Below are 71905 nucleotides of genomic sequence, written 5' to 3'. Positions count from 1 at the left end.
TTACAGAAAATATCATGCAGTCAATATGTTCTTATTCTGCATTAAATAACAGAGATATAGAAAGAAAATGTTCTTGAGAAGATTTTTACAAGGATGTTGCCATGAAGCAACTAGTACTCCTGCACCTGTTCCAGCACTATCTAAATGGCGTCAAGTTGGCAAAAGGGGTAGTACAACAGGATCTGGGGTTCCTTGTACATCAGTCTATGAAAGTAAGCATGCTGAGAATGGAGCAGCTAGGCTTGTACATATAATAACATATAACCATATAACAATTACAGCACGGAAACAGGCCATCTCGACCCCTCTAGTCCGTGCCGAACACATAATCTCCCCTAGTCCCATATACCTGCGCTCAGACCATAACCCTCCATTCCTTTCCCATCCATATAACTATCCAATTTATTTTTAAATGATAAAAACGAACCTGCCTCCACCACCTTCACTGGAAGCTCATTCCACACAGCTACCACTCTCTGAGTAAAGAAGTTCCCCCTCATGTTACCCCTAAACTTCAGTCCCTTAATTCTCAAGTCATGTCCCCTTGTTTGAATCTTCCCTACTCTCAGTGGGAAAAGCTTTTCCACGTCAACTCTGTCTATCCCTCTCATCATTTTAAAAACCTCTATCAAGTCCCCCCTTAACCTTCTGCGCTCCAAAGAATAAAGCCCTAACTTGTTCAACCTTTCTCTGTAACTTAGTTGCTGAAACCCAGGCAACATTCTAGTAAATCTCCTCTGTACTCTCTCTATTTTGTTGACATCCTTCCTATAATTAGGCGACCAAAATTGTACACCATACTCCAGAATTGGCCTCACCAATGCCTTGTACAATTTTAACATTACATCCCAACTTGTACACTCTGGAGATTAGAAGGATGAGAGGGATTCTTATTGAAACATATAAGATTGTTAAGGGATTGGACACGCTAGGGGCAGGAAACATGTTCCCGAAGTCGGGGGAGTCCAGAACCAGGGTCCACAGTTTAAGAATAAGGAGTAAGCCATTTAGAACGGAGACGAGGAAACACTTTTTCTCACAGAGAGTGGTGAGTCTGTGGAATTCTCTGCCTCAGAGGGCGGTGGAGGCAGGTTCTCTGGATGCTTTCAAGAGAGAGCTAGATAGGGCTCTTAAAAATAGCGGAGTCAGGAGATATGGGGGGAAGGCAGGAACGGAGTACTGATTGTGGATGATCAGCCATGATCACATTGATTGGCGGTGCTGGCTCGAAGGGCTGAACGGCTACTCCTGCACCTATTGTCTATTGAGGCCTCGACTGTACCTGAGACAAAGGGGAGACAAAGGGGAGCACCCAGCTCTAAGATCTGAACTATAGTGAAAGTTTGGGCAGACTTTATAACATTCTCAGTCACTATGTTCTTATTCTGCATTAAATAACACGGAGGTAGAAAGAAAATGCTTGAGGAGAAGATATTTACAAGGATGTTGCCATGAGGACTCGATCTAACTACAGTGAGAGATTGAACAGGCTAAATAAAATTTTCAATAATCCACAGAAGTAATAAATGTTTTCTTACCTTTCCTCCGTAACGGGGAACCTGAAGAAAGACAAGTCGGGTCGCTTACATTGGCGATTGGAGCAGTTTACTGCAGAGCAGAATGCAGGACTAGTAGATGTGGACGCCATGGACAAAGCGAAGATTCTTTGGATTCCAGAGCGGAGGCGGAAGCAAAGGTTCGATCTTTGGGCGGAAGCAAGATGGTGGAAGCTGGTTACTGAAATGGGTCCTATAATTGCCCATGAATCTGCCCATGATCGTACTACGTGTTTTTCGTAGGAGTAGGCCATCTTGCTCCAATATAGGATCTTTGATATCCACTGACTTGGCCTCCACGGCCTTCTGTGGCAAAGAATTTCACAAATTCACCACCGTCTGACTAAAGACATTTCTCCTCATCTCCTTCCTAAAAGAACGTCCTTTAATTCTGAGGCTGTGACCTCTGGTCCTAGACTCTCCGGTAGTTTCCGGTAGTGGGACAGTCTAGGACCAGAGGGCACAGCCTCAGAATAAAAGGATGTACCCTTTAGAATGGAGATGAGGAGGAATTTTGTTAGCCAGAGGATGGCGAATTTGCGCAATTCATTGTCACAGGCTCGAAGGGCCAAATGGCCTACTCCTGCACCTATTGTCAATTGTTTATCCCAGGCAGCTTTAATAACACATATAACAATGTTATTTCACTTATTTATGAACAACTAATGATGAACAGATACCGGTATACCAGAACCAAACACAGTCAGTCAATGAGAAAAAATATGTACAAATCCAGAATCAACAAATTTACCCCCTGGGTTGGCGAAATGTACCTCAGCTTGGGAATCCTTGGGATAGATGGTCAGAATCTTGCTCGCAGGGTGGAAATGTCAAAGACCAGAGGGCATAGCTTTAAGATGAGAGGGGCAAAGTATAATGGGAATGTGCGGGGGTAGGTTTTTGTACACAGAGGCTGGTGGGTGCCTGGAACGCGCTGCCAGGGGTGGTGGTGGAGGCAGATACGATAGTGGCGTCTAAGAGGCTTTTAGACAGGCACATGGATATGCAGGGAATGGAGGGGCCTGTGGACTTTAACACCGTGAAGCCCGCGGTCTCCGGTGAGAAGAGGCCGAGTCGGGAGCTCCACGCCGCGGAGTGTTCCGATCCGTCCCGACGCCGGAGTTTCCATCATCCCGACGCAAGGGCTTCGGGCATCGGACAGTCGGCAGCGGCGACTGCCGAGGGTTCAACAGCCCAGACCACGGGTGAACAAACGAGGCAGATGATTGAACTTTAATGCTTTCCATCACAGTGAGGAGTGTGGATTCCGCTGTGGTGGATGTTTATGTTAAATTTTATTTTATGCGGCCGTGTGTGTTGTGGCTTTTCATTTAGTATGGCTGTATGGTAACTCGAATATCACTGTACCTTGTTTAAGAAGGAACTGCAGATGCTGGAAAATCGAAGGTAGACCAAAATGCTGGAGAAACTCAGCGGGTGAGGCAGCATCTATGGAGCAAAGGAAATAAGCAACGTTTCGGGTCTGAAGGTTTCGGGTCGACCCGAGACGTTGCCTATTTCCTTCGCTCCATGCATGCTGCATCACCCGCTGAGTTTCTCCAGCACTTTTGTCTATCACTGTACCTTAGTTGGTGCATGTGACAATAAATTTAAACTTTGAACTTGAGATGGATCACATGCAGGCAGAGGAGATTAGTTTATCTTGGCATCATGTCCAGTACAGACATTGTGGGCCGAAGGGCTCCATTCCTATGTTCTATGTTCGTTGTTCTTTAATCTTTGCCCATCTCACCTCGAAGCTAGGCTGAGTTGCTCCAGCGTTCTGTGTCTATCTTCAGTGCCACCCAGCAACTGCAGTTCCTTCCTGCATTTTAAAGCTATGCCCTCTGGTTTCGGGAGAAGGTCTATGCTACTTGGGTGGTGACCTGCCCCCTAGCGTTGACGGTTCATTCCCTCCACCGACGCTGCCTGACCCGCCGAGGTGAACAGTCACGAGAGTTTTATTGTCATGTGTCCCAGATAGGACAATGAAATTCTTGCTTGCTGCAGCACAACAGAATATGTAAACATAATACATAACAGGGGAAGGAAATGTACACACATGCACACATACTCAATAAATAAGAAATATAGTGCAATAATAATATAGTCTGTTGCAGTTCAGAGCTTATTTGTTGTCGTGTTCAATAGCCCGATGGTTGTGGGGAAGAAGCTGTTCCTGAACCTGGACGTTACAGTTTTCAGGCTCCTGTACCTTCTTCCATATGGCAATGGTGAGATGAGTGTGTGGCCAGGATGGTGTGGGTCCTTGATGATTTTGGCTGCCTTTTTGAGGCAGCGACTACGGTAGATCCCTTCGACGGTGGGGAGGTCAGAGCCGGTGATGGACTGGGCAGTGGTCACAACTTTTTGTAGTCTTTTTCGCTCCTGGACGTTCAAGTTGTCGAACCAGGCCACGATGCAACCAGTCACCAGTAGAAGTTTAGGAGAATCCTCTTCGACATGCCGAATCTCTGTTAATCTTCTCAGGAAGTAGAGTCGCTGAAGTGCTTTTGTGTTTTGTGTATAATCTATGAACTCACTTGCTTGAATGGTTCTCAATAAGGTTTTTGGTTATGAAACCGTTAGTTCATGAATCATGGAATGAGTAAATGCTTCCAAATTTAGCTCCAGTCTTCAACAGTCACACATTGCGGTTCTTTGTATAATTATACTAGGTCTGTTTATTTCTTTTGTTTTGTCCTTTCATCGTGGCCAGAGTGGACAATTTCCTTTGTCCATCTGGGATGACATTGGTAAAGACAGACAAAGGCGAAAGCAATGCTAACATTTATTTCGGGGGAAGTAGAATATAAGATCAGGGATGCAATGCTCGACCCGAAACATCATCCATCCCTTCTCTCCAGAGATGCTGCCTGTCCCGCTGAGTTACTCCAGCTTTTTATGGACAATAGACAATAGGTGCAGGAGTAGGCCATTCAGCCCTTCGAGCCAGCACCGCCATTCACTGTGATCATGGCTGATCATCCACAATCAGTACCCCGTTCCTGCCTTCTCCCCATATCCCCTGACTCCGCTATCTCTAAGAGCCCTATCTAGCTCTCTCTTGAAAGCATCCAGAGAATTGGCGTCCACTGCCTTCTGAGGCAGAGAATTCCACAGCCATGATCACATTGAATGGCTCGAAGGGCCGAATGGCCTACTCCTGCACCTAATGTCTATTCTCCTCCGCTGCTGCTACACTGCTGTAGGCCATGTGCGGTCCACGTGCTTGGCCTCTTGGAGCGGCGCCTGGTCCAACCCAGCCAGGCTGCTGCAGGGCCTCCAGCGGCCAACTCCCCCCCGTCGAGGCAGCATGCTCCCTCCCGCAGCCGGTCTGCTCACCGGACCTCCGGCCCACTCCTTCCACATTGGGCGGGCGAGTCTGACCTGCTGGTGGGTCTTCTTTTGTTAGATTTTGTTGCACGCTTTCTAGTCAAAGAAAAGGCAGTACTCAAATACAATCTAGTCGTCCACAGTCCACATGCAATAGCAACATTTAAAGACATTTGGACAGGTGCATGGAGGGGAAAGATTTAGAAGGAACTAGACTAAGTGGGACCCATTGGGTCCCAGTCACATGGGAGGCCTGGTTCCCCAATGCAACCCATTCCCCAACGCAATCTTCCACCACTCACCCGTTCCCCCAACGCAACCCATTCCCCCAACACAATATTCCACCACTCACCCATAGTCCTAACTGCGCAGGCGCGGCTCATTTCTCCGAGCTGGCGGAAAATCGTAGCGCTATTGCAAACTGTTTTTGCGCAAATACAAAGACAAACCGGAAAATAACAAGATCAGAGTTTTAGTTATGGATATAGATATAGATATAGATAGTTAGCTATGGTCCAAACACAATAAAATGGCGCTAGTTTAGATGGAGCATCCAAGATGGCGCCCAGGCCAAGCGGCTATCTGCGCGCCGGCCACAGAAGCAGATGCACAGTCACATATTACAATCGCTCCTCACTCTTACATCTCTACTCCTACAGCAACATTTCTCACTTTATTCCCTTATCAGGTATCTATACACCGTAAATGTGAAAGGCCTGGATAGAGTGGATGTGGAGAGGATGTTTCCACTAGTGGGAGACTTTAGGACCAGGGGCCACAGTCTCGGAATAAAAGGACGTATCTTTAGAGGAGGAATTTCTTTAGTCAGAGGGTGGTGAATCTGTGGAATTCTTTGCCGCAGAAGGTTGTGGAGGCCAAGCCAGTGGATATTTTTAAGGTGGAGATTGACATATAATTTTGATTAGTGCGGGTGTCAGGGGTTATGGGGAGAAGGCAGGAGAATGGGGTTAGGAGGGAGAGACAGATCAGCCATGATTGAATGGTGGAATAGACCCGATGGGCTGAATGGCCTAATTCTCGCTCCTAGTTCTTGCGGCTTATGAAACGGCTCGATTGTAATCATGTCTTGTCATTCCGGTGACTGGATAGCACGTAACAAAAGCTTCGGTACACGTGACAATAAACTAAACTGTAACTTGGGCCGCCACGGTGGCGCAGCGGTAGAGTTGCTGCCTTACAGCGCTTGCAGCGCCGGGGACCCGGGTTCGATCCCGACTACGGGCGCAGTCTGTGCGGAGTTTGTACGTTCTCCCCGTGACCTGCGTGGATCTTCGGTTTCCTCCAACACTCCAAAGACGTGCAAGTATGTGGGTGAATTGGCTTGGAGTATGTGCAAAATTGTCCCGAGCGTGTGTGGGATAGTGTTAATGTGCGAGGATCGCTGGTCAGCGCGGACCTGGTGGGCCTCGTTGTATATCAAGTGTCAAGAGTGTTTTATTGTCATGTGTCCCAGATAGGACAATGAAATTCTTGCTTGCTGCAGCACAACAGAATATGTAAACATAATACAGAACAGGAGATAAAAGTTCAGTGTGCGTATATACACACATGCACACATACTCAATAAATAAACAAATATAGTGCAATAATAATAATATTCTGTTGTAGTTCAGAGCTTATTTGTTGTCGTGTTCAAGAGCCTGATGGCTGTAGGGAAGAAGCTGTTCCTGAACCTAGATGTTACCGTTTTCAGGCTCCTGTACCTTCTTCCCGATGGCAAGGGTGAGATGAGTGTGTGGCCAGGATGGTGTGGGTCTTTGATGAAGCTGGCTGCCTTTCTGAACTCAAACTAAGCTGTAATCTTGGTCAGCATGGAGACGATTGGTCTGAAGGACCTGTTTCCGTGCTGTTTGACTCAAGATGCTGCCTGAGTTCCACAAGATCTTCATGTCGTGCTAAAGTGTCAAGGATGTCGGCAGGTGAGACAACAGTGGAGACCAAAAATACATACAAGAATACATAAATAGACACGTGAAGCCACAAAGTTGGAGTGCTATTTCCGTTAAAAAAAACGGGGTTTAGTTTAGTTTAGTTTAGAGATACAGCGCGGAAACAGGCCCTTCGGCCCACCGGGTCAGCGCCGACCAGCGATCCCTGCACACTAACACTATCCTACACACACTAGGGACAATTTTTTACATTTACCCAGCAAACCTGTACGTGTTTGGAGAGTGGGAGGAAACCGAAGATCTCGGAGAAAACCCACGCAGGTCACGGGGAGAACGGTGCACGCTCTGTACAGACAGCATCTGTAGTCGGGATCGAACCCGAGTCTCCGGCGCTGCATTCGCGGAGGAGGAGCCATCTTGGTGAACGGCTGCTAGCCAGCAGCCGTCCGTTTTAAATCCGTTTTTTTAATAGTTTTTAGTGAGTCCTGTTTTTTGTTTGTAGGGGATATGGTCTTTTTAATGTGGGGGGTAGGTGTAAACTTAATTTCTAGGTCCCTACCTGGTCGGTGTGGCAGCCTTTTCTCCGGGCTGCCCGTTGACCCGTCCTCGTGGCCTACCTGCGGGCTTGGAGCGCCGTTTCCTGGCGGGAACCGCCCAGCACCTCGGCCTCGGCGGCGGCACAACATTGGAGCGCTGGAGCGGAGCGGGCGATGCCTTGCCTGGGTCGCCGCGCTGGAGCGACGCGCTGGAGCTCTGGCGAGCTGGACCGCCGAGAGCAACAACTCCGGGCTGCGGGTCTGCGGAGCGGAGAGGCGGCGTGCGGCAAGGTGGCAGTGCGGAGAGGCGGCAGTGCGGAGAGGCGGCGCCGACTTTGTCATTGGGAGCCTGGGTGCTCCAAACCGGCGCGGCCTTGTCGGCTTCGGCAGCCGCGGGCTCCAACCAGGAAGCGGCCGTTCCAGTTGGCCCAGCCGCCGAGAGGACTCTCCCGACGCCGGGGCAAGACCACCCGGTGAGAACGGCCAGGGACATCGGGCCTCCGTAGAGGCAATTGCGGTGGCCTCAATAGGCCTGACTTTGGGGTGAACATGGGGTGGGGACTGGACATTGTGCCTTCCTCCACAGTGCTATCCACTGTGGGGGGATGATTTTTTTTGTCTAATTGTAGTCTTGTAGGTCTGTGTCCAAGATGGCTGCCGTGAAGAGAGAGTGGACGCTGGCGCCCTTTGGCTGCCGCTGCTCTCTCTTCACACTGTGTTTTTGATTTTCCGTTTTTGGATTGAATCCTGTTTTTAATTTGTGTCTCTGTGATGTCTTTATTACTTGTTATATTCCGATTATATGTTATTCCGATTACTATGTAAGGTGTCCTTGAGATGTTTGAAAGGCGCCCATTAAATAAAATTTATTATTATTATTATTATTATTCGCTGTAAGGCCGCAACTCTACTGCTGTGCCACCGTGACAGTGTCTATGTCTATGCCGAGGTAAATTCATGGGTAACAATGTTGAAGAATTTACCGGTGTCGCTGCCTCAATAAGGAAGCCATCATCATCAGAGACCCACACCACCCTGGCCACACTCTCATTTCACCCCTGCCAAACAAAAAAAAACGGGCCCTTTGGTCCAATGCCCCAGCCACACCAGTCCCACCTGCCTGCGCTTGGTCCATATCCCTCTAAACCTGTCCTATCCATGTACCTGTCTAATTGTTTCTTAAACGATGGGATAGTCCCAGCCTCAACTACCTCCTCTGGCAGCTCGTTCCATACACCCACCACCCATTGTGTGAAAAAGTTACCCCTCAGATTCCTATTAAATCTTTCCCCTTCACCTTGAACCTATCTCCTCTGGTCCTGGATTCACCTACTCTGGGCAAGGGACTCTACCCGATCTATGATTTTATACACCTCTATAAGATCACCCCTCATCCTCCTGTGCTCCTTGGATTAGAGTCTCACTCTGTATATAGACACACACTGAACTTTTTTTTTCCTCATTGGGGTTAGGAGGGAGAGACAGATCAGCCACGAATGAATGTCGGAGTAGACTTGACGGGCCGAATGTCCTAATTCTGCTCCGATGACTTGTGAAATGATGAACCCATCTGCAGTAGACAAAAATGCTGGAGAAACTCAGCGGGTGAGGCAGCATCAATGGAGCGAAGGAATAGGTGACGTTTCGGGTCACCCGAAACGTCACCTATTCCTTCGCTCCATAGATGCTGCCTCACCCTCTGAGTTTCTCCAGCATTTTCGTCTGCCTTTGATTTTTCCAGCATCTGCAGTTCTTAGTTTCTGCACACAGGGCTTACAACAGCCTGCCTGCTATCCCTGAGCAAGGAATGTGCAATCACACTCTGTACTTGATGTGAAAATATTCGGTGGCAGCATTCAAAATGGAACATACTCTGTGAAGAGCTCTCCAGGGACCTGTAGCTGCAACAGGTCTGTTGAACCATCTTTCCATTTTTATTAAAAAAAAGACTTGTTTCTTCTGCACGGTGAAGCCTGGCCTCGTTACCCTGACAGAATGAGGCAACAGGGAGATTCAGCAGTGCCAGCAGTCTAATTTTAATGGTCTCCCTGTCACCTAGGGACTGGCTAACCCAGAAAAAAAAATCTACTCATCCCTCCGCACTCATCCTTCACGAAGACAATAGGTGCAGGAGTAGGCCATTTGACCCTTCAAGCCAGCACCGCCATTCAATGTGATCATGGCTGATCATCCACAATCACTACCCCGTTCCTGCCTTTTCCCCATATCCCCTGACTCCGATATCTTTAAGAGCCCTATCTAACTCTCTCTTGAAAGTATCCAGAGAACCGGCCTCCACCGAGGCAGAGAATTCCACAGACTCACAACTCTCTGTGTGAAAAAGTGTTTCCTCATCTCCTTTCTAAATCCCTTACCCCTTATTCTTAAACTGTGGCCCCTGATTCTGGACTCCCCCAACATCGGGAACATGTTTCCTGCCTCTTGCATTTCCTGCCTCTAGCGTGTCCAAACCCTTAATAATCTTATATGTTTCAATAAGATGCCCTCTCATCCTTCTAAACTCCAGAGTATACAAGCCCAGTCGCTCCATTCTCTCAGCATATGACAGTGTAGAACTCTGTAACGCAATGGAAAGGAAGGACATTAGTTTGCAGGATGTGGAATCGGTATGGGTAGAGCTGCGAAACACTAAGGGGCAGAAAACGCTGGTAGGTGTTGTGTACAGGCCACCTAACAGTAGTAGTGAAGTTGGAGATGGTATCAAACAGGAAATTAGAAATGCGTGCGACAAAGGCAAAACCGTTATAATGGGTGACTTCAATCTACATATAGATTGGGTGAATCAAATTGGCAGGGGTGCTGAGGAAGAGGATTTTTTGGAATGTATGCGGGATAGTTATCTAAATCAACATGTAGAGGAACCAACGAGAGAGCAGGCTATTTTAGACTGGGTATTGAGTAATGAGGAAGGGTTAGTTAGCAGTCTTGTTGTACGTGCCCCCTTGGGCAAGAGTGACCATAATATGGTTGAGTTCTTCATTAGGATGGAGAGTGACATTGTTAATTCAGAAACAATGGTTCTGAACTTAAAGAAAGGTAACTTTGAGGGTATGAGACGTGAATTGGCCAAGATTGACTGGCAATTAATTCTAAAAGGGTTGACGGTGGATATGCAATGGAAGACATTTAAAGACTGCATGGATGAACTACAAAAATTGTTCATCCCAGTTTGGCAAAAGAATAAATCAGGGAAGGTAGTGCATCCGTGGATAACAAGGGAAATCAGGGATAGTATCAAAGCGAAGGATGATGCGTACAAATTAGCCAGAAAAAGCAGCATACCGGAGGACTGGGAGAAATTCAGAGACCAGCAGAGGAGGACAAAGGGCTTAATTAGGAAAGGAAAAATAGATTATGAAAGAAAACTGGCAGGGAACATAAAAACTGACTGCAAAAGTTTTTATAGATATGTGAAAAGAAAGAGATTAGTTAAAACAAATGTAGGTCCCTTGCAGTCAGAAACGGGTGAGTTGATCATGGGGAACAAGGATATGGCGGACCAATTGAATAACTACTTTGGTTCCGTCTTCACTACGGAAGACATAAATAATCTGCCGGAAATAGCAGGGGACCGCGGGTCAAAGGAGTTGGAGGAATTGAGTGAAATCCAGGTTAGCCGGGAAGTGGTGTTGGGTAAATTAAATGGATTAAAGGCCGATAAATCCCCAGGGCCAGATAGGCTGCATCCCAGAGTACTTAAGGAAGTAGCTCCAGAAATAGTGGATGCATTAGTAATAATCTTTCAAAACTCTTTAGATTCTGGAGTAGTTCCTGAGGATTGGCGGGTAGCAAACTTAACCCCACTTTTTAAGAAGGGAGGGAGAGAGAAAACGGGGAATTACAGACCAATTAGTCTAACATCGGTAGTGGGGAAACTGCTAGAGTCAGTTATTAAAGATGGGATAGCAGCACATTTGGAAAGTGGTGAAATCATTGGGCAAAGTCAGCATGGATTTACAAAAGGTAAATCATGTCTGACGAATCTTATAGAATTTTTCGAGGATGTAACTAGTAGCGTGGATAGGGGAGAACCAGTGGATGTGGTGTATCTGGACTTCCAGAAGGCTTTCGACAAGGTCCCACATAAGAGATTAGTTTACAAACTTAAAGCACACGGCATTGGGGGTTCAGTATTGATGTGGATAGAGAACTGGCTGGCAAACAGGAAGCAAAGAGTAGGAGTAAACGGGTCCTTTTCACAATGGCAGGCAGCGACTAGTGGGGTACCGCAAGGCTCAGTGCTGGGACCCCAGCTATTTACAATATATATTAATGATCTGGATGAGGGAATTGAAGGCAATATCTCCAAGTTTGCGGATGACACTAAGCTGGGGGGCAGTGTTAGCTGTGAGGAGGATGCTAGGAGACTGCAAGGTGACTTGGATAGGCTGGGTGAGTGGGCAAATGTTTGGCAGATGCAGTATAATGTGGATAAATGTGAGGTTATCCATTTTGGTGGCAAAAACGGGAAAGCAGACTATTATCTAAATGGTGGCCGACTAGGAAAAGGGGAGATGCAGCGAGACCTGGGTGCCATGGTACACCAGTCATTGAAAGTGGGCATGCAGGTGCAGCAGGCAGTGAAGAAAGCGAATGGTATGTTAGCTTTCATAGCAAAAGGATTTGAGTATAGGAGCAGGGAGGTTCTACTGCAGTTGTACAGGGTCTTGGTGAGACCACACCTGGAGTATTGCGTACAGTTTTGGTCTCCAAATCTGAGGAAGGACATTATTGCCATAGAGGGAGTGCAGAGAAGGTTCACCAGACTGATTCCTGGGATGTCAGGACTGTCTTATGAAGAAAGACTGGATAGACTTGGTTTATACTCTCTAGAATTTAGGAGATTGAGAGGGGATCTTATAGAAACTTACAAAATTCTTAAGGGGTTGGACAGGCTAGATGCAGGAAGATTGCTCCCGATGTTGGGGAAGTCCAGGACAAGGGGTCACAGCTTAAGGATAAGGGGGAAATCCTTTAAAACCGAGATGAGAAGAACTTTTTTCACACAGAGAGTGGTGAATCTCTGGAACTCCCTGCCACAGAGGGTAGTCGAGGCCAGTTCATTGGCTATATTTAAGAGGGAGTTAGATGTGGCCCTTGTGGCTAAGGGGATCAGAGGGTATGGAGAGAAGGCAGGTACGGGATACTGAGTTGGATGATCAGCCATGATCATATTGAATGGCGGTGCAGGCTCGAAGGGCCGAATGGCCTACTCCTGCACCTAATTTCTATGTTTCTATGTTTCTATGTAGGAAGGAAGGTACAAAATGCTGGAGTAACTCAGTGGGACAGGCAGCATCTCTGGAGAGAAGGAATGGGCAACGTTTCAAAGATAGTCCGAGGTAGACAAAATATGCTGGAGAAACTCAGCGGGTGAGGCAGCATCTATGGAGTCTGGCTCGAAGGGCCGAATGGCCTATTCCTGCACCTATTGTCTATTGTCTATTGTCTACATTACCGTCTATATTGCTCATTCCCCTCTCACCTGACCCATCACATATTCCTTCTCTCCAGTAATGCTGCCTGTCTGTATATTTAAGACAGACACAAAAAGCAGGATTACGCAGCAGGACAGGCAGCATCTCTGGAGAGAAGGAATGGTCGACTGTAAGATATAACGGCTTCAGCATGTATAACCATATAACCATATAACAATTACAGCACGGAAACAGGCCATCTCGGCCCTACAAGTCCGTGCCGAACAACTTTTTACCCTTAGTCCCACCTGCCTGCACTCATACCATAACCCTCCATTCCCTTCTCATCTATATGCCTATCCAATTTATTTTTAAATGATACCAACGAACCTGCCTCCACCACTTCCACTGGAAGCTCATTCCACACAGCTACCACTCTCTGAGTAAAGAAGTTCCCCCTCATGTTACCCCTAAACTTCTGTCCCTTAATTCTGAAGTCATGTCCTCTTGTTTGAATCTTCCCTATTCTCAAAGGGAAAAGCTGGTCCACATCAACTCTGTCTATCCCTCTCATCATTTTAAAGACCTCTATCAATTCCCCCCTTAACCTTCTGCGCTCCAGAGAATAAAGACCTAACTTATTCAACCTTTCTCTGTAACTTAGTTGTTGAAACCCAGGCAACATTCTAGTAAATCTCCTCTGTACTCTCTCTATTTTGTTGACATCCTTCCTATAATTGGGCGACCAAAATTGTACACCAAAATTGTAGATAGCACCAAGCACAGGTTCAGTACGTGCTGTTGCCAGTGTGGGTCTTCTTCATTTCACAAACGTATACTCACACATATTCACCAAATTGATAAGATATTGAATATATAACCTGACACAAATCAAATCTAGTACTAAGTACTTAAAGTTACAGGTAACATTATATGCACTACAGCGGCGTATCCGATCGAGATCCTCTTTAGACTGAGAGTCGGGAAGGGGGAAATGAGAGACATAGACGGTGACATAGACGGTGATGTAGACAGGGATGTAGATGGTTGGAACAATAGACAATAGGTGCAGGAGTAGGCCATTCGGCCCTTCAAGCCAGCACCGCCATTCAATGTGATCATGGCTGATCATCCCCAATCAGTACCCCGTTCCTGCCTTCTCCCCATATCCCCTGACCTATCTTGCTCTCTCTTGAAAGTATCCAGAGAACCGGCCTCCACCACCCTCTGAGGCAGAGAATTCCACAGACTCACCACTCTCTGTGAGAAAAAGTGTTTCCTCGTCTCCGTTCTAAATGGCTTACTCCTTATTCTTAAACTGTGGCACCTGGTTCTGGGCTCCCCCAACATCGGGAACATGTTTCCTGCCTCTAGTGTGTCCAAGCCCTTAACAATCTTATGTTTCAATGAGATACCCTCTCATCCTTCTAAACTCCAGAGTGAACAAGCCCAGCCGCTCCATTCTCTCAGTATATGACAGTCCCGCCATCCCGAGAATTAACCTTGTATACAAAAAAGGTCTTTCTGCAGTTGTACAGGGCAATTGCTCATAGGACCTACGGCCCGGGTCCCTTCCCGAGAGCCGGCCACAGGCAACATGAGTCGCCTTTCTGAGATGCCCAGCGTGCTGTTCCGTGATGCGGAGAGGAGCGTACTGTACAGGCTGCCCCTGCACACTCTGCACTTCCCCACCCTTGTCCTGGCGGTCCGTGTCACCACCTGACGGCGGGAGTGGTCCTCAGTGGAGGTCTCTCTACAAGGGAGTCCTCCCTCTTTACATCGGGGACCTGGGGTAGAGAGTGTTGCACATGGCTGTGCCCTGTAACAGGCACTTGAGCCGGTGCACGGATTCGCCAGCCCTGTCACATCTGCGGTGAGGAAGAGACACTGCATTTGTACATGCAGTGTGATAGATTGCAGCCCCTTTTCGACTATCTGAAGGGACTGCTCCTCAAGTTTTGACTACATTTTAGACAATAGACAATAGACAATAGGTGCAGGAGTAGGCCATTTGGCCCTACGAGCCAGCACCGTCATTCATTGTGATCATGGCTGATCGTCCCCAATCAGTACCCTGTTCCTGCCTTCTCCTCATATCCCCTGACTCCGCTATTTTTAAGAGCCCTAGCTAGCTCTCTCTTGAAAGCATACAGAAAACCTGCCTCCACCGCCCTCTGAGGCAGAGAATTCCACAGACTCACCACTCCCTGTGAGAAAAAGTGTTTCCTCGTCTCTGTTCTAAATGACTTGCTCCTTATTCTTAAACTGTGCCCCCTGGTTCTGGACTCCCCCAACATCGGGAACATGTTTCATTCTCTCAGCATATGGCAGTCCCGCCATCCCGGGAATTAACCTTGTAAACCTACGCTGCACTCCCTCAATAGCAAGAATGTCCTTCCTCAAATTAGGGGACCAAAACTGCACACAATACTCCAGGTGTGGTCTCACTAGGACTCTGTACAACTGCAGAAGGACCTCTTTGCTCCTATATTCGATTCTTCTTGTTATAATGGCCAACATGCCATTCTCTTTCTTCACTGCCTGCTGTACCTGCATGCATACTTTCATAGACTGATGTACAAGGACCCCCAGATCCCGTTTTACTTCCCCTTTTCTCAACTTGACGCCATTTAGATAGTAATCTGCCTTCCTGTTTTTGCTACCAAAGTGGATAAATGTGGTTATCCATTAAACTTCATCTGTGGAATTCTCTGCCTCAGAGGGCGGTGGAGGCCGGTTCTCTGGATGCTTTAAAGAGATAGTTAGATAGGGCTCTTAAAGATAGCGGAGTCAGGGGGATATGGGGAGAAGGCAGGAACGGGGTACTGATTGGGGATAATCAGCCATGATCACAATGCTTTGCTTGTTTACTGCACAACCGACATCAGCTGGGCTATCCCGTGCAGGTCACGCTCGCATGGGCACTGGTTGCAATAAGGGTTATTTAGATTTTTATGTGGGCAAGTTTGATGAGATGATCCATGTCCAAGTTGTCGTGCTGTGACCTGAAGAGTGACAAGGTTGGTGCACACCTGGTGTTGTCAGGAAGGAGGTTCCACTCTGATGGACGGTGGAACATTGTGGAACGGGGTACTGATTGTGGATGATCAGCCATGATCACATTGAATGGCGGTGCTGGCTCGAAGGGCCGAATGGCCTACTCCTGCACCTGTTGTCTATTGACATTCAGAGGGGCGGGGTCTATGGGTGAGTGACAGCCCGGGGAGGGGCTGCAGGCTGATGAACAGCTCGTGGGCGGGGACCAGGGCAAGGGCGGGGTCTGTGGTTCCGTGACGGACAGCCAGGGGGGGAGGGGGTGGGGGGACTGTGACGTCTGGGGGTGAGTGACGTACAGCCAGGGGGAGGGGGGCGGGGTGTTACGGTCCATGACGGACAGCCCGGGGGGGCGGGGTCTGTGACGTAAACTCCTGGGTCTGGGCAAAGATCCTATAGCGGATATAAGATCTTTGGGTCTGGGGGTGAGTGACGTACAGCCGGGGGGGAGGGGTGGCGAGGTCTGTGACGTACTGGCCCGTGGTCGGGGCGGGGTCTGGAGGTGAGTGACGTACATCCAGGGGGGGCGGGGTCCGTGACGGACAACCCGGGGGCGGGGTCTGGAGGTGAGTGACGTGTCGGTGTGGGGACCGTTGGGCTGCGACCTCCTGCAGTCAGCGGAGCGCCATCCCCCCCCCCCTCCCCCACCCACAGCAGCGGAGAGGAGCGCCATCACCCTTCACTGTCACAGCCAGGGGGGGAGACCACAGGCCTCGGGCCCGGAGCGCGCCCCCCCCCCCCCCCCCCCCCCCCCCCCCCCCCCACTGGCCGTGAGCGGGTCCCAGGGCCCGGGCAGCGGCTCGAGCGGCTCCAGCAGCAGCAGCGATGCCCGCACACGGCGGCCTGCAGCAACAACAGCAGCAGCAACAACAGCAGCAACAACAGCAGCAACAACAGCAGCAACAACAGCAGCAACAACAGCAGCAACAACAGCAGCAACAACAGCAGCAACAACAGCAGCAACAGCAGCAACAGCGGCAGCGTGAAGGTACGGGGGTTCTCGCCGGGCTCTGTCCTCTTATACCATGTGTTGGCAGAGTCTACCTACCTCATAGCATATCATATTATATCATATTATATTGTCTCCTGGGCATGTGCAATTTACAATGCAATCGACACTTTTATATAGGGTTTGTGCAATTTACAATGTTCTTACTTTCCCCTTTATATAGGGTTTTAGGCACTTTATTTTTTATTTTTAGAGAAGTATATGTTTTTATAGATTATGTGTCTTTCTGTGTGTCTTTTTAATTTGACTTGACTTGACTGAACAACCGCACAAGAGTTCCTATGTGTGTAAGCACAAATGGCAAATAAAGTTTTTGACCTTGCCTTTTGAGTCTGCAGGAAGGTTGCAGCTTCATCAAAAATCTGCTAACCCTCCATTCCAACTCCAGGTCCCTCAGGTCGGCCGACTTGGGGCGACTGACTATCCCGCGGTCCAGGTATAAGACCAGGGGCGCCACACATTTACGGTTGCAGCACCTAGACTGTGGAGCAGCATCTGGACTTAAAACCTATTTCTTCTCACAAGCGTTTCTTGAGGTCTTCTGAGGGAGCGCTGTATGTATGTATTTATGTATGTATTGTTAGATCTATGTACCATTGTATGTAGCACGTTAGTACCTGCAATGATGTAAAGCACTTTGGTCAACAAGAGTTGTTTTTAAATGTGCTATAGAAATAAAATTGACTTGACTTGACCACTAATTTAAAAGCAGATGCAGCGTAGAATGGGATCAAGCATCGAGTATCTGGAATCTAGTAGTATCGAGCACCGTGTACCATGCATCCTGTACTATGCATCCTGCACCTAGAACCCTGCACCTGCAACTTGTACCCTGCACCAAGAAGGAATGGGTGACGTTTTGGGTCGAGACCCCTCTTCAGACTGTTTCCATGCTGTAACTCGAAACTAAAATTCTTGAACGTGGTAGTTCTTCTCCTTCTTCTTCTTGTAGGATTCCGGCAGTGTAGACGCTGCTAAGCGTATTACTGCCCTCCACAGGTCAAAGTTTGAACTAAATTCTTGCATACAGTCCTGTAACTTGCAGGAATTGAAGAACAGCCCTGGATATCAGTTGATGTTTCTCACTGTGTCCAAACAAAGATGAAACAGAAAAAGCCTCAACTCCAAGTCCTGTCAGTCTAACAAACAATACTTTTCTTTCTACCCTATACTTTTTACATTCTAGGAAAACATGCTTAACTGTCTCATTACTCCCACATTCACACAAGCCAGAAACATGTTTCCCTACAATGCACAAATAGTAATTTAACCCACAGTGTCCCAACCTCAATCTACACAGTTTAACTGAGTCCCTACGGGACAGAGATGTACAGAAACATATTTTCCTAACTTCAGATTGTATAGAAAAGTAGTGTCTACCCCTGACTTCCATTTCCCATCCTCTCTGCCATTCTTTTGTTAAGCCCTCTTTAATTATTTCTCTCAGTTCCACTCTCTCAGTTCCACATGCCCGGGAACCCAGCAAAAAGTGATGTTACACGCAAACCCAATTCTAGAAAACACACTCAAGATTTCACTTAGAATGTCAGGACGAGCTTTAGATTTCCCTACTCTTAAAGTTTCAAGAGCAGCTGCAGAATCAGAACAGATAATGACTTCTCTAAAACTGGCTTCCTCAATCCACCATTGAATTGCCATTAATTCAGTCGTGAGAACAGAGCTTCCATCAGAAATGCGCTGACCAATCTTCAACCCAAGCTGCTCCACATACACTCCAAACCCAGCTCTCCCACTAACTGGATCTTTAGATCCATCTGTAAAAACAATCAAAGTGCTCTCACTGATTGAATTAAGATATTCCACTACAATACAATACAATACAATTCAATTTATTGTCATTTGGACCCCTTGAGGTCCAAACGAAATGTCGTTTCTGCAGCCATACATTACAAACAAATAGACCCAAGACACAACATAATTTACATAAACATCCATCACATTGCTGTGATGGAAGGCCAAAAAAACTTCTCTCTTCACTGCACTCTCCCCCCCCGATGTCAGAGTCAAAGTCAAAGTCCCCGGCGGGCGATGGCGATTGTCCCGTGGCCATTAAAGCCACGCCGGGTGATGCAAGGTCGCACACCGGGTCTTGGTGTTAGAGCCCCCGGCGCGCGCTCGCAGAGACCCGCCGCCATTCCAAGCCGCGCAGGGCGGTGCTGTAGGCCCCGCTCCAGGTGCTCTTCAACCCCGCAACTCGGGCGGGAGAAGTCGCCGCTGCGGAAGCCCCGCAAAGCGGACTCCCTCCAGGGACCCGCGGGCTCCCGGTGTCACTGTCCGCCAAACCCGCAGTTGCAGCCTCCGAATCTCCGGGGGTCGGGTCGCAGCAGCGTCCACCACAGCTCCACCCGCTCTGGACTCGGCCAGCTCCGCGACGGTGAGGTGAGTAGTCGGCACCACAGCCCCCGGTCTTCCTGTTGGAGGCCGCTCCTCGTTGCAGCCCCAACGACAACGGAGACCCGACAAAGAAAAGGTCGGGTCTCCCGTGCAGGGAGAGATTTGGGTCTCCCGTGCAGGGAGAGTGACTATTCTTGGAGTCACCTCGCGCTTATCTTTTTCCTGAAGAAAAGCAAGCTCAATAAACAGTTCAGGAAGAACCCAATAGGGCACAGGTAGCCTTATTGTATGCTCTATAATACCCCCTTGTTCCAAACCCAGCTTCCTAGCCCACTGATTTATAATGACAAAAAATGTGTTATATTTGTTACCATCATCAACCTCTTGCAACAAACACCTTGCTGGGAAGGTATCATTACACCCACAAAGTTTAGCCCAGTAATGTAACCCTAGCTTAATGCCCCTTAACCATAAGGGCATTTCTCCCATTTCAACAATCGGCAGGGACTGGGGAAGTCCTGAAGGCTCCACAGCAAAGCCTCAAAGCCTTTGCCTGCAACACATCTAGCTTAGCCAGAACAGTTTTAGACGCAGACCCATACACAAAACACCCATAGTCAATAGAAGATCTGATCATGGCCTGATAAATTAGCAGCATTGTCTCCCTGTTGGCCCCCCACTCACACCCAACCAGACTTCTCATAACATTCAGAACTTTTTCACACTTCAACACAATTTTACCTACATGCACAGCCCAAGTCATACGCTCTTCAAACCAAACACCCAAAAACTTAAAAACCTTTACCTTCTCCAATAGAGACCCATACATATACAGCCCTAACTTAGGTAACTTTCTTTTAAAACCAAATACCATATATTTAGTCTTAGAGACAGAGATTTTAAAGTCCCATGTGTTCCCCCATTCCTCTACAGACACTAACACTCTTTGAATCTGTTTTAAAACAAACTCTACATTACGACCTCTTTTCCAGATGGCCCCATCATCTGCAAACAAAGACAGACCAAATCCTCTCTCTAATTTACAAAATATGTCGTTTATCATGATATTAAATAAAACTGGACTGATAACACTTCCCTGCGGTGTTCCATTCTCTATTTCTACAGTCTCTGAGCTGACACTACCAACCATTACTTGTATTGTTCTATTCAATAAAAAATCCTTAATCCAGTCCCCTGACTCCCAAGTCAAAAATTTTAATCATTAATCCCTCCTTCCACAAAGAATCATATGCCTTCTCAATATCAAGGAATACACTCACTACTGTTTCCTTGCTTCTAAATGCCCTTTTAATATCCTGATCCAAAACTGATACAGATTCCATTGTAGACCTTCCATTCCTAAAGCCATTCTGTACATCAACAAATAGTCCTCTGGTTTCTAAAAAATAAACTAGTCTGTTGGTTACCATCCTCTCCATCATTTTACAGAGCACTGCTGTGAGCGCTATAGGGCGATATGAACTAGGGTCAGATGCCTCTTTGCCCGGTTTTAAAATATGGACCACGACTGCATGTTTCCATTCCTTTGGTAAATAACCCTCTGCCCACACAGTATTAAACAAAGCTAAGATTTCATCAAGTACAGTATCATCCAGATGTTTAAATAACTCATACGACAACCTATCTCTCCCCGGGGTGGTATTTGCCCCAGACATAATTGCATCCTTCAACTCTTTTATGGTAAAAAACAGATTAAAGGTATTATCATTTACTAAACCCCTCTCCAGCTTCTACTGATTAACTGCCATCAGCTCGGTTCTCTTTCTACACCTCTCCACTCCCATGCTCTCTGATCTATGCACTGCTTTAAAACTGTCAACACACATGTCTGCTTTTTCCTTATTGGAGACTGCTACCACCTCACCCTTCTGCAACACTGGTAACAAACTTCTTTTATATACTCCTGACATTCTACGCACAGCTGACCACAAATGCCTTACTGGAGTTTCCGGGCCTAGTGTACCACAAAACTTCCTCCAACTATTCCTCTTTGCATCCTTTACAACTCGTCTTGCTACTGCCCTTAGCTGCTTGTACTCCATTGCATTGACCAAAATTGGATACTTTCTTAATTTTCGATAGGCTATATTCCTATTCCTTACAGCTTCATCACATTCTTTATTCCACCAAGGAATAGGAATAGTACAACAAGCTGCCTCATGAATCATGAGACTAATGGAAGTATTCCAACTATCTACAGAACCCTCACTATTAACCTCTCCAACTAAACTTTAAGCCTTCTCTTGGAATTTATCCCATTTGGCCTGAAAAAAGTTATATCTAGGGACTTTCTTTTCCACTTCTCTCCTCAAATCCCTACCAAACCTACATAAAATTGGATAATGATCACTACCCAGTGTATATCTATCCATTACATCCCATTCACCAATTCTTGCTAAATTTGATGAAGCAATTGATAAATTTATGTGGCTGCAGTTGTTTCTCACAATATTATACCTAGACGGCCTTCCATCATTTAACAATACCAACTCATACTTGTCTAGAAATTCTTCAACAATAGCACCATTTTTATCCCTGTGATCACTACCCCATAAAGGATTATGCGCATTAAAATCTCCAATCCATATAACAGGACACCTTACCTTCTCCATTATCTCATCAAAATCTGACAATATCAAGGGTTGACAGGGGTTATAATAATTTATCACAGTGATAGAATTCTGGCTGCTCCAAACCTCCACAGCCAAAACCTCAAGATTAGAATTAATGTCAACTTTCCTATACTGAACGTGATAGTTTATGGCTTGTCTGGTACTTGTATGTGTTTGTAATTCAATGATTCAAACTTCAGGGCTGATTAGTTTATTTAGTTTATTGTCACGTGTGCTGAGGTACAGTGAAAAGCTTTTGTTGTGTGCTGACCAGTCAGCGGAAAGACAATACATGATTACAAACGATCCTTTTACAATGAACAGATACATGATAAGAGAATAACGTTTAGTGCAAGGTAAAGCCAATAAAGTCCCATAAAGGATAGAGATGTTGGTGAGGTGAAGTGTGGGGGGATTGTCAATAGACAATAGGTGCAGGAATAGGCCATTCAGCCCTTCGAGCCAGCACCGCCATTCAATGTGATCATGGCTGATCATCTCCAATCAGTACCCCGTTCCTGCCTTCTCCCCATCTTTAAGTCATATCTAGCTCTCTCTTGAAAGTATCCAGAGAACCGCCTCCACCGCCCTCTGAGGCAGAGAATTCCACAGACTCACAACTCTCTATGAGAAAAAGTGTTTCCTCATCTCCTAAAGGCTTAATAAGGCTTACCCCTTATTCTTAAACTGTGGCCCCTGGTTCTGGACTCCCCCAACATCGGGGACATGTTTCCTGCCTCTAGCGTGTCCAAACCCTTAATAATCTTATGTTTCAATAAGATTCCCTCTCATCCTTATAAACTCCAAAGTGTACAAGCCCAGCTGCTCCATTCTCTCAGCATATGACACTTCCGCCATCCGGGGAATTACCCTTGTATAATGCGTTAATGCTAGATTGTGGTTGTATGGCATCTGCCTCTTATTGTTCAGGTGCAGCTTTTCCTCAAACATTGAAAGTACTTATCTTTAGACTTCAGACTTTGGAAATACAGCGCGGAAACAGGCCTGTCGGCCTCCCAAGTCCGCACCAACCAGTGATCTCCCCGTACACTTGCAGTATCCTGCACAATAGGGACAATTTACAATTTTACTACAGTCTAATTATCCTACAAACATGCACGTCTTGGAGTGTGGCAGGAAACTGGAGCACCCGGAGTAAACCCACGCGGTCACGGGGAGAACGTACAAACTCCTTACAGACAGCACCTGTGGTCAGGATCGAACCAGGGTCTTTAGCGCTGTAAGTCCTTGCCTCTCAGTGACGACCCCTTCTCTAGTCTTCACCAGTCCTCCCAGCGTTTTGAATTGAATTAAATTGAATTGAATTGAATACATTTTATGAGCCAAGTATGTATACATACAAGGAATTTTCCTTGGTGTTTTGCTTGCAAGTAACAACACGATATACAGCAAACAATTAAGAATAAGACATGCTAATTTACACATGTGAAGAATGAAATAAAATACCAGAGCAAAAGGAGGCTACAGACTTTTGGTTATTGAGTAGAGCTACTACTCATGGAAAAAGCTGTTTTTATGTCTGGCTGTGGCGGCTTTGACAGTCCGGAGTCGCCTTCCAGAGGGAAGTGGTTCAAAGAGTTTGTGGTCGGGGTGAGAGGGGTCAGAGATGATTTTACCCGCTCGCTTCCTGGCCCTTGCAGTGTACTGTTCGTCAATGGGGGGAAAGTTGCAGCCAACAACTTTCTCTGCTGATCAAACGATGCACTGCAGCCTCCGGATGTCATGCTTGGTGTCTTTTTTTTGTAAACCAGCGTCTGCAGTTCCTCGTAGCTGTCTTCACAAAAGCACCAATTTGTCCCCAATAATGGACACGGAGTACTGGAGTAACTCAGTGGCTCGGGCAGATTCTGTGGAGAAGATTCAAGATTCAAGAGAGTTTATTGTCATGTGTCCTTGATAGGACAATGAAATTCCTGCTTTGCTTCAGCACAACACAACATAACAGGAATTGACTATAAAACAGATCAGTGTGTCCATATACCATGGAAATATACATGAACATGTGTCGGGATCCTTCTTCAGTCTTGCCTGTTTTTGTAAACCAGCACCTGCAGTTCTTTGTTTCCACTTGTGTGAACGTGAGATCGATGGTCGGCGTGGACCTGGTAGGGGGAGGGGCCCGTTTCGGTGCTGTATCTGTGAACCCGTGTTACATTTTAACCAGACTTCTTTCTCTCACTGTCCTTGTAGGATCCTGTAGATTTTCTCCCGCTTGTTGACGTGCAGACCCCTCGGGAAGGGGTGGGAGCTGCTGCCATGAACAAAGACTTGTGCATTCACTCGTGGCCAGGGTCGTACTATGTCGAGGGTGAGAAGCGGTGGGTGCACGGGACCCTCTCACTCTCGCCGTGCCGGCTGGCGTTCACGTCAGACAAAGGGCTGGCGCTGACCAGCCTCCAGCTCTCCGACGTCACGGGCATCAGGAAGGAAACATCCAGCTTCATCTTCAGCTCGCTGACGATACTGCTGGGCGGCAGGGAGAAGCACTGGTTCAGCTCGCTGCAGCCCTGCCGGGCTGCGGTGTTCAACGTCGTCGAGCACTTCTGGCGGTCGCAGCTGCTCTCGTGCGGGGTCCAGGACGCGCCGGCCGCCGGGGCGACCCCGACCAAGGGGAGGGAACTCATCAACCTGGCCTCCAGCTCTCAGCAACGCCTGGGGGACACGGCCAAAGTGCTGCATCACCAGGGAGAACAGTTCGACCGCATCATGAACGGGCTGGACAAGATCGAGTCCGACATGGACGTGGCAAACAGGTATGTGGCCGGAAGCAACCGCATGTGCTGGCTCACACCAAAGGTGCTGCCGTGTGGTACATTACTTGCACAAAATGCTGGAGTAACTCAGTGGGACAGGCAGCATCTCTGGAGAGAAGGAATGGGCGACGTTTCGGTTCGAGACCCTTCTTCAGACTGATGTCAGGGGAGTGGGCGGTGCATTGATAAGGAAGGGTAAGGTGTGAAAACAGGACAAAGGGAATGGAGATCAAGGAAAATGTAGAATAGATCATTGTTAGTCGGGAAAAGCTAACAGCAAAGCAAACAAAGATAAAGGTTGGGGGAAAGGGGACAAGAAATTCTGAAGGCACATGTATCACCCTGTATTGTCTTTCTGCTGGCTGGTTAGCACATGACAAAAGATTTTCACTGTACCTCTATACACGTGACAATAAACTAAACTAAACATTGAGCAAGTTAATGAAAGATCTGCGAATAGCAACGATGATCAAGGAAAGTGTACCATCGCGAACGGTTAACTCCCGCGTATGTGCGTCGGCGTCTTTCGCTTTTTGTGTCTTATCTAAGGAAGTGCAGATGCTGGTTTATACCAACGATAGACATAACATGCTGAACTTGCTACATGGACATCAGTACATTGTGTGCTCTTAATGTGTAAGAAAGAACCGCAGATGCTGGTTTAAATCGAAGGTAGACACAAAATGCTGGAGTAACTCAACGGGTGAGGCAGCATTTCTGGAGAGAAGGAATGGGCGACGTTTCGGGTCGAGACCTCTCAGAGTCTGAAGAAGGGTCTCGACCCGAAATGTCCGTTCAAAAGCTGAGAAATTCAAATTCTTGCACACTGTCCCTAGTTTAGAGTGTTACCATTGCAGTTAATTCCAAACCTGCACCGTGTACAGCTGTGAGCGTCCACATCTCATTAAAGGACACAATGTGGTGGAGTAACTCAGTGGGTCAGGAAGCATCTCAGGTGAACATGGGTAGGTGGCGTTTTGGCTCGAGACCCTTCAGACTTTGTGTCGGGACTGAAGAAGGGTTCCGACCCGAAACGTCACCCATCCCTTTTCTCCAGAGATGCTGCCTGACCCGTTGAGTTACTCCAGTGCTTTGCATCCTTAATTGTAACTATTACCAATACAGGTGCACAACCTTTTATCCGAAAGCCTTGGGACCAGACACTTGTCGGATTTCGGAATTTTTCGGATTTCCGAATGGAAGATTTTTAGCGTAGATTAGGTAGGTAGCGCGGGCGGCTTGAAAAGTCTGGAGCGGCTGCCTCTTCCCCGGAGACCGGGGAATCATTGTAAATTATTGCATAAATGTTAGTCAGTTAGTTTGGAGGGATTTTATGTGGTTGGTGGGTGGGGGGTGAAGGGGGAAACTTTAATTCTTAGTCCCCTACCTGGTCGGAGAGGCGGGGAGCGGGCAATGCCTTACCGGGTCGCCGTGCAGTAAGCTCCGGAGCGCTGTGGCCGCCGACTCCCAACATCGCGGAGCTGGGGGCACCGTCCGGCCGCGGGCAGCGCCGGTTGGAGCTCCGACCCCGGCAACTCTACCCCTGGCTGCGCGGCGCTCCAAATCCAGCGCCACCCGCGGCCGGACGCCCGCAGCCCCAGCTCCGCGATGTTGGGAGTCGGCGGCGTCGCAGCGCTGGGATACCAGCGGGGAGCGGGCAATGCCTTACTGGGTCGCCGTGCGGTAAGCTCCGAGCGCTGTGGCCGTCGACACACAACATGTCGGCGGCCACAGCGGAGCTGGGGCTGCGGGCGTCCGGCCGCGGGCCGCGCTGGATTTGGAGCGCCGCGCAGCCAGGGGCAAAGATTATAGAGGAGCTGCTATAAGATCTTTGGCCAGGGGTAGAGTTGCCGGGGTCCCCTACGCAGGAAATGGAGGACTATGACGTGCAGGCAGATAAGAGTTGGTCTTGGCATCATATTCGGCACAGACATTGTGGGCCAAACGGCCTAGACTATTCTACGTTCTACGTTCTAGGCAGGTGTTAATGGGCATGCAGGTGCAGCAGGCAGTGAAGAAAGCAAATGGTATGTTAGCATTCATAGCAAAAGGATTTGAGTATAAGAGCTGGGAGGTTCTACTGCAGTTGTACAGGGTCTTGGTGAGACCACACCTGGAGTATTGCGTACAGTTTTGGTCTCCTAATCTGAGGAAAGACATTCTTGCCATAGAGGGAGTACAGAGAAGGTTCACCAGGCTAATTTCTGGGATGGCAGGACTTTCATATGAAGAAAGACTGGATAGACTCGGCTTGTACTCGCTAGAATTTAGAAGATTGAGGGGGGATCTTATAGAAACTTACAAAATTCTTAAGGGGTTGGACAGGCTAGATGCAGGAAGATTATTCCCGATGTTGGGGAAGTCCAGAACTAGGGGGTCACAATTTAAGGATAAGAGGGAAGTCTTTTAGGACCGAGATGAGAAAAACATTTTTCACACAGAGAGTGGTGAATCTGTGGAATTCTCTGCCACAGAAGGTAGTTGAGGCCATTTCATTGGCTATATTTAAGAGGGTTAGATGTGGCCCTTGTGGCTAAAGGGATCAGGGGGTATGCAAGGCTCTCGCTTAATTTTTTTTACCTGTTGCCAGCCGGGCAACCTTGACAGCTTTTTAGGTTGCCAAATGACATTTTAGGTGGTCATTTAAGACGGTTTGCATGACGCGTGTGATAATGTGCTCGGACGAAGTGCGTAGTTACCAGTCGGAATTATGCTCAATGAAGCATTCACATATTAAGTTCAAGAAGGAACTGCAGATGCTGGAAAATCGAAGGGAGACAAAAGTGCTGGAGAAACTCAGCGGGTGTAGCAGCATCTATAGAGCGAAAGAAATAGGCAACGTTTCAGGCTGAAACCCATCAGTCTGAAGAAGGGTTTCGGCCCGAAACGTTGCCTGTTTCCTTCGCTCCATAGATGCTGCTGCATCCGCTGAGTTTCTCCAGCACTTTTGTCTACATTCACATAATATTTCTGCTTCAAATAACTCACAAACCAAACATATTCACCAATCAAGACATGCTATATACCACAATGACATGCAGCAAAATTATAATACAATATCTTAACTCTTTTTGCACATGCAATTAATGCAATTTCTATTAGTTCTTTCCACTTCCAAACAAAAATGTGGTTGGATTATTCAGCATATGATCAACCTGTGTCAATAAATCCAGGACCTTGATAACATATATGCTTAACCATGCACACTACAGATTGATGCAAGCATGTTTTCTGTGAAGGACCGAAAATTACCATGACATGGCTTGGGTCGTTATTGCTATTGGTATAGAAACACTCTGGCTTCCCACATAATTTATCCACAACAAAATATACAGGTTGCAAGGAAATTTCTAAAGGCATTTTATTATAATAGCTGTTAAAACCTACAAGAGATGGCCAAAGGACATAACTGCAGCAAATGTTCTTTTGGTAATATGTTTAAAGGAGTCAAAACAAATAATAACATTGGGAATTAAAACACATTTGATTGCATTCCGTTATCTAACATAGTCAATGTTCGCTCTGAAGACCATGGGGGGGGGGGGGGTTGAGAAGGCAATCAGTGCGGAATGGATGGTTTGAGGCAGGTGAATTAGTACGTATTGGTTGGAGTATGTAAAATTGTGAGGGGAGAGCAAGGGGGATCATTACAGGATGGATGCGGGGGGGGGGGAGATCAGTACAGGATGAATGGGAGGTTCAGTACAGGATGAATGGGGGGGATCAGCACAGGATGAATGGGGGGGGGATCAGGACAGTGTGGATCGGAGGGTCTGTGCAGAATGAATGGTGGATCACTACAGGATGAATGAGGGATCAGTATAGGATGAATGGGGGATCAATACGGGATGCATGAGGGGTTCAGTACGGGATGAATGAGGGGATCAGTACAGGATGCATGAGGGGATCAGCACAGGATGAATGAGGGATCAGTAAAAGATGAATGGGGAGATCACTACAGGATGGATGGGGGGATTGGTGCAGGGTAAATGGGGGGTGGGTCAGTACGGGATGAATGGGAGGATTCGTGCAGTATGAATGGGGGGCGAAGTGCAGGATGGATGGGAAGGGGGGTCAGTACAGGATGAATTGGGGGACCAGTGTTAGATGGATGGGGGGGGGGGAGGGCGGTGGCAGGGGAATCAATGCGAGGTGGGTAGGGTGATGAATAGATTGGGGGGGGGTGGTAGATCGGGAGGGGGGCACAGGGGATGTCAGTGAGGACAATAGAGGAGGGAATGGGGATCAGTGCTGGATGGAGAGGAGGGGTGGAGGGGGCGTACGAGAGAGAGAGAGAGAGAGGGGGGGGGGTGGGGCAGAGGAGGTGGGGAGGAAGGAAGATCAGCGCTCCTCGGACAACATCGCCCGCTGCCTTGGCCGTCCCTGTCCAACGCCAAAGTGCGGCCATCTCCTCGCCACCGCCTCACCTCCTCCAGCCGACAGGAAGGTGCGAGGCCGAGCGGTGCAGCTCAAAGATCCTATAGCTATAGGGTCTTTGGTGCAGCTGCTTCAGACGGAAGGAGACCTCCCTCTCCCTCCTCCTGGTCTCGGCATGCGAGAGGGGTTGTTTTGAAAGCGCCGTTAACGGATTTGCAGGCAGTGGCCGTTATCAGGACAATAGCGGCCGCTGCTTGCTAATCCGCCAACGGCGCTTTCAAAACAACCCCTCTCGCACGCCGTGGCTGGGAGGAGGGAGGGGGGGAGAGGGAGACCTCATTCCACCGGGCGGGGTGCGGGAGGAGAAGGCGGTGGAGCCGCTATCGCGGCCGCTGTTGCCGCTGTTCGGAACCTGTCATTCACTCCGACCCTTCGTCACCACGCACCTAGTATCTTTGCCCCGCAATCAAAGATACTAGAGGAATACAGCCGCCGCCACCGCCGACACAAAATGTCACGTTCCTATTCTCCAGAGATGCTACCTGACCCAGTTACTCCAGTTTTTTGTGTCTATCGGTATAAACCAGTATTTGCGTGCCAAGCCGGGCAAAATGAGTCGGCGTTTAGGTTGCCCGGCGGCACTTTGGGTGGTCAATGGCACCCGGGCAACCGCTAATTTCGAGCCCTGGGTATGGAGAGATGGCAGGTACAGGACACTGAGTTGGATGATCAGCCATGATCATATTGAATGGCGGTGCAGGCTAGAAGGCCGAATGGCCTACTCTTGCACCTATTTTCTATGTTTCTATGTACCAGCTGAGGAAAAAGTGCTGAAGGGTTGCTAAAGCATTGATTCTCATGGATACTTTTTGTGTCTGTCTGCTTTCTGAATCAGTTTAGTTTGTTGCCACGTGTATTGAGGTACCGTGAAAAGATTTTCCAGCCAGCAGAACGACAATGCATGATTACAATCATGTATTCTCTTGCACTTCCTCCTCTACTGTATCCGTTGTTCAAGATGTGGACTCTTATACATCGGCGAGACCAAACGTAGACTGACCGATTGTTTCGCTGAACACCTTCATTCAGTCCGCCTGGAACTCCCGGTTGCTGGACACTTTAATTCCCCTTCCCATTCCCACACTGACCTTTATGTCCTAGGTCTCCATTGTCAGAGTGAGGCTAAAAACAAATTGGAGGAACTGCATCTCACATTTCGCTTGGGCAGCTTACGGCCCAGTGGTATGAATATTGATTTATCTAACTTCAAGTAAGCTTGGCATTTCCTCTCTCTCCACCCCCCCCCACCTCCCCCAACCCCCTCCCCCACCCCTAAGTCGCACGAGCTTCTCGTTTTCACCCTACAAAGCTGCCAATGGCCTGTTTCCTTTATCATCGTTACTTTTTTACATATATTTCATTCATTGTTCTTATCTCTCAACATCATTTGGGCACCATGTCTGAGGAAGGATGTGCTGGGCTTTAGAGAGGGTCCAGAGGAGGTTTACAAGAATGATTCAAGGAACGAGTAGGTTAGCGTATGATGAGCGTTTGTCCACTTATACTCGCTGGAGTTTAATGAGGGGGGGCCTCATTGAAACATACAGAATAATGAAAATGCTTGGATGTGGAGAGGATGTTTCCACTAGTGGGAGAGTCTAGGACTAGAGGTCATAACCACAAAATTAATGGACGTTCTTTTAGGAAGGAGATGAGGAGAAATTTCTTTAGTTATTGTGGAATTCATTGCCACAGAATGGATATTTTTAAGGCAGAGATAAGGGCCTGTCCCACTTTCACGACCTAATTCACGACCTCTGCCGAGTTTGCCCTTGACTCATACTCGCAGCATGGTCGTCACGAGGTTGTGGCAGGTGGTAGGTAGGTCGTGATGCTAGTCGTAGGTACATCAAGTAGGTCGGGGTATTTTTTCAACATGATGAAAAATGTCCACGAGTAAATAAGGTTGTGAATTAGGTCGTGAAAGTGGGACAGGCCCTACAGATAGATTCTTGATTAGTACGGGTGTCAGGGGTTATGGGGAGAAGGCAGGAGAATGGGGTTAGGAGGGAGAGACAGATAAACCATGATCGAATGGCAGAGTAGACTTGATGGGCCGAATGGCCTAATTCTACTCCTATCACGTGACCTGATGATCATTGTCTATATCCCTCGTTTCCCTTTCCCAGTGACGTCCAGTCTGAAGAAGGGTCTCGGCCTGAAACGTCACCCATTCCTTCTCTCCAGAGATGCTTTCCCTGTCCCGCTGAGTTACTGCAGCTTTTTGTGTCTCTCCGCATCGAGCCATTGACGGTGTTGCGAGTGATAACGGGCCTCTTCCCCACGCTGCAGGCTGCTGACGGAGCTGGAGTCGCCGCCCTGGTGGCCGTTCGGCAAGCTCCTCCGCCGATCGACTCAGCCGGAGGCAGCGAGCGAGGCCGAGCCTGTGTTGTCCCCGGAGTGGGCTTTTGGAAAGGATGGCCTGATATTGAAAGTCCCCAGCCTCTACTCCCAGGGGCCGGGACCCGACCCCAACCTTAAGCAGGGCCAGCTGGCGGTCCTCTGCTCTGGTCTGGAGATCAGTGATTCCAGTGGACAGCCCGTGCACAAGTACCGGCGGGATGAGGTAGACGACATCAAGGTGCAGAGCCCTTACGAGATCGTGGTACGCCAGAGGTTCATCGGGAAGCCCGACATCTCCTTCACCCTGCACTCGGCCAGGATGCCTGACGTTATTTCCATTGTGGAGATCCAGTACGCCAAAAAAATGCAGTTTAAAGAGGAACTCTTGGAGCTCTTCAGACCAGAAGATGCCTCGGCTTCGGAAAACAATGACATGGGCAGCTCCATCTGGAACGCAGGTACGGTAAAATGGATGCCTCGTCCGCCATTTTGTGTCTCTCCTTGGTAAACCAGCATCTGCAGCTCCTTGTTTCTACAAGCACCCGAGCAATCCCTGTCTTAGTTTAGTTTAGAGCGGCACGGTGGCGCAGCGGTAGAGTTGCTGCCTTACAACGAAGCAGCGCTGGAGACCCGGGTTCCATCCCGACTACGGGTGCTGTCTGTACGGAGTTTGCACGTTCTCCCTGTGACCTGCGTGGGTTTTCTCCGGGATCTTCTTTTTTCTCCCACGCTCCAAATTCGTAAAGTAGGTTAATTGGCTTGGTAAATGTAAAAATTGTCCCGAGTGGGTATAGAATAGTGTTAATGTGCGGGGATCGCTGGTCGGTGCGGACCTGGTGGGCCGAAAGTGCCAGTTTCCACGCTGTATTTCTGAATAAAAAATGAACAACTAGAGATACAGCGCGGTTACAGGACCTTCGCCCCATCGAGTCCGCACCGACCAGCACACTTCCACTGTCGTACACACACTAGGGACAATTTACAATTTTACCACAGTAATTAACCTACAAACCTGTACGTCTTTGGAGTGTTGGAGGAAACTGATGTTCTCGAGAAAACCCACGCAAGTGAGAAGGTACAAACTCCGTACAGACAGCACCCGTGGTCAGGATTGGAAGCCAGGTCTCTGGCGCTGTGAGGCAGCACCATGCCGCCCTGTCACAGAGTCTCAGAGATGACACTGCAGTTGTGCCACTTAACGTGAGATTATTGGCTAATTATTGTATTGGGGGGGTCACGGTGGCGTGGTGGTAGAGTTGTTGCCTTACAGCGCCGGAGACCAGGATCTGATCCTGACCACGGGTGCTGTTTGTGCGGACTTAGTACGTTCTCCCTGCGACCGCTTGGGTTTTCTCCGGGTGCTCTGGTTTCCTCCCATCTCCCAAAATCGTATAGGCTTTGGTAAAATTGTAAATTGTTCCTAGTGTGTAGGATAGTGTTAGTGTGCGGTGATCGCTGATTGGTGCGGACTTGTTGGGCCGAAGGGCCTGTTTCCAAACTGTATCTCCAAAGCTAAATGATCATAATCAAGCTGGCCACAGTGTACAGATGCATATTAACAGGAGTAACGTTTAGTGCAAGGTAAATTCCGGTAACGTCTGATTAGTCCGAGGGTCTCCAATAAGGTAGATGGTAGGTCAAGACTCTCTAGTTGGTGATAGGACAGTTCACTTGCCTGATAACAGTTGGGAAGAAACTGTCCCTGAATCTAGAGGTCTGCGTTCTATGGGTAGGCATGGTACTTCAAAGGGCGGCATGGTTGCGCAGCGGTAGAGTTGCTGCCTTACAGCGCCAGAGGCCTGGGTTTGATCCTGACAATAGGTGCTGTCTATCTGTACGTTCTCCCCGTGACCGCATGGGGGTTTCTCCAGGTGCTCTGGTTTCCTCCCACGCTCCAAAGACGTACAGGTTTGTAGGTTAATTGGCTTCGGTGAAATTGCAAATTGCCTCTAGTGTGTGTAGGAGAGTGCTAGTGTACGGGGTGATCGCTGGTCGGTGCGGACTTGGTGGGCTGAAGGGCCTGTCACCTTGCTGAATCACTAAACCAAACTAAACTAGACACAAAGTGCTGGAGTTAGTCACCTCCCACACTTCAAAGACATATGGGTTTGTAGGTTAATTGGCGTCGTAAAATTATAAATAGTTGCTTGTGTGTAGGATAATGCTAATGTACAGGGTAATTGCTGGTCTGCACGGACTTGGTGAGCAAAAGGCTTTGTTTCTGCGCAGCTTTCTCAGAAGTTCCTAAAGTCTAAATAGACAATAGACAATAGGTGCAGGAGTAGGCCATTCGGACTTTTGAGCCAGCACCGCCATTCAATATGATCATGGCTGATCATCCCCAATCAGTACCCCTGTTCCTGCCTTCTCCCCATATCCCCCGACTCCGCTATCTTTAAGAGCCCTATCCAGCTCTCTCTTGAAAGTATCCATAGAACCGGCCTCCACCGCCCTCTGAGGCAGAGAATTCCACCGACTCACCACTCTCTGTGAGAAAAAGTGTTTCCTCGTCTCCGTTCTAAATGGCTTACCCCTTATTCTTAAACTGTGGCCCCTGAGTCTGGACTCCCCCAACATCGGGAACATGTTTCCTGCCTCTAGCGTGTCTAAACCCTTAATAATCTTATGTTTCAATAAGAACCCCTCTCATCCTTCTAAATTCCAGAGTATACAAGTCCAACCGCTCCATTCTCTCAGCATATGACAGTCCCGGCATTCCGGAAATTAACCTCGCAAATCTACGCTGCACACCCTCAATAGCAAGAATGTCCTTCATCAAATTAGGGGACCAAAACTGCACATAATACTCCAGGTGTGGTCTCACTAGGGCCCTGTATAACTGCAGAAGGACCTCTTTGCTCCTGTACTCAACTCAAAATAGATTTTAAACGCCGTAAGCAGCCGCTTGTGTTTCTTTCCCCAGCCACGGGCTTCTTGGGCAGGGTAATGCATCCTGCTTCAGCTAGCGGTGGACAGGTGTCCCAACAGGTGTGCGAGCAGACCGTCTCTGAGGCTGAGACTGAAGAGCTGAGACAGGTGAGTGTGTTCCCCAAGATCTTTTCCATTCACAAAATGCTGGAGAAACTCAGCAGGTGAGGGAGCGTTTATGGAGCATTTCTCCAGCATTTTGTGTCTACCTTCGATTTTACCAGCATCTGCAGTTCTTTCTTAAACATCTTTTGCATTCGTACACTTAAGGCTGTGAGAGAGATGGAGCTGATGGAGTGGGGCCTGGTTTAAAATAGATGTGCGGGGCAGGTCTTTGGTTTGCACAGAATAGCGGGTGCCTGCAACGTGCTGCCGGGGGTGGTGATGGAGACGGATTCATACGATGGTGTTTATTCCGTTTTTGAAAAGGCATGTGAATATGCAGGGAATGGAGGGATATGGATCACGTGCCGGCAGAGGAGATTAGTTCTAGGAGCTCTAGGAGTAAAATTAGGCCATTCAGCTCAACAAATCTACTCCATTGAATGGCGGTGCTGGCTCGAAGGACCGAATGGCCTACTTCTGCAGCTATTGTCTATTGAAGGTTAGATCCCACGGGATCCAAGGAGAGATTGCTGAATGGACAGCAAATTGGCTCCATGGCAGGAAGCAGAGGGTGATCGTGGAAGGTTGCTTCTCGGACTGGAGGCCTGTGTGTAGTGGTGTGCCTCAGGGCTCGGTGCTGGGCCCGTTACTGTTTGTCATCAATGATTTGGATGAGAACATACAGGTTAACAAGTTTGCTGATGATACAAAAGTGGGTGGTTTTGCAGATAGTGAAGATGGTTGTGAAAGATTGCAGCAGGATCTGGATCGATTGGCCAGGTGGGGGGAGGAATGGCTGATGGAATTTAATACTGAGAAGTGTGAGTGTTGCATTTTGGGACTTCGAACAGTAAATGGTAGGCCTCTGGGTAGTGTTGTAGACCAGAGGGATCTAGGAGTACAAGTGCATGGTTCCTTGAAGGTGGAGTCGCAGGTAGATAAGGTGGTCAAAAAGGCTTTTGGCACATTGGCCTTCATCAGTCAGAATATTGAATATAGAAGTTGGGAGGTCATGTTGCAGTTTTATAAGACGTTGGTGAGACCGCATTTAGAATATTGTGTTCAGTTCTGGGCACCATTGATAAAGTTCACTTTTTAATACAGACAATAACACAAATGGTTAAAGGTAAACTAATTCGTCATGACGGGAGCGGCGGGGACTAGTACAGAGAGTATACCAATATACTCAGTGCTCCCCAAGCAGCCACTCAAAGATAGTGTTTTACAATGTCTTATATACACGTAATGTCAATTAAATGCATTAGTCATTCTTCCAAAAACTATTGCCGAGGAGCATTTCCAAGAAACAACTTCTGACCTGTTTCAGTGACTGCTATCTTATCTTCGGAGGAGCGGTGATCTGGTCCAGTCAGCTGTGGTTCTGCACTTCGGTTAAATACCAGCAGTATTTCAGTTTTCCGCTGCACGAGTCAGCAGTATATTTTCTCTGTCACTAGTTTTAAAGCATCCCATCCTGCAAGGTAACCCTAGCTAATAGCGATTAACTCTTTCACCATGTTAAAGGAAAGATATTGTCAAGCTTGGAAGGGTTCTGGGAAGATTCATGCAGATGTTGCCAGGACTAGAGGGTGTGAGCTAAAGGGAGAGTTTTAGGCTGGGTCTCTATTCCTTGGAGCGCAGGAGGATGAGGTGATCTTATAGAGGTGTACAAAATCATGAGAGGAATAGATCGGGTAGATGCACAGAATCCCTTGCGCAGAGTCGGGGAATTGATGGCCAGAGGACATGGGTTTAAGGTGAAGGGGAAAAGATTTAATAGGAATCTGAGGGGTAACGTTTTCGCACAACGGGTGGTGGGTGTGTGGAACAAGCTGCCAGAGGAGGCTGGGACTATCCCAACGTTTAAGAAACAGTTAGACAGGTACATGGATAGAACAGGTTTGGAGGGATATGGACCAAACGCAGGCAGGTGGGACTAGTGTAGCTGGGACATGTATCGAGTACGGGCCCAGCGCCATCAAATGTTCTTCATGCGTTAACCCACTCTCTCCTGGGATCATTCTCGTAAACCTCCTCTGTACACACCAGCACCAGCACATCCTTCCTCAGATATAGGGCCCAAAACTGCTAACAGTCGCAGATTAGTTACATTTGGCACCATGTTACAACCAGTGCCCAATGTTAATACAGGGCGGAACAGCGGCGTAGCGGGTGGAGCTGCTGCCTTGCACCGGCGGAGACCCGTTTCCAATCCTAATTACGGATGCTGTCTGTACGGAGATTGTGACCACGTGGGTTTTCTCCGGGTGCACCAGTTTCCGCCCACACTCCAAACACATACTTGTTTGTAGGTTGGCTTTGGTACAAAATTTAGTTGTCCCTACTGTGTGTAGGATAGTGCTAGTGTACGGGGATAGCTGGTCAGTGCGGACTCGGTGGCCGAAAGGCCTGTTTCTGCGCTGTATCTCTAAAGACTAAAGTCATGTTCAGCGTGACATTATGGGCTGAAGGACCTGTTCCTGTGCTGTACTGTTCTATGTAGATTTAGATAGTGTGAGAAGAGGTGATCGTGAAAATGTGGTGACACCATCTGCTGGAGGAACTCAGTTGGCCAAGCAACTTGTGTGGGGAGAAAGGAATGATCAAAGTTTCAGCGAAGGTAGACAAAAATGCTGGAGAAACTCAGCGGGTGAGGCAGCATCTATGGAGCGAAGGAAATAGGTGACTTTTTGGGTCGAGACCTTTCTTCAGACTGGGCCTGAAGAAGGGTCTCGACTTGAAACGTCACCTTTCCCTTCGCTCCATAGATGCTGCCTCACCCGCTGAGTTTCTCCAGCATTTTTGTCTACCTTCGATTTGTCCAGCATCTGCAGTTCTTTCTTAAAAGTTTCAGTGAAAACCCTTCATCAGACTTGAGAGTGGAGAGGGAATCTGTCTAGTGTATATTAATGAGGATTTAGGTTGAGGTTTATTATTGCCATATGTTCCGAGGTACTGTGAAAAGCTTCACTTAGCATGCAATCCAAACAGATCAGATAATACCACACATAAATACAATCAAGTCAAACTCCAGTACAATAAGTAGAGCAAAGGGAAAAATACAGAGTGCAGAATATAGTTCTCAGCATTGTAGCGCATCAGTTCCAGAGACAAAGTCCAATGTCCGCAATGGGGTAGAGGTGAGTCGAACAGGACCCTGGCTTATGGAAGGGCCGTTCAGAAGCCTGATAACAGGGATAACATGGAACTAGTGTGAATGGATGATCGATGGTCAGCGTGGACTTCACGCGCCTGTTTCCGTGCTGTGTCAAAGCTATCAATTTCTGTGAGGCCAGTTGTTGATAAAAACCTGGCACCAGAGGGCTCCAAATTCATTCCTTTCGCAAATTCTTCATGAGTCAAGTGTTCATTTGTCGCATACAGACTCTAGAACAACGGGTTTCTTACTTGCTGCAACTTAACAGGCTTGTTGGCGCAAAACAGGCAAATATGCAATATTCAATCGCGTAATAAATTGTGTCGATTAGTTTGTTGTCATGTTTACCGAGGTAAAGCTGCTGCCTCATAGCGCCAGAGACCCAGGTTCGATCTTGACTATGGGTACTGTCTGTACGGAGTTTGTACGTTCTCCCCGTGACCTGTGTGGGTTTTTCCCGGGTGCTCTGGTTTCCTCCCACACTCCAAAGACGTCCAGGTCTGTAGGCTAATTGGCTTGGTATAAATGTAAAACGTCCCGAGTGTGTGTAGGATAGTGTCAGTGTGTGGGGATCGCTCGGTGGGCCAAAGGGCTTGTTTCTGCACTGTATCTCTAAACTAAAAAACTAAACCACAATTAAAAACTTTTTAGTTGTGTGCGATCCAGTCAGCGAAAAACAATACACGATTACAATCCAGCTGTCCGCCCTGTGCAGATACAGGATAAAGGGAATAATTTCTTATTATTCATACAAACCTGCAGTTTTTTGGAGCGTGGGAGGAAACTGGAGCACCTGGAGAAAACCCACTTGGTCACAGGGAGAACGTACAAACTCCGTACAGACAGCACCCGTAGTTGGAAAAACCTGGGGCCTCTGGCACTGTGAGACAGCAACTCTACTGCTGTGCCACCGTACCACTTATCACTTGCCAGTCTTTATCCCCATGCCCACCTCTTTCCCAACTTTTCTCTCCTCGGCTCCACAATCAGTCTGAAGAAGTGTCCCAACCCGAAACGTCGCCGGTCCATGTCCCCCAAAGATGCTGCCTGAACCGCTGAGTTGATCCAGCACGGTGGCGCAGCAGTAGAGTTGCTGCCTTCCAGCGCCAGGGATCCGGGTTCGATCCTGACTACGGGTGCTGTCTGTACGGAGTTTGTACGTTCTCCCTGTGACCTGCGTGGGTTTTCTCCGAGATCTTCGGTTTCCTCCCACACTCCAAAGACGTACAGGTTTGTAGGTTAATTGGTAAATGTAAAAATTATCCCTAGGATAGTGTTTATACGCGGGGATCGCTGGTCGGAGTGGACTCGGCAGGCTGAAGGGCCTGTTTCCCTGCTGTATCTAAACAAAAAAATAGAAATATAGGTGCCCTTCGAGCCTACAATGGCCTACCCCTTATTCTTAAATTGTGACCCCTGGTTCTGGACTCCTCCACCCTGTCCAATCCTCTAAGAATTTTATATGTTTCTATTAGATCCCCCTCATCCTTCTAAATTCCAGTGAATACAAGCCCAGTCGACCCATTATTTCATCATATGTCCGTCCCGTCATCCTGGTGAACCTACGCTGCACTCCCTCAATAGCAATAATGTCCTTCCTCAAATTAAGAGACCAAAATTGCGCAGAATACTCCCAGGTGTGGGCTCACCAGGGCCCTGTACAACTGCAGTAGGACCTCCTTGCTCCTAAAATCAAACCCTCTCGCAGTGAAGGCATACATGCCATTAGCTTTCTTCATTGCCTGCTGTACCTGCATGCTTACTTTCAGTGACTGATGTACAAGCACACCCAGGTCTCGTTGCACCTCCCCTTTTCCTAATTTGACACCATTCAGATAATAATCTTCCTTCCAGTTCTTGCTACCAAAGTGGATAACCTCACATTTATCCACATTATACTGCATCTGCAATGCATCTGCCCACTCACTCAACCTATCCAAGTCACCTTGCAGCCTCATAGCATCCTCCTCGCAGCTCACACTGCCACCCAGCTTTGTGTCATCCGCAAACTTAGAGATGTCACATTTAATTCCCTCGTCTAAATCGTTAATATATAGATTGTAAATAACTGGGGTCCCAGCACTGAGCCTTGCGGCACCCCACTCGTCACTGCCCTGCCATTCTGAAAAGGACCCGTTAATTCCTACTCTTAGCTTCCTGTCTGCCAACCAGTTCTCTATCCATGCCAATACCCTACCCCCAATACCATGTGCTCTAATTTTGCACACTAATCTCTTGTGTGGGACCTTGTCAAAGGCTTTTTGAAAGTCCAGATACACCACATCCACTGCCTCCCTTATCCATTCTACTTGTTACATCCTCAAAAAAGATTAGTCAAGCATGATTTCCCCTTCATAAATCCATGCCGACTGACCGATCCCGTCACTGCTTTCCAAATGCGCTGCTATAACATCTTTAATAATCGACTCCAGCATCTTCCCCACTAAATATGTGTAAATTAAACACGATGCAGGTTTCGACAGTTCTTTGTGTCTACGTCTTAAAACTAGAGTTGCATCTTATTGAAGAGGAGACAAAAGGGTATCGGATCAGCAAAGAGTAGGAGTGAAATGTGAAGCCAGAGAGGGGCATACAGGTGGGAGAGGACAGGGGATGGGGGAAAGGCGAAACAGTCTCGGTTGCAGCAAGGACTTCAGGCCTTTTTACACCAAATTTGTTTAGAAATACAGCACGGAAACAGGCCCTTCAGCCCAGCGAGTCCATGCCGACCATCCATAACTATTTCTATGTTATCCCACTTCCTCATCCACTCGCTGCAAAGTAGGGCAATTAGCACAGGCCACTTAATAACTTACAAACCCGCACGTCTTCGGGATGTGGCGGGAAACCGGAGCAAACCCACGCAGTCATAGGGAGAAATTGCAAACACCATACGGACAGCAGCCGAGGTCAGGATCGAACCTGGGTCTCTGGCGCTGTGAGGCAGAAACTACTTATGCCACCCAAGATATTGCTTTTTAAAAAAAATGTATTTGATTTTATTTTGTTTAATTTGTTACCCATGAGTACTGTACTTACAGACATGTTATGTGGCTGCAAGTACGAATCTTCCGTTTTTAGTACATGTGGCAGCTAAACCCTTTACCGATGTGATATTGTTCCTGCCTGTGCGATCTCAGCCTTTAGAGATACAGCGCGGAATAGACAATAGACAATAGGTGCAGGAGTAGGCCATTCGGCCCTTCGAGCCAGCACCGCCATTCAATGTGATCATGGCTGATCATCCACAATCAGTACCCCATTCCTGCCTTCTCCCCATATCCCCTGACTCCGCTAATTTTAAGAGCCCTATCTAGCTCTCTCTTGAAAGCATCCAGAGAACCTGCCTCCACTGAGGCAGCGAATTCCACAGACTCACCACTCTGTGATGTGATTGCCTCTCATCCTTCTAAACTCCAGAGTATACAAGCTCAGCTGCTCCATTCTCTCAGCATATGACAGTCCCGCCATCCCGGGAATTAACCTTGTAAACCTATGCTGCACTCCCTCGATAGCAAGAATGTCCTTCCTCAAATTAGGGGACCAGAACTGCACACAATACTCCAGGTGTGGTCTCACTAGGGCCCTGTACAACTGCAGAAGGACCTCTTTGCTCCTATATTCGATTCCTCTTGTTATAAAGGCCAACATGCCATTCGCTTTCTTCACTGCCTGCTGTACCTGCATGCTTACTTGCATAGACTGATGTACAAGGACCCCCAGATCCCGTTGTACTTCCCCTTTTCCCAACATGACGCCATTTAGATAGTAAACAGGCCCTTCACTCCACCGAGTCCACGCTGGAATTTTACATCTTATCTAAGTCAATTAATTGCAAACCTGTATGTTTTTGGAGTGCATGAGGAAACCCAAGCACCCAGGAGAAAGCCCACCTGCAGTTTATTCGTTCATAAGTGATAGGGGCAGAATTAGGCTATTCAGCCCATCAAGTCTACTCCGCCATTCAATCATGGCTGATCTATCTCTCCCTCCTAACCCCATTCTCCTGCCTTCTCCCCGTAACCCCTGACACCCGTACTAATCAAGAATCTATCTATCTCTGCCTTTAAAATATCCATTGACTTGTCCTCCACAGCCTTCTGTGGCAAAGAATTCCACAGATTCTCCACCCTCTGACTAAAGAAATTCTTCCTCATCTCCTTTCTAAAGGAACGCCCTTTAATTCTGAGGCTATGACTGGTCCTAGACTTTCCCATTAGTGGAAACATCCTCTCCGTATCCACTCTATCCAGGCCTCTGGAGCTGTGAGGCAGTGGCTCTACCCGCTGCGTCATTCTTCCGCCCTCTTTCTCACATGATAGTCATAGAGTGATACAAGTGTGGATCCAGGCTCTTCGGCCCAACTTGCCCAGGCCGGCCAACATGTCCCAGCTACACCAGTCCCACTTGCCTGCGCTTGGTCCATATCCCTCCAAACGTGTCCTATCCATGTACCTGTCAAACTGTTTCTTAAACGTTGGGATAGTCCCAGCCTCAACCACCTCCTCTGGCAGCTTGTTCCATACACCCACCACCGTTTGTGTGAAAAAGTTACCCCTCAGATTGCTATTAAATCTTTTTCCCTTCTTGCCCATTGCCTCCAAAAACATCCCTTTTTACCTTAAAAATATCCATTAATTCATTCATTCACGGCACGGGGAGAACGTGCAAGCTCCGTACAGATACCAGCTGTAGTCGGGATTGAAGCCGGCCCTCTGACACTGTGATGCAGCTGCCAATAGACAATAGACAATAGGTGCAAGAGTAGGCCATTCGGCCCTTCAAGCCAGCACCGCCATTCAATGCGATCATGGCTGATCTTCCACAATCAGTACCCTGTTCCTGCCCTCCCCATAATCCCCTGACTCCGCTATCTTTAAGAGCCCTATCTAGCTCTCTCTTGAAAGTATCCAGAGAACCTGCCTCCACCGCCCTCTGAGGCAGAGGCAGACTCACCACTCTCTGTGAGAAAAAGTGTTTCCTCGTTTCCGTTCTAAATGGCTCACCCCTTATTCTTAAACTGTGGCCCCTGGTTCTGGACTCCCCCAACATCGGGAACATGTTTCCTACCTCTAGTGTGTCCAAACCCTTAATAATCTTATATGTTTCAATAAGATACCCTCTCATCCTTCTAAACTCCAGAGTGTACAAGCCCAGCCGCTCCATTCCCCCAGCATATGACAGTCCCGCCATCCCGGGAATTAACCTTGTAAACCTACGCTGCACTCCCTCAATAGCAAGAATGTCCTTCCTTAACGTCCAGCCCTACTGCTGTGCCACCGTGTGACTTGCTCACGTCCTGCTGTTCTTTCAGATCCTGCGGAGGCTGAAGACCATGGCGCTGGACACGGAGTGTGAGCTGGAGCGGCAGAACGAAGTGCTCGACGTCATCGGCACCTCGACTGACCGGGCGACATCGCGGATAGACACCAGCCACCGGAGAATCCGCAGGCTCTTGTAGGAATCTGGCCAGCCCAGCCCAGCCCAGCGGTGTGTTCACTATGGACCCTCTCTCCATCCCAGTCTCAGCCACAGAGGGAATGTTTCAACTCTGCCTCAGTGCTGCGCGGACTGTAACCTGCCCTAAAGCCACACACCCTGCATCGTGGACCTTCTCTCCACCCCACTCTCAACCTACGGAGGGAATGTTTTAACCCTGCCTCACTACTGTGTGGTGTATACTCGACTGCACCCAGTCTTAAAACTGGCCTTGCATCGTGGACCCGATCTCAACCTCTAAAGGGAATGTTTCAGCACCCTGTGCGGTGAGCTTTATTGCACCCAGTGCTAAAACCACGCTTATAGCTCGACTTGCATTGTGGAACCCTCTTTCCAGCCCGGTTTCGCCCTCCAGAGGGGCTGCGCACTTTACCCTTGACCACTCCCAGCCCTAAAACCCTTGTACCTGGCCTTGGATTGTTTCAAAACTGCCTCATGTCCGTTCAGTGTGTCCTTGGATTGTTATCCCTCTCTCCTCCCAATCTCGACCTCCAGAGGGAATGATTTCAGCACTGAGGTGTACCTTGACTTCACCCAGTACAAAACCCACCATTGTATCTGACCTGTTTAAGAAAGAAACGGCAGATGCTGGTAAATCGATGATAGACACCAAATGCTGGCAGTAACACAGCGAGTGAGGAAGCAATCTATGGAGAGAAAGAATTGTGACGTTTACCTTCAATTCAGAGGCAGCATCTGTGGAGAGAAGGAAGGGGCGACGTTTCGGGTCCACAAGAAGGGTCTCGACCTAAAACGTCGCCAATTCCTTCTCTCCATAGATGCTGCCTCACCTGCTGAGGTTACTCCAGCATCTTATGTCGACCATTGTACCTGACCTCGTATTGTTGTCCTTCTCTCCGTCCCAATCTCAACCTCCAAAGGGAATGTTTCAATGCTGCCTCAGTACCGTGTGGTGTGTCCTTGACTGCACCCAGTTCCTAACGTACACGGCCTAGCATTGTGGACAAATTATTGTAAATGATTGCAGCAGTCCGTCTGCATCTTTTGTGTTGTTCTGTGGACTTGGTTTCACCGAGTCCCACTCCTGACGTGTCGGCATCCAAAGAGATGCCAGAAAAATGCTCCAGTCACTTTAATGGTCATTTCATTTCAAAAAAAATGTATTAAAAGATCAGCTGCGATGGTAGGGCAGTTTGTTTGCAAGGTCCTTACAAATTCAGATGCAAGTCTTTCTGCGACTTGTAAAACACAGCTGGTTTAAAACCAAAGATACTAGAGGAGCTTGTAGATGTGGACGCCATGACAGGAGCCGATTCCATAAAACACCTCATATATTTGATTCCCAAAATGGCGCTATAAAATTACCCATGACCTACTACGGCTTTTTCGCCTAGTGGTGTATCTTACTCCTCTAGTATCTTTGTTTAAAACTATGATGAATGCCTGGAGTGTCATATGAATATGAATATATGAATGCCTATGAGTGTCTTTTTGGGATTGTACAGGGCGATTTCTTTTCCGCTCTCACTGAAAAATGTAAATGCTCCTTGAAACAGTTCACTCTTTTTTTTGTTGTAAATCAGCTTTTGCAGTTCGTCGATAACCTTCGATTTCACCAGGTATCTACTGTTCTTTATGAAACATTCTGCAGGCTAATGTTGAGACAAATTCCACCGCAATTGTGTGGACTCAGTGGACACTGTTTCCTCGGTGGCCGTTTAGTGGGCACTGGCCATTCTGCGGCTGTTCATTGGGGGCTCTGGGCGTTCAGTAGGCATTCAGTGGGAGCTCTGGGCACTGACCACTCTGACCACACTGAAGGTACAAAAGAGTTAAATAGTCACATTGCATCAGGCAATCGTTATAAAACAATTTTGGCAGCTTTATCTGCAATATACTTGACCCCCCCCCCCACGGCGACCAGCATTGACGGAAAGCCTCCAGAGTCCCCATGGACACTGCGTGTTCCCTCTCCAGGGACACGCGAGCACGGACGTAGGCCTGGAAGAGGGGCAGGCAGCCCCTTCTGGCGTGACCATCGACCGCCCGCTGCCTGGACAGGCCCAGGAGCGAACCGACAGGGAGATTCCCCACCCCCCCAGATCGGCCCTCCCCACTACCTGCCCTGTGCCCAAACACCAACATCGGACTAAAATGCAACCAAAACTTGAGGAGCAAGCCCCTTCATATATTGGTACAGGGGCTGCTACCTCTCGCACTCCGTATAATAATAATAATAATATCTTTTATTGTCATTGCACGTCAGTGCAACGAGATTTAGTGTGCAGCTCCACTGATGTACAAGAAAGGTAAATAAATACAATACATAAATAAGCAAGCTGAATTGATTGACGTGACCATCTGAGGGAGACTGTCCAAAGGGGGTGGGTGGGGGGGCACTCACTAGGGCCGGTTCAGAGCCGCTATAGCTCTTGGGATAAAACTGTTCCTGAGTCTGGAGGTTCGGGCGTAGAAGGCCTTGTAACGTCTGCCGGAGGGAAATAGTTGAAACAGATCGTGGCAGGGTATACACGTCTCTTCCTCGCTGCAGAAGTTACAGGCGGCTGATCAGCCCGTGAACCGACTCAAAAAGTTTATCGCACACCACGGCTCTGTGCAGCACTCTCCATCCCAGGTCCCCGATGTAAAGGGGAAGGACTCCCTTGTAGAGAGACCTCCTCTGGGGACCACTCTGTGACCACAGTGGCCATTCTGTGACTCATTCAGTGACCACTCAGACCTTATGACCTTTGCTCAAGTATTGAAGGGTGTGTTTCTTTTTGGACCTCGGCTTTTCTTTGCAGGATTAAAAAAATGAATGGACCAATGCACTCTGCAATCTTTGATACAATTCAGAATATATATTGCACTTTAGCGTTAGTTAATGTTAATTCTTGTGTATTATTACCAATTGTTGACTGGATATGCATTTAAGAGGATGATGAATAAATTTATTGCAATCCATTCGAGAGTTTGGTTTAGTATAGAGATACCGTGCGGGAACAGGCCCTTCAGCCCTCTGAGTCCGTGCCGACCAGCGATCCCCGCACACCAACACTATCCTAGACACACGAGGGACAATTTAGAATTTTACAGAAGCCAATTGGCCCCGTCTTTGGGGTGCGGGAGGAAGCCGGAGCGCCCGGGGAAAACCCACACGGTCACAGGGAGAACGTCCAAACTCCCGGTCAGGATCGAACCCGGGTCTCTGGTGCTGTAAGGCAGCAACTCTACCGCTGCGCCACCGTGCCACTCCTTAGTGAGGTGGGTATCAGAATCATAGATAGACACAAATTGCTGGAGTAACCCAGCGGGACAGGCAGCATCCTTTTGCTGAGACGGGTCTCAAGTCCAAATGTCACCCATTCCTTCTCTCCATGGGGGGAATAGAATAGAATAGAATGCCTTTTATTGTCATTCAGACAGACAAGGTTTGAACTAAATTTCATTCCTACAGTTATAACATTACAACAACAAAACAAAACATGACACACTTAACACAAACTTCCATCACAGTGAGGAGGTGCTGGAGATTCACTGTGATGGATGTTTGTGTTAAGTGTGTGTCTTGTTTTTTGTTTTTTTGTAATGTTATAACTAGGAATGAAATTTAGTTCAAACCTTGTCTGCCTGAATGACAATAAAAGGCATTCTATTCTATTCTATTCTCCCCATGGAGAGAAGGAATGGGTGACATTTGGACTTGAGACCCGTCTTCAGATGCCCACTGGTCTTTGGCACCTCCACCCTGGGAGAAAGGTTCTGACTACCCATATCCATGCCTTTCTTGATTTTAATTAGATTCATACATAATTAGATTCTGGGGATTGATTTTTACGCACGCTCCATTACTTCAATATTTTTTCCTAATTCTTATGTAGTGACCCATGAGGCTCTGTGGTATGCAACTGACAAAAAATAATAAAAATTGGACTCCCTAGACTTGTCCTCTCAAAGAGCCCTGACAGGCCGATGAATGAAAGAGATTTCTTGCCAGATGGTTTGATTCTGCAAATTATAGCACTGATTTAAAAAATGGAATTACATGCATGCTGCTATTTTCTCTTTGTTTGTGTGGTCTTTAAGATTAACTGTTGATTGCAGTGACAGAGGGTGAAGAATTCCAAGCATTTTCAGGGTAAATAGCCAACACACGATGGCGCAGCGGTAGAGTTGCTGCCTCACAGCGCTAGAGACCCGTGTTCGACCCTGACCACGGGCACTGTCTGTATGGAGTTTGTCCCTTCTCCCACGTGGGTTTTTTTCCCGTATCTTATTGTCACGTGTACCGAGGTACAGTGAAAAGCTTTTGTTGCGCGCTAACCAGTCAGCGGAAAGACAATACATGATTACAATCCATCCATTTACAGTGTACAGATACATGATAAGGGAATAACGTTTAGTGCAAGGTAAAGCCAGCAAAGTCCAATCAAGGATAGTCCGAGGGTCACCATAGAGGTAGATTGTAGTTCGGGACTGCTCTCTGGTTGTGGTAGGATGATACGGTACACATCCCAAAGACAATAGGTGCAGGAGTAGGCCATTCGGCCCCTCGAGCCAGCACCGCCATTCAATGTGATCATGGCTGATCATCCCCAATCAGTACCCCGTTCCTGCCTTATCCCCATATCCCTTGACTCCGCTATCTTTAAGAGCCCTATCTAGCTTTCTCTTGAAAGAATCCAGAGAACCAGCCTCCACCGACCGCCCTCTGAGGCAGAGAATTCCACAGACTCGCAACTCTGTTCTAAATGGCTTATCCCTTATTCTTAAACTGTGGCCCCTGGTTCTGGACTCCCCCAACATCAGGAACATGTTTCCTGCCTCTAACGTGTCCAAACCCTTAATAATCTTAGATTCCCTCTCATCCTTCTAAATTTCAGAGTATACAAGCTGTACAGGTTTGTAGGTTATTTGGTGTTGGTAAAATTGTAAATTGAGATGCTGCCTGACCCGCTGAGTTACTCCAGCACTCTGTGAAACGTCACCTATCCATGTTCTCCAGGGGTGCTGCCTGACCCGCTGAGTTACTCCAGCACTCTGAAACGTCACCTATTCATGTTCTCCAGAGATGCTGCCTGACCCGCTGAGTTACTCCAGCACTCTGAAACGTCACCTATTCATGTTCTCCAGGGATGCTGCCTGACCCGCTGAGTTACTCCAGCACTTGTCCATTTTTTTCATTCCTAGGTTTATTATTATTGTCACTGGTACTGAGATGTAGTGAAAAGCTTTGTTTTGCATGCTATCTAAACCGATCAGATAATACGTTACACAAACGGAATCAATCCAAACTCCAGTACATAGGTAGAGCAAAGGGGAAGATACAGAGTGCAGAATATAGTTCTCAGCATTGTAGCGCACCAGTTCCACAGACAAAGTCCAATGTCCGCAATGGGGTAGAGGTGAATCGGACAGCACCCTAGCTTATGGAAGGGCCGTTCAGAAGCCTGATAACAGAGGGGAAGAAGCTGTTCCTGAGTGGTGGTGCGCGCTTTCAAGCTTCTCAAGTTCAAGTTCAAGTGAGTTTATTGTCATGTGTCCCTGTATAGGACAATGAAATTCTTGCTTTGCTTAAGCCCACAGAAAATAGTAGGCATTTACTACAAAACAGATAAATGTGTCCATATACCATGATATAAATATATACACACATAAATAAATAAACTGGTAAAGTGCAAATAACAGAAAGTGGTTGCTAATAATCAGAGATTAATAATCAGAATAATAATTCTGCACCTTCTGCCGGTCGAGAGCAGGGAGATGAAGGAATGACTGGGGTGGGACAAGTCTTTGATTATGTCGACTGCTTTCCCGAGGCAGCGTGAAGTGTAGATGGAGTCAGTGGTGGGGAGTCTGGGCTGTTCGATGCTGTGTAGAAACACGGAACTGCAGATGCTGGTTTACATAAAAGGCCACTGGACCAAACATGCTGGAGTAACTCAGCAGGTCAGGCAGCATCTCGGGAGAGAAAGGATAGGTGATGTTTCAGGTCGGGACCCGTCATCGGACTCCAGAGAGATGCTGCCTGACCTGCTGAGATACTCCGGTGATTTGTGTCCTTCTGTGTGATCCTCTGGTGTGTTCTGGTCAGGGTTCCAACGAACAGCTAGCAACAGCATCCTCTCCACATCCACTCTATCATGAAAGGGTAAAGGGGCCTGTCCCACTTGGGCAACATTTCAGGCGACACGTGGTCGCGTCGTGGTCCGGTCGTGACGCGCGGTGTCTCCCTGCCGCCCCAGGATTTTGGAATGATCAAAAATCCTCACGCGACATCCGCGTGTCTTATAGAAACATAGAAACATAGAAATTAGGTGCAGGAGTAGGCCATTCGGCCCTTCGAGCCTGCACCGCCATTCAATATGATCATGGCTGATCATCCAACTCAGTATCCCGTACCTGCCTTCTCTCCATACCCTCTGATCCCCTTAGCCACAAGGGCCACATCTAACTCCCTCTTAAATATAGCCAATGAACTGGCCTCGACTACCCTCTGTGGCAGAGAGTTCCAGAGATTCACCACGCTCTGTGTGAAAAAAGTTCTCATCTCGGTTTTAAAGGATTTCCCCCTTATCCTTAAGCTGTGACCCCTTGTCCTGGACTTCCCCAACATCGGGAGCAATCTTCCTGCATCTAGCCTGTCCAACCCCTTAAGAATTTTGTAAGTTTCTATAAGATCCCCTCTTAATCTCCTAAATTCTAGAGAGTATAAACCAAGTCTATCCAGTCTTTCTTCATAAGACAGTCCTGACATCCCAGGAATCAGTCTGGTGAACCTTCCCTGCACTCCCTCTATGGCAATAATGTCCTTCCTCAGATTAGGAGACCAAAACTGTACGCAATACTCCAGGTGTGGTCTCACCAAGACCCTGTACAACTGCAGTAGAACCTCCCTTCTCCTGTACTCAAATCCTTTTGCTATGAAAGCTAACATACCATTCGCTTTCTTCACTGCCTGCTGCACCTGCATGCCCACTTTCAATGACTGGTGTACCATGACACCCAGGTCTCGCTGCATCTCCCCTTTTCCTAATCGGCCACCATTTAGATAATAGTCTGCTTTCCTGTTTTTGCCACCAAAATGGATAACCTCACATTTATCATGTCGTGCGCCCTTTAGCACAGAGACCGGCCCTGTTGCTCCGAAAGGTAGGGAAAAAAAGAAGAGGGCAATAGTAATTGGGGACTCCATTGTTAGGGGGTCGGATAGGCGTTTCTGTGGACGCAGTCGGGAGACCAGGATGGTGGTCTGCCTCCCTGGTGCCAAGGTCTCGGACGTGTCTCAACGCATCCAAGATATCCTGAAATCAGAGGGAGAGGAGCCTGAGGTCGTGGTACATATTGGTACAAATGACATAGGTAAAAAGAGTGAAGAGGTCTTGAAGGGAGGATTTAGGGTGTTGGGAGGAGAGTTAAGGAAAAGGACCAAAAAGGTAACAATCTCAGGATTACTGCCTGTACCACGCGACAGTGAGAGTAAGAATAGAGCGAGGTGGAGGATAAATGCGTGGCTGAAAGACTGGTGCAGAGGGCAGGGATTCAAGTTTCTGGATCATTGGGACTTCTTTTGGGGAAGGTGGGACCTGTACAGAGAGGATGGGTTGCACTTGAGCCCGAGGGGGACCAACATCCTGGCGGGGAAATTTGCAAAGGTCACTGGGGAGACTTTAAACTAGAATGGTTGGGGCGAGGGACTCAAATAGAGAAAGCTAGTAGACCGAATGGGAGGCAGGAAGCAGAAAAGGGAAGCACTCGGACACAAGAGGAGAAAGAAAAAAAAGGAAATAAACAGAGAAGAAGAGACGGGGGGTTTCTTAAATATGCATATTTTAATGCTAGGAGCATTGTAAGAAAGGTGGGTGAGCTTAGAGTCTGGATAGACACCTGGAAGTATGATGTTGTGGCGATCAGTGAAACATGGTTGCAGGAGGGCTGTGATTGGAAACTAAATATTCCAGGATTTCATTGCTTCAGGTGTGATAGAATTGGAGGGGCAAGAGGTGGTGGTGTTGCATTGCTAGTCAGGGAAGATATTACAGCAGTGCTTTGGAAGGATAGATTGGAGGGCTCATCTAGGGAGGCTAGGGAAGCGGAAAATCAAAATGTGACAGGAGGATCCAGAATGTGTGAAGATAAAGCTCTAGATGTAAAAGGGGCAAAAACGGAAAGGAAGGGTAGTAAAAATCATCTGAAAGTGCTTTATCTAAATGCGCGGAGTATTCGAAATAAGATAAATGAATTAACGGTGCAATTAAGTATATATAGTTATGATATCGTGGCCATTACGGAGACATGGCTGCAAGGGGATCAGGACTGGGAGTTAAATATAGAGGGGTACTCGACAATTAGAAAAGATAGGCAGGAAAGAAAGGGAGGAGGGGTGGCCCTTTTAATAAGGGAGGGAATAACGGCAATGGAGAGGAAGGATATTGCGTTGAAGGATCAGGATAGTGAAACAGCTTGGGTACAGATAGAGAATAACAAGGGGAAAAAAACACTAGTGGGTGTAATTTATAGACCTCCAAATAGCTGTGACGCTGTTAGTCAGAACATAAATCTGCAAATAGTTGACGCATGTAAAAAGGGAACTGCTGTAATCATGGGGGACTTCAATTTTCATATTAATTGGGCAAACCAAACTGGGCAGGGTAGACTAGAGGAAGAGTTTATAGAATGTATTAGAGACGGGTTCCTAGAACAGTATGTCACAGAACCGACAAGGGGGGAGGCAATCTTAGATCTGGTCCTGTGTAATGAAGCAGGATTAATTAAAAATGTCATAGTTAGGGACTCGTTGGGAACAAGTGACCACAATATGGTCGAATTCCATATTCAAATAGAAGGGGAGCAGGTTGAAACTCAGGCTAGGGTGCTTAGTCTAAATAAGGGGGATTATGAAGGTATGAGGACTGAGCTGATCAAAGTTGACTGGGATAGCAGACTCAAGAATAAGACGGTACATGAGCAGTGGTGTACGTTTAAGGATCTACTGTATAACCTTCAAGAAAAATTTATTCCTATGAAGAAAAAATGGGGTAAGGGTAAGAACAGTCAGCCATGGCTCAGTAAAACTATAAAGGATAGTATTCGGCTGAAGGCAAGGGCATATAAGGTAGCCAGAGATAGTGGGAGGGTAGAGGATTGGGAAGCATTTAAAGGTCAGCAAAAAGTAACTAAGAGATTAATTAGGACGGGGAAAATAGACTATGAAAGGAATTTAGCGAACAACATAAAAACTAATAGTAAGAGTTTTTATAGCTATATTAAAAGAAAAAGGGTGGCTAAGGTGAACGTTGGTCCATTGGAGGGTGAGACTGGAGAGTTGTTGGTGGGGAACATGGAAATGGCAAAGGCATTAAACGAGTATTTTGTATCAGTCTTCACCATAGAAGACACAAAAAATATTCCAACGCTGGATAAACAGGAGGCGGTAGGAATGGAGGAGCTAAATACTATTAAGATCACCAAGGAGGTGGTATTAGGGAAATTAATGAGACTGAAGGAGGATAAATCCCCTGGGCCTGATGGATTACATCCAAGGGTCTTGAGGGAGATAGCAGTGGGGATTGTGGATGCATTGGTGATAATTTTCCAAAACTCCCTGGAGGCAGGAACGGTCCCAGTGGATTGGAAAATGGCCAATGTAACACCTATATTTAAAAAAGGAAGTAAACAGAAGGCGGGTAACTATAGACCGGTTAGTCTAACATCGGTGGTGGGTAAAATGTTAGAGACAATTATTAAAGAAACACTAACGGGGCACTTGGATAAACATGACTTCATCAGACAGAACCAGCATGGTTTTGTGAAGGGGAAATCGTGTTTAACGAATCTGCTCGAATTCTTTGAGGAAGTAACAACCCGGGTGGATAAAGGGGAACCGGTGGATGTGGTATACTTGGACTTCCAAAAGGCTTTTGACAAGGTGCCACATAAGAGACTATTGCTAAAAATAAAAAATTATGGGATTGGGGGTAATATATTAGCATGGGTAGAGGATTGGCTAACAAATAGGAAGCAGAGAGTGGGGATAAATGGTTCATACTCGGGATGGCAACCGGTAACTAGCGGGGTTCCGCAAGGGTCGGTGCTGGGACCCCAGTTGTTCACAATTTATATAAATGATTTGGAGGAGGGAACCAAGTGTAATATATCAAAATTTGCGGACGATACGAAAATGGGAGGGAAAGTAGGGGATGAGGAGGATAGGAAGAGTCTGCAAAAGGATATAGATAAGCTAGGTGAGTGGGCAACAACTTGGCAGATGAAATTTAATACTAATAAATGTGAAGTCATTCACTTTGGGGAAAAAAATGATAGGGCAAGTTATTTTCTAAATGAGGAGGAGCTGCGTTGTAATGCAACGCAAAGGGATCTAGGGGTATTAGTACATGAATCACTAAAAGTCAGTATGCAGGTGCAGCAAGCAATCAGGAAGGCCAATGGAGTTTTGGCCTTTATTGCTAGAGGGATTGAGTATAAAAACACGGAGGTCTTGCTGCAGCTGTACACGGTATTAGTGAGACCACATTTGGAATACTGTGTACAGTTCTGGGGTCCATACTTAAGAAAGGATGTACTAGCCCTGGAGGCAGTGCAGCGAAGGTTTACAAGATTAATTCCTGCAATGAGGGGATTGACATATGAGGAAAGGTTAAGTAAGCTGGGACTCTACTCTTTGGAGTTTAGAAGAATGAGAGGCGATCTCATTGAAACGTATAAGATCGTGAGGGGCCTTGATCGGGTGGATGCACCGAGGATGTTCCCAATGATCGGGGAGGCTAGAACTAGGGGACATAGCTGCAGAGTGAGGGGGGGCTCTTTTAAAACTGAGATGAGGAAGAACTTCTTCACCCAGAGGGTGGTTAGTTTGTGGAATTCACTGCCCCAGGGAGCAGTGGAAGCAGAAACGTTAAATATATTTAAGTCAAAAATAGATGGTTTTTTAGCTGCCAAGGGGATAAGGGGCTACGGGGAGAGGGCAGGGATATGGACCTAGGTATGGTTAGTATAGTAAGACCTGAGTGATCTCCTGGACAAGTGTCGATCGCCTGGATTGGGGTCGGAGAGGAATTTCCCGGATTTTTTTCCCGAATTGGACCTGGGTTTTTATCCGGTTTTTTTGCCTCCCCCAGGAGATCACGCGGTTCTTGGGGTGGAGAGGGGTGATAGCGGTATAAAGGGGAGGGTAGTGTCTTGTGTTCTGTGTCTTGTGTCTACTGTTTGTGGGTAAGTGTGTCTGTTTAGTGTTCAGCCATGAGTGAATGGCGGTGCGGGCTCGACGGACCTGGTGGTCTACTCTCGCACCTACTTTCTATGATTCTATGATTCTATGTACGGGTGACGCGTGGTGACGTACGGTAATTGCCTATGCTAATTCATCATGCGTCACCGTGCAACAACGATGCGTCATGATTTATAGGGAAGCAGGGTAATCAAATGACGTCATGCGCCCCAGATGGCGAAACCTGTCGTCTTGCCATATCGTGTCGCGGGTGGACGCACATTGACGCCGCTTGACGGCTGTGACGTCACAGGCGCTGTCGTATGCCGTCCTATGGTGATGTGTGGAAATTGGTGACACAGGGTACGCGCGCGGAGTGTCATACCTTGACGCGGCTGTGTCGTACTGTTTCACGGTTTTTAGGCGACATTGGGCGGCAGTCACTGAGAAATTTGTCGCTCATAAAATCGCAAAGTCTGACAGGCCCTTAAGTTTCTATGAGATTCCCACTCCTCCTCCACCACCGTTCAAACTCCAGCAAGTCAGACGCCCATCATGATAACTCAATTATCACCAGCATCATTCTCGTAAACCTCCTCTGGACCCTCTCCAACGCCAGCACATCCTTCCTCGGATACGGGGCCCAAAACATGATCATATAATCTTCTTAAAATTCCTCTCAACTCCTCAACAATGGAAAGAATGCAAAGAAGATCGACAAGGATGTTGGCAGCCTGAGGTTGGGCAGGCTGGGACTTTATTCCTTGGAACGCAGGAGGATGTGGGGTGATCTTTTAGAGGTGTATAAGATCGTAAATGATAGGAGCAGAATTACGCCATTCGACCCATCAAGTCTACTCCACCATTCAATCATGGCTGATTTATCTCTCCCTCCCAAACCCATTCTCCTGTCTTCTACCCATAACCCCAGACACCCGTACTAATCAAGAATCTATCTATCTCTGCCTTTAAAATATCCATTGACTTGGCCTCCACAGCCTTCTGTGGCAATAAATTCTACAGATTCACCACCCTCTGACTAAAGAGTTTCCTCCACATCTTCTTTCTAAAGGAACGTTCTTTAATTCTGAGGCTGTGACGTCTGGTCCTAGACTCTTCCACTAGTGGAAACATCCTCTCCACATCCACTCTATCCAGGCCTTTCAATATTCTGTAAGTTTCAATGAGGTTCCCCCTCAACTTTCTAAACTCCAGCGAGTACAGGCCCAGTGCCGACAAACGCTCATCATATGTTAACCCGCTCATTCCTGGGATCATTCTTGTAAACCTCCTCAACAATGAAGAGAGGGCAAAGAAGATTTATGAGGATGTTGCCAGGACTCGAGGGCCAGAGCTATAGGGAGAGGGGCAGGCTCGGACATTAATCCTTGGAAGGCAGAAGGATGTGTGGGGCGATCTTTTAGAGGTGTATGTGGTCAAGATGGGAATGGATAGCGTTGGAGTTAAGGAGTCATAGGTTAAGGTGAGAAAGGGAAAGATTTGATAGGAACCTAAGGGGCAACTTCTCCATACAGATGGTGGTGGGTGTATGGAACACGCTGCCAGAAGAGGTAGTTGAACAATACTAAACAAGGTTAATTCCCGGGATGGCGGGACTGTCATATGCTGAGAGAATGGAGTGGCTGGGCTTGTACACTCTGGAGTTTAGAAGGATGAGAGGGATTCTTATCGAAACATATAAGATTATTAAGGGTTTGGACACGCTAGAGGCAGGAAACATTTTCCCGATGTTGGGGGAGTCCAGAACCAGGGGCCACAGTTTAAGAATAAGGGGTAAGCCATTTTGAGGAGATGAGGAAACACTTGTCACACGGAGAGTTGTGAGTCTGTGGAATTCTCTGCCTCCGAGGGCGGTGGAGGCCGGTTCTCTGGATACTTTCAAGAGAGCTAGATAGGGCTCTTAAAGATAGCGGAGTCAGGGGATATGGGGAGAAGGCAGGAACGGGGTACTGATTGGGGATGATCAGCCATGATCACATTGAATGGTGGTGCTGGCTCGAAGGGCCGAATGGCCTACTCCTGCACCTATTGTCTATTGAAAATGACATGAATAGGAAGGGTTTAGAGGGATATGGGCCGTATGTGGGCCTGTGTAGATGGGGCATCTTGGTTAACATTGGTATGATGGGCCTGTTTCTGTGCCTTGTGACTTGATTTCTGTGGGTTCCCAATACGTCATAGAGACAAGACCATGCATTCATCCTATCTATTCCCCTTGTGATTTTATAGGAGGTGGTAGTTGAGGCTGGTAATGTTGCAAATTTAAAAGACCAGGTACATGGAATGCAACCCGCTGAGTTCTTCCAGTATTTTGTGTCTCTCTTCAGGAAAATGGACAGGACAGGTTTAGATGGATATGTGCCAAACACGGGCAGGTGGGAATAGTGTAGATGGGGCATGTAGATCGGCGTGGGCAAGTTGGACCAAAGAGCCTGTTTCCACTCTGTATACCTCTTAGGGCAGTCACGGTGGCGTAGCGGTAGGGTTGCTGCCTTCCAGCGAATGGCAGCGCTGGAAACCCGACTACGGGCGCTGTCCGTACGGAGTTTGTACGTTCTCCCCGTGACCTGCGTGGGTTTTCTCCGAGATCTTCGGTTTCCTCCCTGGGGCGGGAGATTGCAACCCTGTTTCGATGAATGCAATCAACCTGGCGTGCACAAGCAGAAGATCGGTGAGACCAAGCGTAGGCTTGGCGATCGCTTCGCCCAACACCTCCGCTCGGTCCGCAATATTCTGTAAGGTCGGATTCGGAATGGGAGGGGGAGTTGAAGTGCTGAGTCACAGGGTGATCATGTTGGTACATGATCACCCTGTGACTCAGCATTTCAACTCCCCCTCCCATTCCGAATCCGACCTTTCTGTCCTGGGCCTCCACCATGGCCAGAGTGAGGACCACCGTAAATTGGAGGAACAGCACCTCATATTCCGCTTGGGCAGTTTACACCCCAGCGGTATGAACATCGACTTCTCCAATTTCAGGTAGTCCCTACTTTCTCTTCCCTTTCTCAGCTCTCCCTCAGCCCACTGGCTCCACCTCTTCCTTTCTTCTTCCCGCCCCCCCTCCCCCCCCCCCCCCCCCCACCCGCACATCAGTCTAAAGAAGGGTTTCGACCCGAAACGTTGCCTATTTCCTTCGCTCCATAGATGCTGCCGCACCCGCTGGGTTTCTCCAGCATTTTTGACTACCACCAAACAGAACAAGTTGTCTTACAACTATAGGCTGTGCACGCCACACGCAAGAAGAAGTAGGTTTCCTCCCACATTCCAAAGACGTACAGGTTTGTAGGTTAATTGGCTTGGTAAAAAATGTCCCTAGTGGGTGTAGGATAGTGTTAATGTGCGGAGATCGCTGGTCGACGCGGGCCCGGTGGGCCGAAGGGCCTGTTTCCGCGCTGTATCTCTAAAACTAAAATAAAAACTAAAAAACTTTTCGAACACTCCTCAGCCTCCTGCGTTTCAAGGAATAAAGTCCCAGCCTGCCAAACCTCTCCTCCGATAGCTCAGGCCCTCGAGTCCTGGCAACATACCCCTGTGATGTTTCCACTAGCGGCAGAGTCTAGGACTCGAGGGCACAGCCTCAGAATTAAAGGATGTTCCTTTAGGAAGGAGATGAAGAGACATTTCTTTAGTCAGAGGGTGGTGAATCTGTGGTATTCATTGCCACAGAAGGCTGTGGAGGCCAAGTCAGGCCAAGAATATTTTTAAAGCAGAGATAGATAGATTCTTGATTAGTGCGGGTATCAGGCAGTCACGGTGGCGCAGAGGTAGAGTTGCTGCCTTACAGCGAGTGCAGCGCCAGAGACCCGTGTTCGTTCCTGACTACGGGCGCTGTCTGTACGGAGTTTGTACGTTCTCCCCGTGACCTGCGAGGGTTTTCTCCGCGATCTTTGGTTTCCTCCCACACTCCAAAGACGTACAGGTTTGCAGGTTAATTGGCTTGGTGTAAATGTAAGAATTGTCCCGAGTGGGTGTACGATAGTGTTAATGTGCTGGTCGGCGCGGACCTGGTGGGCCGAAGGGATAGTATCCACGCTGTATCTCTAAAACTAAAAACTAAAACTAAAAATCAGGGGTTATGGGGAGAAGACAGGAGAATGGGGTTGAGAGGGCGAGATAGATCAGCAATGATTGAATGGCGGAGTAGACTTAGACAATAGACAATAGGTGCAGGAGTAGGCCATTCGGCCCTTCGAGCCAGCACCGCCATTCAATGTGATCATGGCAGATCATCCCCAATAAGTACCCCGTTCCTGCATTCTCCCCATATCCCCTGACTCCGTTATCTTTAAGAGCTCTATCTAGCTCTCTATTCAAAGCATCCAGAGAACCTGCCTCCACCGCCCTCTGAGGCAGAGAATTCCACAGACTCACCACTCTCTGTGTGAAAAAGTGTTTCCTCATCTCCGTTCTAAATGGCTTTCCCCTTATTCTTAAACTGTGACCCCTGGTTCTGGACTCCCCCAACATCGGGAACGTGTTTCCTGCCTCTAGCGTGTCCAAACCCTTAACAATCTTATATGTTTCAATAAGATGTCCTCTCATCCTTCTAAACTCCAGAGTGTACAAGCCCAGCCGCTCCATTCTCTCAGCATACGACAGTCCCGCCATCCCGGGAATTAACCTTGTAAACCTACGCTGCACTCCCTCAATAGCAAGAATGTCCTTCCTCAAATTAGGGGACCAAAACTGCACACAATACTCCAGGTGTGGTCTCACTAGGGCCCTGTACAACTGCAGAAGGACCTCTTTGCTCCTATACTCAACTCCACTCCTTATGACTTGATGGGCCGAATGGACTCTGATTACTTCTGACCTTCTGACCTACAGTATGCCCACCCACTGAACTCAAGGCCGCCTGTGTTTTGGAGTGTAAAATGGGAACGGCTTTGCATCCTGGTGTTAACGTTCATCCCAATTGATGAGCGGAAAGAATAAAAACCAGAGCAAAAAGGAAGAAGGAAAAACCTTGTTCACTCAACGGGAACAGCTCCGTCGGTTTGGAGACTGCAGTGAGTCGGAGCGTTGTATGTAAGTTGCCGAGGATGGGGGCAAGGCGTGGTATCGTCCCGTGGAGCAGACCCAGCCTGCAGCCGAACGTCCTCCCCCTCCCCCCCCCCCTCCACGAGACACTCAACTTGTTGAGTAGCTCCTCGAGTTCAGGCGGGATCTGATGACGGCCCCCCCCCCGCTCCCCGCTGAGTTCCAGCTTCTGCTTCCATGACTCACCCACCCGCCTTGGAATACATATAAATAGATGCTGAATATTGGCAGGAAAGAGAGGTTGGGTGAAGAGAGCTGGCTGTCACCACAGTCATTTAACGGTAGAGGTGTCTGCCAGCGCTGACTAAATATTAACTAACTCTGAACAAATAAATCTCCTGCCGGGTGCCAAGCCTTTTCCGAGGCTCCTCCTGTGGCTTGACCCCAGCTCTGGCATTGACCAGGTTCCGCACTGCTCGGTGGAGCAGTGGTAGAGTCGCTGCCTGACAGAGCCAGAGTCAATCCTGGCCACTATGGGTGCTGTCTGTACAGACAATAGACAATAGGTGCAGGAGTAGGCCATTCGGCCCTTCGAGCCAGCACCGCCATTCAATGTGATCATGGCTGATCATCCCCAATCAGTACCCCGTTCCTGCCTTCTCCCCATATCCCCTGACTCCGCTATCTTTAAGAGCCCAATCTAGCTCTCTCTTGAAAGCATCCAGAGAACCTGCCTCCACCGCCCTCTGAGGCAGAGAATTCCACAGACTCACCACTCTCTGTGAGAAAAAGTGTTTCCTCGTCTCCGTTCTAAATGGCTTACCCCTTATTCTTAAACTGTGGCCCCTGGTTCTAGACTCCCCCAACATCGGGAACATGTTTCCTGCCTCTAGCGTGTCCAAACCCTTAACAATCTTATATGTTTCAATGAGATTTCCCCCTCATCCTTCTAAACTCCAGAGTGTACAAGCCCAGCCGCTCCATTCTCTCAGCATATGACAGTCCCGCCATCCCGGGAATTAACCTTGTACAGAGTTTGTACGTTTTCCCCGTGACCCGCGTGGGTTTTCACCGGGCGCTCCGGTTTCCTTCCGCACTCCAAAGACGTGCAGGGTTTTGTAGGTTAATTGACTTCGGTATAAGTTGTGAAGCTTAACTGTGGTAGGATAGTGCTAGTGCAGTATAGGGTGATCACTGGTCGGTGCAGGCTGGGTGGGCTGAAGGGCCTGTTTCCATGCTGTATTGCTCAAGTCTAAAGAAGACACACCATGTCCACGGGTCAAGTTATGGACCATCACGCAAACCGACCTCCCTTCCATTGACTCCATCTACACCTCACGCTGCCTCGGGCAAGGCCAGCAGCATCATCAAGGACCAGTCGCACCCTGGCCACTCCCTCTTCTCCACCTCTCCCATCGGGCAAGAGGTACAGAAGTGTGAAAACGCACACCTCCAGATTCAGGGACAGTTTCTTCCCAGCTGTTATCAAGCAAATCAACCATCCTATCACCAACTAGAGATCAGTCGACCTCCCATCTACCTCATTGGAGACCCTCAGACTATCCTTTATCGGACTTGACCTTCCACTGAGTGTTATTCCCTTCATCCTGTATCTGTACACTGCGGATGACCTGATTGTAATCATGTCCATTCTTTCTGCTGACTGGATAGCATACAACGAAAGAAGCCTCGGTACACCTGACAATAAATGAACAAAAGTGAACAAAACTATTTTAACGCAAAACATAACAGGCGGGACCTGGAATGCACAGAGTCTCTTGCCCAGAGTAGGGGAATGAAGGAGCAGAGTCTCTTGCCCAGAGTAGGGGAATCAAGGGCCAGAGTCTCTTGCCCAGAGTAGGGGAATCAAGGAGCAGAGTCTCTTGCCCAGAGTAGGGGAATCAAGGGCCAGAGTCTCTTGCCCAGAGTAGGGGAATCAAGGACCAGAGACTCTTGCCCAGAGTAGGGGAATCAAGGACCAGAGACTCTTGCCCAGAGTAGGGGAATCAAGGACCAGAGACTCTTGCCCAGAGTAGGGGAATCAAAGACCAGAGACTCTTGCCCAGAGTAGGGGAATCAAGGACCAGAGTCTCTTGCCCAGAGTAGGGGAATCAAGGACCAGAGACTCTTGCCCAGAGTAGGGGAATCAAGGACCAGAGACTCTTGCCCAGAGTAGGGGAATCAAGGACCAGAGACTCTTGCCCAGAGTAGGGGAATCAAGGACCCGAGTCTCTTGCCCAGATTAGGGGAATCAAGGACCCGAGACTCTTGCCCAGAGTAGGGGAATCAAGGACCAGAGTCTCTTGCCCAGAGTAGGGGAATCAAGGACCAGAGACTCTTGCCCAGAGTAGGGGAATCAAGGACCAGAGACTCTTGCCCAGAGTAGGGGAATCAAGGGCCAGAGACTCTTGCCCAGAGTAGGGGAATCAAGGGCCAGAGACTCTTGCCCAGAGTAGGGGAACCAAGGACCAGAGACTCTTGCCCAGAGTAGGGGAATCAAGGGCCAGAGACTCTTGCCCAGAGTAGGGGAATCAAGGGCCAGAGACTCTTGCCCAGAGTAGGGGAACCAAGGACCAGAGACTCTTGCCCAGAGTAGGGGAATCAAGGACCAGAGACACTTGCCCAGAGTAGGGGAATCAAGGAGCAGAGTCTCTTGCCCAGAGTAGGGGAATCAAGGACCAGAGACTCTTGCCCAGAGTAGGGGAATCAAGGACCAGAGTCTCTTGCCCAGAGTAGGGGAATCAAGGACCCAGAGTCTCTTGCCCAGAGTAGGGGAATCAAGGACCAGTCTCTTGCCCAGAGTTGGGGAATCAAGGACCAGAGACTCTTGCCCAGAGTAGGGGAATCAAGGACCAGAGGACATAGGTTTAAGGTGAAGGGAGAAATTACAAGGTTAATTCCCAGGATGGCGGGACTGACATATGCTGGGAGAATGGAGCGGCTGGGCTTGTACACTCTGGAGTTTAGAAGGATGAGAGGGTATCTTAATGAAACATATAAGATTATTAAGGGTTTGGACATGTTAGAGGCAGGAAACATGTTCCCGATGTTGGGGGGAGTCCAGAACCAGGGGCCACACAGTTTAAGAATAAGGGGTAAGCCATTTAGAACGGAGACGAGGAAACACTTTTATCACACAGAGAGTGGTGAGTCTGTGGGATTCTCTGCCTCAGAGGGCGGTGGAGGCCGGTTCTCTGGATACTTTCAAGAGAGAGTTAGATAGGGCTCTTAAAGATAGCGGAGTCAGGGGATATGGGGAGAAGGCAGGAACGGGGTACTGATTGTGGATGATCAGCCATGATCACATTGAATGGCGGTGCTGGCTCGAAGGGCCGAATGGCCTACTCCTGCACCTATTGTCTATTTAGTTTAGTTTAGTGATACAGCACGGAAACAGGCCCTTCGGCCCACCGAGTCCGCACCGACCAGCGATCCCCGCACATTAACACTATCCTGCACCCACTAGGGACAATTTTACACATACACCAAGCCGATTAACCTACAAACCTGTATGTCTTTGGAGTGTGGGACGAAACCAAAGATCTCGGAGAAAACCCACGCAGGCCACGGTCTGGGCAGCCCACTCGCTCGATGTACCGGAGCTGTTCCCGGGAACCAATGTCATAAGGTCATGTGATAAGAGCAGAATTAGGTCATGTTTAATCGATAATATTTGAATATTAATGTTTAAGGTTTCCTTATTAGGTCAGAAGGTCATAATTGATAGAAGTAGTATTAGGCCATTCGGCCCATCAAGTCTACTCCACCATTCAATCATGGCTGCTCTATCTCTCCCTCCTATCCCATTCTCCTGCCTTCTCCCCGTAACCCCTGACACCCGCACTAATCAAGAATCTATCTATCTCTGCCTTTAAAATGTACATTGACTTGGCCTCCACAGCTGTCTGTGAGAAATAATTCCACAGATTTACCACCCTTTGACTAAAGAAATTCCTCCTCATCTCCTTCCTAAAGGAATGTCCTTTTATTCTGAGGCTGTGACCTCTGATCCTAGACTCTCCCACTAGTGGAAACATCCTCTCCACATCCACTCTATCCAAGAATCCATCTATCTCTGCCTTAAAGATATCCATTGACTTGGCCTCCTCTGTGGCAAAGAATTCCATAGATTCACCACCCTCTGACTAAGGGGACCCTGACTATGTACGGGGTAAGTCTTCCTGAGCTGTATGCATGCAACGTATTTACTGTACCTTGTGCACATGAGAATAAGTTTAGAAGAATTTGGGGGGACCTCTTTGAAACGTAAAGAATAGTGAAAGGCCTGGATAGAGTGGATGTGGAGAGGATGTTTCCATTAGTGGGAGAGTCCAGGACCAGAGGTCACAGCCTCAGAGTTAAAGGACGTTCCTTTAGGAAGGAGATGAGGAGGAATTTCTTTAGTCAGAGGGTGGTGAATCTGTGGAATTCTTTGCCACAGAAGTCTGTGGAGGCCAAGACAGTGGATATTTTAAAGGCAGAGATACATAGATTCTTGATTAGTACGAGTGTCAGAGGTTACGGGGAGAAGGCAGGAGAATGGGATTAGGAGGGAGAGATAGATCAGCCATGATTGAATGGCGGAGTAGACTTGATGGGCCGAATGGCCTAATACTACTTCTATCAATTATAACCTTCTGATCTAATAAGGAAACCGGGACGTGTGTCCCGAGGAGCCGCGCAGGCCCGATCCACCCGCTGAACAACCGTACAGCCGCCGTCCAGAACGACGACCGGAGGCCGGAACCTGCCCCGCTAGGTCCGAATCGCCCCACAGTCCTCCCAGGGGAATGCGGAGAAGCCAGGCGGCGAGGCCTGTCTGGGCCTAAGGAGCCTCAGCGGTGGTGGCGACGGGAGCCTCGGCAGCATCGGGAGCCTCGGCAGCCGCCTGGTCAATAAGCGTGAGGGTGAGGGGAAGGTAATGGGGACCCAGCGTGGGGTGACCTCCGTGAGGGACGGTGGGAGAACGGGGGGGGGACACCCGCTGTGGGGGGGTGGGGGGGGGAGGTGGGGTCACTAGTTTAGAATCCTCTGCCCAGGGGATGAGTCTTGTTTGTTTGTTCGTTCATTCACTTGTTCCGCTGAAGGCGCCTGTGCACACGGCAGCCAGACAACAGTCGCTTGTCTTTCTCTTTTCGTTTTCACTTTTAATTTCACATTTTCGTGAACTTTTTTGTGTGTTGTGACTGTCGGCAGAACAATTCCCCTCCGGGGATGAATAAAGTCTTATCGTATCGTCACCATTTAGCCAAAGATGGACACAGAATACTGGAGTAACTCAGCGGGACAGGCAGCATCTCTGGAGAGAAGGAACGGGTGACGTTTTGGGTCGAGGTTCGAGGGTCTCGACCCGAAACATCACCCATTCCTTCTCCCCGGAGATGCTGCCTGTCCCGCTGAGTTACTCCAGCATTTTGTGTCTATCTTCGGTTTAAACCAGCACCTGCAGTTCCTTCCTTACCATGTATAGAAACTTACAAAATTCTTAAGGGGTTGGACAGGCTAGATGCAGGAAGATTGTTCCCGATGTTGGGGAAGTCCAGAACAAGGGGTCACAATTTAAGGATAAGGGGGAAATCTTTTACGACCGAGATGAGAAAAACATTTTTTACACAGAGAGTGGTGAATCTGTGGAATTCTCTGCCACAGAAGGTAGTTGAGGCCAGTTCATTGGCTATATTTAAGAGGGAGTTAGATGTGGCCCTTGTGGCTAAAGGGATCAGGGGGTATGGAGAGAAGGCAGGTACAGGATACTGAGTTGGATGATCAGCCATGATCATATTGAATGGCGGTGCAGGCTCGAAGGGCCGAATGGCCTACTCCTGCACCTAATTTCTATGTTTCTATGTTTCTATGTAAATTGGATAGTTATATGGACGGGAAAGGAATGGAGGGTTATGGTCTGAACGCAGGTGTATGGGACTAGGGGAGAATACGTGTTCGTCACGGACTAGAAGGGTCGAGATGGCCTGTTTCCGTGCTGTAATTGTTATATGGTTATATGGTTATATGGTAACCTTTTACCTGTCCGGCTGAAATGCAGCGAAATTCCACCAGGGGTCAGCATCGTCTCACTGATCGGTGTCATTCGGCGCAGGGTTAGACCGTGAGCTTATAGTGAGTTTCACAGAACCAGGCTGGGCATTTTAACACAAACAAACAGAGCGAGAGAGAGTGAGTGAGAGAGTATTTCAGACTTCTCCACACCCATCCTCCCACCGGCCAATCCCACAGGTTTACATTCAAAGATTCCAAGCCCTTTGATATTTTTCTGAAGAATTTGACATAAGGTTGTAGGTGGTAGGAGCAGAATCAGGCCATTCGACCCATCAAGTCTACTCAGTCACGGCTGATCTATCTCTCCCTCCTAGCCCCATTCTCCTGCCTTCTCCCCATAACCCCTGATACCCGTATTTAAAGATAGTGGAGTCGGGGGATATGGAGAGAAGGCAGGAGTACTGATTGGGAATGATCAGCCATGATCAAATTGAATGGCGGTGCTGGCTCGAAGGGCCGAATGGCCTATTCCTGCACCTATTGTCTATTGTCTATTGTCTATTGTCTATTGTCTAATCTAGAATCTATCTATCTCTGCCTTAAAAATATCCCCTGACTTGGCCTCCACAGCCTTCTATGGAAGAATTTCACAGATTCACCACTCTCTGACTAAAGAAATTCCTCCTCATCTCCATCCTAAAGGAACGTCCTTTAATTCTGAGGCAGTGACCTCTAGTCCTAGACTCTCCCACTAGTGGAAACATCCTCTCCACATCCACTCTATCCAGGCCTTTCACTATTCTGTACGTTTCAATGCGGTCCCCTCCTCATCATTGTAAACTCCAGCGAGTACAGGCCCAGTGCCGACAAACGCTCATCATATGTTAACCCACTCATTCCTGGGATCATTCTCGTAAACCTCCTCTGGACCCTCTCCAGAGCCAGCACATCCTTCCTCACGTATGGTGCTCAAAATTACTCACAATAGTCCAAATACGCGCAGACCAATGCGCACAGGCCTTATGGAGCCTCATTTGTTTGTTTGTACCGAGGGACCGTGAAAAGCTTTTGTTGCGTGCTATCCAGTCAGCGGAAAGACAATACATGATTACAATCGATCCATCTACAGTGTATAGATATACAATAAGGGAATAACGTTTACTGTAAGGTAACGCCAGCAAAACCCAATCAAGGATAGTCCGATAGTCACCAATGAGGTTAATTCCTGGGATGGCGGGACTGTCATATGCCGAGAGAATGGAGCGGCTGGGCTTGTACACTCTGGAGTTTAGAAGGATGAGAGGGAATCTCATTGAAACATACAAGATCATTAAGGATTTGGACACGCTAGAGGCAGGAAACGAGTTCCCGATGTTGGGGGAGTCCAGAACCAGGGGCCACAGTTTAAGAATAAGGGGTAAGCCATTTAGAACGGAGACGAGGAAACATTTTTTCACAGAGAGTTGTGAGTCTGTGGAATTCTCTGCCGCTGAGGGCGGTGGAGGCCAGTTCTCTGGATGCTTTCAAGAGAGAGCTAGATAGGGCTCTTAAAGATAGTGAGTCAGGGGATATGGGGATATGGGGATAAGGCAGGAACGGGGTACTGATTGGGGATGATCAGCCATGATCACAGTGAATGGCGGTGCTGGCTCGAAGGGCCGAATGGCCTCCTCCTGCACCTATTGTCTATTGTCTATAGTAGTTCATCATTGCTCTCTGGTTGTGGTAGGATGGTTCATTTGCCCGATAACTGTTAGACACACAAAGCTGGAGTAACTCAGCGGGACGGGCAGCATCTCTGGAGAGAAGGAATGGGTGATGTGTCAGGTCGAGGCCCTTCTTCAGATTCGAAACGTCACCCGTTCCCTCTCTCCAGAGATGCTGCTTGTCCCGCTGAGTAAAGGGCCTGTCCCACTTTCATGACCTAATTCACGACCTTTTTTACTCGTGGACATTTTTCATCCGGCTATTAAAAACGCCCCGACCTACTTGATGCCACGAGTACCTACGACTAGCATCACGGCCTGCTACGACCTACCTACGACCTCGTGACGACCATGCTGCGAGTATGAGTCGAGGGCAAACTCGGCAGAGGTTGTGAGTTAGGTCGTGAATGTGGGACAGGCCCTTAACTCCAGCGTTTTGTGTCTATCTTCGAAGGAGTGGGTGATGTTTCGGGTCGAGGCCCTTCTTCAGACCCAAAACGTCGCCCATTCCTTCTCTCCAGTGAAGCTGCCTGTCCCGCTGAGTTACTCCAGCCTTTTGTGTCTGTCTTCGGTTTAAACCAGCGTCTGCAGTTCCTCCCCACACATTTTATTTCCTGTCGTTTGCCAGTCATGTTTTCTGCACTTTACTGGCAAAAAATATATTTTCCAAACTGTAAAAAGCTGCAAAGCTGTAATTTAATTAAATATTTTTTAATTTAACAATTAAATATTCTACAATAAAACTTGCTGGTCCTTCTCTCCCATGTGGTTGATGTACAACAGATGACTGGAGAACTGCGCCAAGGTTTGCTGTGAGAGTTCCTGTTGATGAGGTCGAGGATCCAGATGCAGTGAAAATGGACAAACTTTACATTTTAACCTAAAACACAACTTGTAACTGCTGGAGCAACTCAGCGGCACAGGCAGGTTCATCTTGTACATGTACACCATTGGTGGTCAAGGTGGCGCAGCGGTAGAGTCGCTGCCTTACAGTGAGTGCAGCACCGGAGACCCGGGTTCGATCCCGACTACGGGCGCTGTCTGTACTATTGTATGTTCTCCCCGTGACCTGCATGGGTTTTAATCCGAGATCTACGGTTTCCTCCCACACTCCAAAGACGTGCAGGTTTGTAGGTTAATAAGTGTAAAAAAAAATAGTCCCTAGTGGGTGTCGCTGGTCGGCGCGGACCCGGTGGGCCGTAGGGCCTGTTTCCGTGCTGTATCTATAAACTGAACCATTGAATAATAATAATAATAATGGATGGGATTTATATAGCGCCTTTCTAATACTCAAGGCGCTTTACATCGCATTATTCATTCACTCTGCTCACTAACTGCAAAGGAAAATCAATTACAATCAAAAGGACATTATATTAACTAACATTACTTTATACAAGGATATGAATCTGACGTGTCGGAAGGAACTGCAGATGCTGGTTTACACCGAAGATAGACACAAAATGCTGGAGTAACTCAGCGGGACAGGCAGCATCTCTGGAGAGAAGGAATGGGCGACGTTTCAGGTCGAGACCCTTCTTCAGACTTCATAACTTCTTCCCAACTGATAAAGTTTGGTTTAGTTTAGAACGGGTGACAGTAATATTTTAAATTAAACTAAACAGAAGTTAGAACAGTAGAGCACAGGAATGAACAGGCCCTTCGGCCCACAATGTCTGTGCTGAACATGATGCCAAGATCAACTAATCTCATCTACTTGCAGAACCTTATCCATATCCCTCCAATCCCTGCACACCCGATACGTGGCACAGCGGTAGAGTTGCTGCCTTACAGCGCCAGAGTCCCGGGTTCCATCCTGACTACGGGTGCTGTCTGTACGGAGTTTGTACGTTCTCCCCGTGACCTGCGTGGGTTTTCTCCGGGTGCTCCGGTTTCCTCCCACACTCCAAAGACGTACAGGCTTGTAGGTTAATTTTCATTGGTAAGAAGTGTAAATTGTCCCTAGTGTGTTCGCGGTGCTCACCGGTCGGCGCGGACTCCGTGGGACGAAGAACCTGTTTCAGCCCCGACACGCGAGATTCGATCGCCCCGACACGGGAGTTTCGATCACCCTCGACACGGGAGTTTCGATCACCCTCGACACGGGAGTTTCGATCACCCTCGACACAGGAGATTCGATCACCCTCGACACGGGAGTTTCTATCACCCTCGACACGGGAGTTTCGATCACCCTCGACACGGGAGTTTCGATCACCCTCGACACAGGAGATTCGATCACCCTCGACACAGGAGATTCGATCACCCTCGACACGAGAGTTTCGATCACCCTCGACACGGGAGTTTCGATCACCTTCGACACGGGAGTTTCGATCGCCCCGACAAGGGAGTTTCGATCACCCTCGACATGGGAGTTTCGATCACCCTCGACACGGGAGTTTCGATCACCCTCGACACGGGAGTTTCGATCGCCCCGACAAGGGAGTTTCGATCACCCAACACGGGAGTTTCGATCACCCTCGACACGGGAGTTTCGATCACCCTCGACACGGGAGTTTCGATCCCCCCAGCGCAGGAGTTTCGATCACCCTCGACACGGGAGTTTCGATCACCCTCGACACGGGAGTTTCGATCACCCTCGACACGGGAGTTTCGATCACCCAACACGCGAGATTCGATCACCCTCGACACGGGAGTTTCGATCACCCTCGACACGGGAGTTTCGATCACCCTCGACACGGGAGTTTCGATCACCCGACACGCGAGATTCGATCACCCAACACGGGAGTTTCGATCACCCTCGACACGGGAGTTTCGATCCCCCCAACGCAGGAGTTTCGATCGCCCCAACGCAGGAGTTTCGATCACCCTCGACACGGGAGTTTCGATCACCCTCGACACGGGAGTTTCGATCCCCCCAACGCAGGAGTTTCGATCGCCCCAACGCAGGAGTTTCGATCACCCTCGACACGGGAGTTTCGATCACCCAACACGGGAGTTTTGATCACCCGACACGGGAGTTTCGATCACCCTCGACACGGGAGTTTCGATCACCCTCGACACGGGAGTTTCGATCGCCCCAACACGGGAGTTTCGATCGCCCCAACGCAGGAGTTTCGATCGCCCCAACACGGGAGTTTCGATCACCCCGACGGATGGTTTGACTGCCCCGACTGTGGGTGAATAAAGAGGAAGAAGATTAGACTTTATTGCCTTCCATCACAGTGAGGCATGTGGGGAATCCACTGTGGTGGATGTTTAAGTTAACTTTTATGTAGTTGTGTATCTTGTTGCTTTTTTCCCCCTCGTATGGGTGTATGGTGATTCAAATGTCACTGTACCTTAATCGGTTCACGTGACAATAAGAGGCCTTTGAAACCTTTGGAACCCTACTCTTTAAATCATTCTTACCTGATTTGCTTTTCACTTTATCTTTTCAATTTCTGCCTTGTCTCTCCGTTTGTGGAGTCACAGAGTTGTACAGTACGGAATGAGGCCCTTCGGCCCACCTTGCCCATGCTGACCAAGTTGGTATACAGCGCTAGTCCTATTTGCTTCCATTTGGCCCATATCCTTCAGAACCTCTCCTATCCCCCTACCTGTACAAGTGTGAAGTTTAGGTTATTGTCATGTGGCCCGAGGTACAGTGAAAGGCTTTCGGCTTGATCATTATCTTTATCTTTTTATGTTTTGCCTTCTGCGTATGACTGCTTTTGCTTACTAGAGTTGTGTCAACGTGGAAATGTCCCATCTGCACTAGTCCTACCTGCCAGCTTTAAGGTGAGAGGGGCAAGGTTTAAAGGAGATGAATGAATGAATGAATAAGTTTATTGGGCAAGTATTCACATACAAGGAATTTGCCTTGGTGCTCCGCCCGCAAGTGACAACATGACATACAGAGACAGTTAGGAATGACACATCATCATCATCATCATCGGCGGTCATTCGAAACGAGTATGACAGTCCCCTCATGGAGGACGCCTGTGCGTGACTTTGTTTAACGTGGGGAGACTGGTGCACAGACAGCCACCCCACGGTCCTTGACAGATCTGGGTCAGGATCCAGTGGCATGGAGTCCAAGACGACCGGAGACCCTTTTCTGCTGCAGCCTTCATCCGCCTTCCCAGCCGTTGTGACGCTCCACTAAGGTCAGCCATCGTCCTCCGCCTGTTCCACCGTTGAGGTCTTGTTTGGATTGCTCTTTGTCAGAGACCTCCCCCTCGACCTTACCGCCATGGGTGGCCCTACCAGGAGCATAGCTCCAGACGGCATCGCTCTCAGGATCTCAGGTCCACACAAGCTTCTCCACCACAACAAGGTGACAATCCACGGAGCAGATATTGACACATAAAACATTAATATTAAAACATTATCGATTAAATAAAATACCAGAGCAAAAGGAGGCTACAGATTTTTGGTTATTGAGTAGAGCTACTACTCGTGGGGAAAAAAGCTGTTTTTATGTCTGGCTGTGGCAGCTTTGACAGTCCGGAGTCGCCTTCCAGAGGGAAGTGATTCAAAGAGTTTGTGGCCAGGGTGAGAGGGGTCAGAGATGTTCTTACCCGCTCGCTTCCTGGCCCTTGCAGTGTACAGTTCATCAATGGTTGCAGCCAATAACCTTCTCTGCTGATCGGACGATTCGCTGCAGTCTCCAGATGTCGTGCTTGGTGGCTGAGCCAAACCAGACCATGATGGAGAAGGTGAGGACAGACTCTACGATGGCCGTGTAGAATTGGATCATCATTGCCTGTGGCAGATTGTGCTTCCTCAGCTGTCGCAGGAAGTACATCCTCTGTTGTGCCTTTTTGACTGTGGAGTCGATGATGGCCCCTCACTCAAGGTCCTTGGAGATGATGGTTCCCAGGAACTTAAAAGACTCCACAATGTGACTGTGGTGTTGTTGATGGTGAGTGGGGGGAGGGGAGGGGGAGCTCTCCTGAAGTCTACAATCAATTCCACTGTCTTAAGAGCATTGAGCTCCAGGCTGT

General features: G+C 48.2%; 1 protein-coding gene and 1 long non-coding RNA gene across 3 annotated transcripts in view; one reads left to right on the top strand and one right to left on the bottom strand.

The window, feature by feature from the left end:
- Nucleotides 1–16753: 16753 nt before the first annotated feature.
- Nucleotides 16754–43464, top strand: snap47 (synaptosome associated protein 47). 2 transcript variants are annotated; one of them, XM_033020284.1, is made up of 5 exons: nucleotides 16754–16818; nucleotides 24039–24601; nucleotides 31331–31839; nucleotides 34305–34417; nucleotides 42886–43464. In XM_033020284.1, exons 2-5 carry the CDS (start codon nucleotides 24105–24107, stop codon nucleotides 43030–43032), a joined length of 1266 nt encoding a protein of 421 aa, XP_032876175.1. In that variant the 5' UTR covers nucleotides 16754–16818; nucleotides 24039–24104; the 3' UTR covers nucleotides 43033–43464. The 2 variants fall into 2 exon arrangements, with proteins under 2 accessions (XP_032876175.1, XP_032876176.1); XM_033020285.1 differs by lacking the exon at nucleotides 16754–16818 and adding an exon at nucleotides 23044–23067.
- Nucleotides 43465–62960: 19496 nt separating this feature from the next.
- The window catches only part of LOC116971762, a 14336-nt gene continuing 5391 nt past the window's right edge, over nucleotides 62961–71905 (bottom strand). Inside the window, exons 2-4 of the long non-coding RNA XR_004411619.1 lie at nucleotides 71626–71628; nucleotides 70500–70512; nucleotides 62961–63050 (exon numbers count right to left, since the gene is read on the bottom strand). This is a non-coding gene — a long non-coding RNA (uncharacterized LOC116971762). The remainder of the gene's footprint in view (nucleotides 63051–70499; nucleotides 70513–71625; nucleotides 71629–71905) is intronic.

This window comes from Amblyraja radiata, chromosome 4, assembly GCF_010909765.2.
Source record: "Amblyraja radiata isolate CabotCenter1 chromosome 4, sAmbRad1.1.pri, whole genome shotgun sequence".
NCBI lineage: Eukaryota > Metazoa > Chordata > Chondrichthyes > Rajiformes > Rajidae > Amblyraja > Amblyraja radiata.
The sequence above is the reverse complement of the archived record's forward strand: the minus strand, read 5'-3'. Positions and strand labels throughout refer to the sequence as shown.

Coding starts and splice junctions, on each gene's coding strand:
- snap47 (XM_033020284.1), top strand. CDS start 24,105: ATGAACAAAGACTTGTGCATTCACTCGTGGCCAGGGTCGTACTATGTC. Junction 31,840..34,304: donor CAGCTCCATCTGGAACGCAG/GTACGGTAAAAT, acceptor TTCTTTCCCCAG/CCACGGGCTTCTTGGGCAGG. Junction 34,418..42,885: donor AGACTGAAGAGCTGAGACAG/GTGAGTGTGTTC, acceptor CTGTTCTTTCAG/ATCCTGCGGAGGCTGAAGAC.